At 44.2% G+C, this 62720-nt stretch overlaps 1 protein-coding gene across 1 annotated transcript; it reads right to left on the reverse strand.

Annotated features, from left to right (window-relative positions):
- Positions 1 to 49853: 49853 nt before the first annotated feature.
- Positions 49854 to 60583, reverse strand: MTPAP (mitochondrial poly(A) polymerase; the record flags this gene model as incomplete). Its single annotated transcript, XM_010181611.1, has 8 exons — positions 49854 to 50507; positions 52259 to 52332; positions 52444 to 52536; positions 53612 to 53838; positions 55748 to 55959; positions 59061 to 59285; positions 59617 to 59847; positions 60401 to 60583. Coding segments are annotated over 8 exons (1584 nt in total), but the record flags the coding sequence as incomplete, so codon positions are not given.
- Between the last annotated feature and the right edge of the window lie 2137 nt (positions 60584 to 62720).

The raw sequence follows: 62720 nt of genomic DNA on the forward strand, positions 1-62720 counted from the left end.
GGCTGTACAGGATGCCCAATAGCCATAAAAGCAGTGAAGGAAACCACCTCTCTCTGCCCTTCCAGCAGGAGAGGAAATAAGCAGACTGCAGCTCCTTACCTTTCAGTGTGGAAGTTACGTCAAGTGGCAAAATGGAAACCCTGACATTTCACCATCTGTCTACAAATGCTGTGTATGTACTGCATACAAAACTAAGCTGTAAGAATACTGTTAAGACTGAAAAACCCAAGAGGCAAGAGATGCCAGAATTAGCCCTCCCTTGTGCTATGTGTTATGATACACTTGCTAATTAGATGATCACACAGTATTTTGCCAGAGGTCTCAGCTTTATCCCATGGTACAGGATGGACTGACTCCACTGGAGAAAATGTTATATAGAATTTTGGGTTTTTTTCCTTAGTGTTCGGTGTCGTCCTAGGCTTTATTTGCTACCCAAATCCTCCTCTGAATGAAAATGACTGATTTTCCCAACACTGGGAAAATTTCAGCGGCACACCTCCCTGTAGTATCTGGGTGCTTCACAAGTGTCTCTGGGCTCTGGTCCCTCTGTCAGGACTGTGGTGGTGCTTTAGCCACTTGAACAAAATGGAAACAGAGGAAAAAGGCAAATGTGTGAGCAACCAGCTTGATAGCATCAGACACCAGTTTATCGGGAGTCTGGCTTTGTCGACCATCCCAGCTGCTCCCCACTGCCATGGCCTTCCTTGCACCAAGACCCATGCCTACATCCACCCTTGCAGGCTTTGTGGGTCCCACAGCCCAGTGCTTCAAGGTCATGAGCTGAGGCCAAGGGGTGACCGACAGACACAGCTGGGGGTGTGCAGGAGTGTTCGGCATCAGACAGCACTGGGCAGGCTCGAGGCAGAGCTCCCATCACCTCCCGTCCCAGGAGTGGACATTCAGTACCAAGGTCTTATGGCATATGCAGACAGGAGGGTAACACCCCACAGCTACTGACTGCAGACTGGGGAAAGCCTCAGCAAGACCAGCACAGAAGACCCTGCAAGGAGAGCAAGAATTAAGCCAGTTTTGCAAGGCAGCACTCATATTCCCAAAAAGGGACCATGAATAGGGCAGCTCTGGCATGTCCAGACTTTCCCTATGGCTCACACCTTGACACACACCTCTCTGCCCCACTCCTGAGCACCCAGAGTCCCTGACTCTTCAATTGCACCACGTACTCTCCATCTCAGTCCCATGCCATCCTTCAGCTTCAGCATCCCAGTACTAGCCCATCGCTTTGCCCAGCATCCCCAGGTTCCCTGGCTGTGCCCTGGCTGTGAGGGGAAGGTGTCAAAAGTAGAGTGTTGTTCCCTGCTTGCCTTTCCATTGCCAACCCCTCTGCCCTGAGCAGCATCCTGGAGAGAGCTCTGTCCTGCTCCTGGGTCTGGGGCTGGCTCTTCGGCTGCAGAGAGGGGACATGAGTAGCCTGGTTCTTGCAGAGCTGTGGGGAGGCATCAGGAGCAGCAGTAATTTGGTAGCACCAACTGGGTGCACAGGAGCATTGGGGTCAGCACTGGGAACTGCTGGGATGCTGGGCTGAGCTGGGAAGAAAGCTCAGCACATTTTGACTATTCAGCCCTAGCACGTCCCTGATAAGTTGCTATTTTTTCCCTTCAAAGGCTATCACTAAGCCAAATTGGAGAGCATTTACAAAGAAAAAATCAAATCACAGTCCTGACAGAAAGCTGCCAAATTTCAGATCTCTACTCCAAAGTGCAGAGGGATAAGAACCATCCAAGGAAAGGATCACCAGGTTCCCTCCTCCTGTTTCTTCCTTTCTTTTTTTTTTTCCAGTTGGACAACAATGCTTTTTTCCCTATGCTTATTCTTGGAAATGGCTGGATAATTTTGGCTGAAATTTTCCAGAAAAGAACTTAGCCCAAGGCAGACAATCAAGTTGGAAGAATTCAGTCTAAACGGTTCACGTCTGGCGAAGTTATAAGCAACTGCAGGACACATATGAGTAACCTTAATCTCGGGAGCTGCATGCAGTCCCACCTTTGAGGCATTCAAAGTTATAACAGCTGATGATGCTGTTCCATTCAGGTGCATCTTGTCACGATTCAGATATGTCACCAGGAAAAAGACGTTAACACAGTCATCCCACTGAGCCTTCCCACACCCCTTCCCACTCAAACAGCTCTTTCTTTCTAACAACTGGTCGTACAAAAAAACACAGTTCCCTCGCCTCCAGTATTTGCATTTGAGCATCTGCTTCTTGGATAGAGGCAGCTGATGCTAAAATGGGATTGCTCTCTGGACTAATGTATTCAAAATTAATAAAAGAAATAAAGCAACACACTCCTCTGGCAGGTTCCCATGCATATTTTCCATAAAAGTTCATTTTTCCACATGAACAAATTGTGAGTATGCGGGGGATTTGCACTGAATCTTGATACGGCGCTTAGGATTCTTGGCACTGCTTGGGACATTAAAATGACATCAGCTCCACTTTCTATATGGAAATTTTATAGTGGCTGCCTGACCACATTGCTTTGTTCTCTCTCCTCTGAGCTGCCTCTCTGCCACAGCGTGCCGTACATGGGTGTGATGAAAAGCTGCATGTTTGTATTCCTTATAGCCCTGCCTGCCCCTCCCTGCGCCAGGCACCCAAGTGATAAAGCTCCATTGCTTCCTCCAGGACAAAGCAGCATTGTGGGTTCAAAGGACCCAGGGTACTTTTGCCAGCTGAGAGGCTTCCCTGCAGCGCAGCATCTCTGTGCTGCAAGAGACCTGGCATGCCAAGCTGGGTCCTCCTCTTTCATCCGGAGGAGGAGAGGAGTGGAGCATGTGCCACTGGGGTGACACAGCTGTGGGACAGCAAGGACCAAGACAGATCAGTTATTGCAGGCAGGACACTGTGGGACCACTCTGTCTTGCTCAGGGAGGGGAAGGAGGAGTGGAAAGAAAGGGAGGAGGAAAGGGAACATTTCTGGGTGGGAGACAAGGCTTTTTGCACCTGAAGCAGCATTTGTTCAGTGCTACCTTGATGGAGGGAGAGCACAAGTGCCCCCCAACACACACATACTGTCTCATGCCTCGGGACAGGGAGTGGCAGCATTTTTTAAAATTAAACAAAAATCTGAGTAATGGTGGTGGTGTGTTATCCAGCAGTGTGACCTGGTGTGTTATCCAGCAGTGTGACCTGCTGTGTTTGAGCACCATGGTGCAAGAGAACTGATTTGGTACTGGGGATCCCCCATGAATCACAGCCCAGGGAGAAGCAGGAGCATCAGGGCTGGGAGAGTTAACAGGCTCCGGCACTGGGAGTACAGTTCCAGAGGCATTAGCACGGACATCACGCGTGTTTCCTGGATTTCAAATAAAAGGAGATTTCAAGAGAAAGAGGATGCTTTCCTACATGCCTTGTGACTTGGAAAGCAATAAGAGCACATAAAGACAGTTAATTATCTGGCACGCCACATGCAAACGTTTCTGAGAGCACCCCTCTGCCATTATTGTAAAAGTCGTGCTGGAACAGCATCAGCGCAGGCTCTGTAAACAGAGTCAGTGCCGTCCTCTGGCACAGCCTCAGCCTCCCATGCTGGAACTACAGCAGCTGGACAGACCCAGGAGGGACTGCACGTGAGAGTCCACAAAATGCCAGTTTTGCTTTAGTCTGCCTTGGTCACATTTGTATTCCCTACATTGCCTACATGCTCAGCTTCTCTGACATGTGATGAAGAATCGCTGCTGCTTGCTTCTCTGTGCAATATTATGATTTCATCATTTCACTGCCACATAGAAATAGCCACAAGACCAGATTAACAGTTAAAGATTGTGAAGCCATTTGCCAAACACTTCTTGCTTTATAAGCAACAACATTTTTACAATCGCATTTGCAACAACATTTTTTGCAATCACATTTGAATGCTCCTTTACATGCACATGCAACCACACAGAGAATGCAGAAAATCTTTACCTTGCGTGCCCAGAGGAGACAGCCTGGTTTCCTCTCATGGATCAGAAGCAGGATGAAAAACAAACCTGAGAAAGATCCTTGAACAGCCTCATCTGCTGAGAGTTGTCTAAATCCCAAGCCTGCTCCCGCGATCAGCTCTAAGTTTGTGCTCTGAATAGAGGCTGTGTTATTTTAACCACAGGATTTCTAGTCATGGGGGAGGAGAGATGGATTAGGTACGTTTGCAATCTAATGCTTCACATTTACCTCAACTGAAACGATCTACTTTAAGCCTGATGTAAATAAGTGCTGCTAAGATATAAATTTCAAGAGCCCACTCACCAATTATGCTTAAACTAACATGCTAAATAACTGTGGAAAATTCCAGAGGAATAACATAACATACTTATGTGTTCTTTCCTATATAAAAGGCATGTGTGGAATTTCATCCTAGATACTATGACAAGTGAGGGGCAGCAGATGAACCGCGCAAACTAACCTAGGTAAGGTGCTGTACCTTGTAAAAAAATATTCCTAGCACCTGTTAGCATGGATTTCAGCAGACATCCCAACAATTTGGGTTTTCACGGATTTTAAAAAGTGCAGATACGGGATATTTCAACCTGATATTTCAGAAGAGCAATTAAATCTCTTTAAGGTAAAAGGACAGCGTTATAAAAGGCCATGGGGTCTGTGGTTCTTTGGAAGCACGTATTAGCACACTGAAGAAGTGCAGGGTGCCAATGGGGATGTAAGCTTGATACTCACTCTGCAGCCCACAGTTTGCTACAGAGATTCTTAAATGCAGGTAAAATATTGTACCCAGGAAACTGTTTGGGTTTTTACTGTTTAATCCAGCTCAAACTCTGCCTTGATTCCCTGGTTTATGGCACTTTGGTGTCGCAGCTGCTGTGGTTGCAAAGCATGGCTACAGTCCAGGCTTCCAAGGCCACCTCACAGCTGATGGAAAAGAACTCCGTTAACTTTCTGAGAAGCATGATTTATGAGTAAAATGCATTCTTTAACTTTGGGCTGAACTGAGGAAAATTATTTGGATGAAAAACACTAGAGGAAATAGGACAAATTCCAATTTATCTTTGAGAACAGAGGCTTCAGGAACACAAGTGTAATTCCATTTTGACTAAAACCTGGCTCTATAAATAACATTATCTTGCACTTACATAACGCTTTTCATCCCAGAGCCTTCCCAAGTGCTTTGCAGATGTAATCATCCTGCCTGAATACCACGGGAGGACCTCCTGCCCCAGTGTGGAGGTTAGTGTAGCCCAGTCCAGGGAGACAGTGGTGCCTCCAGCCACAGCTCCTGTCCATCGGCAGGGGCTGGCAGCTGGCTGAGGTGTTACAGTCAGCTCTTGGGGTGCTGGCCAGGAGCATGGGTTGTCAGCTCGTTGGGTCACCTGAGTACTGCTGGCTGCAGGAGAGCTCACTCTGATGTATAGATCTGGTCTCTTTAGCAACCAGCAGTGGTTAAGAGCAGTTTTACCCATCGCCCAACTCAGTCCACAGCTTCCAGGAATGGACTAGAGCATCTCCAGAGTTGTCAGCCTGCTTCCCAGAGCTCAGGCTGAGCTTTCTGAGCTCCCACTGATGCCTGGCTCACCTTAGCTCATCTGAGCTTGAGTTTTTGCAGGGAAGGCAACTGGGATCCCAAGCATCTATGCCACCAGCCAGGCAGGGATGTGCACCACAGCTAGAAGCAAAATGTCCCCAAACCTTCTATCAACATGCCTTTGGCCCATCAACCACTTTCCCCTTCCACCAGCCGAGCAGCTCACTCCACTCCAGCTGTGTCTCTTTGGCATTGCTGTGATTGCCACATCATCAGTCCCACAGATGTTGGTCAGCTACAGCTTCTACCTCATCCTTGCATGGGACCTCATGGGGGAAGTGGGCACCAGCAACGCTTCTGGACAGAGGCAGATGTTGGTACAGCCCTCCTGGGGGCTGCTCCACCTTGAGGAGCCCCAGTCTCCCAGTTTCCAGAGTTGGTGATATGACAGGCACCAGACCTGTGCACCGATGTTGCAAGCTGCAGGAGAGGACTTTAGGCAGAAAACAAGCATCCCCTCTTCTTGTGCTCCCTGCTCCACCTGGGTGGAGGAGCTTAGCATGCACAAAGGAAGCTTCTGTGCTGCAGAGGGGTATATTTTTTCACTTTTGCTTAGCTGGCTGGATGGGAAGCAGCGGGAGGAAGAGAGGCCAGCAGAAGCTGCTCTGCAGGTTGACCTGAAAAGAGTCCACTTTTCCAGAGAAACTAAAAAAAAAACAAGTGGGAGAGGAGAAAGCAAAAATAAATTTGAATTAAGGGAAAGCATGTGATCCTAATGTGTGGTTTGGTTTTCTAGTTTATCTCTTAGGTCAGACTGTACTCAATTTACAAAGAAACAGCACTTTAAAAACAAACGTAAAGGAAACCAAGTTTCATTTTAAAATGTCAAGGCAAGCCATTTCGCTGTTCCACATTGCTGCTGTTTCTTTGGGATGCAGAGAAAAGTAGTAACAGAGGGATGAGTTGAGTGCTTCCTTTCTTCTCCTAGGTAAGTCAACAAATTGGACCCAAATTCACAAACCAGTTTCTTCAAGTCCATATTTTTTATTAAAAAAAAAAAAAGAAAGAAATTTCTCTATCTGAAAGTTTTGCCAGATTTGGGCCATGATGCAGCAGCCAGCATTTGGAAGTCAAACACCTGCCCGTTGATGAAGTTTGTTATTTTTCTCTGGTGCCTTGAGGCATCTCGGAGCAGCACCCTGCCTAGCGCGTCCTCCTGCTGCAGTGCAGACCACAGACGTGCCCACGACCTCCAAAACAAAGTCAGCTCTGCATACTTTCCTAGAGCTCTTTCTCTCTTCATCCAACCCTAACATTACAGATCTTATCTGGAATGGCTGTTTCCCAAGTGAAAACAGCAACAAATTATTCCTGGTTTGTGAGAGGAACTTTCCCTTTCAGCATTCTCTGTGCAATGCTGGATATTTCTGCACCATCATCATAGCAGACTGAGGTCTGCGAGTTGTGGTACTCTCCTGCCTTCCAGTAAAGCCTGCAGAATAAACACGGCCCATGCTAGAACCATTCAGGGACTCAATTTTGCATTTCAGTCAGCGCTTAGATGAACTGAGCAACCAATGAAAGGAAATGTGAAGCACAGTGAACTGTACAATGAAGTACAATTTTGCAGCAGCAAGAACTTTCACACTGGCCTCCCCTTCTGAGATAATGGGATGAAGATTTCATAATAGGTGGTGTCATTGAAAAACTACGTGTTAAAGGAAATAGAATAGTTGCCCATCTATTTTGCATGTTTTTTCACTTTTTTATAAAGTGAACTGAGAACTAGAGATAAAAAGTTTCTTTTGAATTTGAAAACTGCTTCTAGAAGTGATATTGTCAATCCACACTATTAAAATTTCTTCCATTAGGATCCACACAGACCCATACAATTGATCTAGAAAACACAAGCTTTTGGGAAAAAGCCCATTGGGAATGGTAGCAGAACACATTTTCGCACTTAGGCTCTGCAGTTTTGACATCTGGTGCTTACTTCTGTTGCAAAAGAAAGCAAATGTTTTCTTTAATCAAAGTACTCCAGGAACTGAGGCCCTGAACTAGCCAATCCCAATATGAAGTACCATAAGACACAAAATCGCGATAGTTGTCAAAAGTGAAAAAAATGGCAAGAAAAAAATTAAGCTGATACAATTTGAATTATTTTCCTTCTGGATTGCAGGCCTCGTTTCTGTTCTATTTATTTCTCAAATTACGTCAATCACAACCATCAGTGAACATAAAACACCAAATGATGTGAAGCAAACAAGCTTACAGTTAATTTCAAGTTAACCCAGGGAAATCCACCTAGGAATTTCCCCTTAAAGCATGTGCCACTCTCAATTACAAGCCAAATGTAGAACAAGTGGTTGCCTGGTTTGGGAGATCTAGGCCCTGTTGACTGGCACAAGAGGGGAGCTAGCAGCCATTGACTCTGTACATCACTTCCCCTCTCCAAATCCAGCAGGAGGCATCTCCCAGTTAATGGCATAAGGACCCTGACCCTGTTCAGGGCTATGTGGGACACTGCTCGATGTTGGCAGCCTCAGGCACCCCTCGGGGAGGTGGCAGGTCCAGGGGACGTGGTGCGGGGGTGCCTCCAAGCCTGACCGGGAGATTCAGGTCTGCTGAGCAGAAGCAAGGACATGCTGGGGTGTGCTGAGCACCACAGCCAAGCCCTGCAGGCTTTGACATAGCTCTGGTATGATGAACAAATTCAAGTCAATCTCCTTCTGGATCAAGTACTCGTGGAGGAAGATTTAAGTTTCACAGTTTACCACTGTCCCCGGGTGAGCCTTGCAGCACCAGCACGCTGGTGTCCTGGGGTGTCTGTGCAATCACCTGCATTTCATGTGGTGCAATCTGAAGCTGTGTTGGATGATAGTAAATGAGTGCTGGGCAAAACCTACATTATAATATAAACTAACTGTAATGGTGCAGACTTTCCTTACCCTGCAGTGGTTGATCTTGGGGAACTGCAGGACCCTGCAGAGGAGCAAAGGATTAGATTGAGTGTCCAGGAACCAGGTCTGAGTGCCTGAGCCATACCAAGGACCTCCCAGGACCAGTGGAGGTCACCTGCTGTGCTCAGCACATGATCAGGAAAGCAGCAGTCACCTTCAAGCCTGAAGGACATCACAGTTGTCCCAGGAAGGGTTCAGTTGCCCAGGTTGCCTCGGGAAAAGGCTCACTTTTAATTACTTGAATTGCCAAGAACAGAGGGTGAGCCTGGCCTGTACCAGCAATTGCTCAATGTAGGGTGGGAATTTTTCACAGAATCACAGAATCACAGAACGTTAGGGATTGGAAGGGACCTCAAAAGATCATCTAGTCCAATCCCCCTGCCGGAGCAGGAACGCCTAGATGAGGTTGCACAGGAAGGCGTCCAGGCGGGTTTTGAATGTCTCCAGAGAAGGAGACTCCACATCCTCTCTGGGCAGCCTGGTCCAGTGCTCTGTCACCCTCACTGAGAAGAAGTTTCTTCTCAAATTTAAGTGGAACCTCCTGTGTTCCAGCTTGTGCCCATTACCCCTTGTCCTATCATTGTTTGTCACCGAGAAGAGCCTGGCTCCATCCTCGTGACACTCACCCTTTAAATATTTATAAACATGAATGAGGTCTCCCCTCAGTCTCCTCTTCTGCAAACTACAGAGACCCAGCTCCCTCAGCCTTTCCTTATAAAGGGAGATGCTCCACTCCCTTGATCATCTTTGTAGCCCTACGCTGGACTCTCTCCAGCAGTTCCCTGTCCTTCTTGAACTGAGGGGCCCAGAACTGGACACAATATTCCAGATGCGGTCTCACCAGGGCAGAGTAGAGGGGGAGGAGAACCTCTCTTTTGTTGCTTAGCTAGTTCTTTTGGTCAACTTAACAAATAGAGAGAAAATAAGGATAATTATCTCTTCTCCACAGATGCTAAAGAGTGTATTGTGACTGTAGCTAAGTTGGACTCCCAGCTGGGTGTATCCCTAGCTCTCCTCCCATTCATACCAGAGCGGCTGCATTTGATGATGTTGCATTTGATGATGTTTCAGATCTGGGCTAACTGGCCCAGTGCAGATACGGGCTTGAGTTCAGAGGCTGCTTTTGCAAAGGAACACTCTGCTTGCAGAGGTGAGGAAGCCTAAATCATTCAGCTGCTGGTTGTCTTCCCATGTTTCCCTGCATAACTAGAAGTCACTGAGAAGCAGGCTCATCCCATGGTGCCTACGAGGATGTTTTTTAAATGACTTGCTAGGCAGGTGCCATAGAACAGCTTGCCTTCTGGCAGGGGGATGTTTTTGGGGGGATCCACACAGACAAGGGCTGCACTATGACAGCACAGTAAGGTCCATACAGTTTCTGGGGTAACTGCTGACATTGAAGCCAGACTGGCCCAGAAGCACTGCACTTGATGCTAATCACTGTCATTAACTCTGTGATGAAGATATAACCAAACACTCAATTGTACTGAGCAGATTTCTGTCCAAATTTTCTGAACATAAAATGTCATTGTATTGCCCTTATGGTGCTTTGCTTCAGGAACAGCTTCCTTTTGGTGGGAGGATTTCAGTTAATAGATCTGATTGGAAAATCCCTATCTAGTTAGAAGTGTTTTATTATAGAGTTAGAAAGAGGTATTAGATTATGTCCTATTTAAGCTTTCTTATCCCATCTATCTCTCTGCCTCTGTTCTACATCCCATCTCCCGGGCTTGGTGTATGAGACAGGACAAGAAAATCCACGTGGATCTCAGAAGGAAGAACATGCATTTCCCAAAGGGAGCTTTTGGATGAGCTGAAAACCAAGCTGTATAGACAGTAGGGACAGATCTGAAAATACTCCTGGAGAAGAGCCAGTTTACTCAGCCGTGCCTGGTGAGACCTTCCATTCTAGAAGATGTTATCTTCTCCCCTAGTACCACCAGATAAGCAGATGCAATTGCTACTCTTGAATATGCCTTTGTTATGAGGTTCCTCCTGAGGTCTTCAATCATATTCAGTCCCAACAGGCCGGGTCATCCATCAGCAGGGAGCATTTGCACTAGGTATGTGACTCCAGTAAACTAGGTTTTCTGCCTTGGAGAACTTGTGTTACTTGACAGCTCTACTGTTGCAGGAGGAGCTCTTTGCATCTCCTGCAATGTTACATACTCATCTTTTTTGTGGAAAGGGAGATTACTTACTGTGACATTCAGGACAGAAAATGAGGGCAGCTGAGTTCTGATTTATGAGCTCACCGGTTTTCTCTGTGTTAACAAAGGAGTCAAGTTTTTGTAGTCAGGTCAGCAAAGACCAAGACAAACTGGGACAGCTGGAGGCCTCTCTTGCCCTTGTGCTCCTTTCTAAACTCCCTCACAGTACAGGTATAGGCTGTATGTGCTACCACAGCAGCAATGCCCCATGTCTGCATGGACTGTATTGTTGTTCCCACCACAACTTTCAATAAAATAATAAAATAAAGTGTGAGTAGAAGTAGCACAAGAGCACAGTGTGCCTCAGGGGGCCAGTGTGCAGCACTTCTGGTGACACAGAAGAAGGGCATGGTCACAGTGATGATCCCCACAGCTCACAGTCTTCTCTCCTACAAACTTTTCCGGCTGCAAGGTGGCAGGATAAAGTCCCTGGTTTAGAGGGGTGCATTTAATGAGACAGAAAAATGACACAGGCCTTCGTTTTGCTAGAGATGTCAGGTCACATTTTGTGGACAAAATGGAGAAACAGCAGGCTGAGAGGAAAGGAAACTGGATTGGAGCAGAGGTCTTGAAAACAGAGCTCTTTGCCGAACTTAAGAAAACATTGATATTCAGGCAAAGCGTATGATGGTTCTTGGTCATGAATAAACTGCAGAAAGCATTTCACCACACCACTGCTTTCCCCTTGCACTTCTTGCAGAGCAGTGTTCGTGTTTGACCTTTGTTTTCTGCTACAAAAGCTATCCTGCATATGCTATTACAAGACTTGGGGAAAGATGCCTCACCAACCTGCTCACAGGCATTCTCCAAGCCTTCATCACACCTAGCAGCCCTAGATGAATTTGTTCAAAAACTATGAATTGTGCATGGAAGATCTAAAATCCTACCGAGCCTTGAAGCCCTTCGCACTGCTCAGGGTGGGCAGGATGAGGTGGGGCTGTCTCTGCCTGGCCACAGCCAGGCCAGCCCTGAGGACATTTCCTTGTAGAGAGATCAGCTCCTTCTCTAGAACTCCCCTGGGAAATGCACAAAAGACTCCTAAGGAATTACAAGATCTGCTTTGAGCTCCCTTTTTTTTTTGTCCAAAGCAAGATAGCTAAGCCAAGGCCAAATCTTGTACTTTCCAGACAAGTAAGAGGCCCGAATAATGTACTTTGTCTCGGAGATCAGGATTTGATCCTCAGATGTATTGCAGACTCCCTGTATCACTTTGGCAAGTCACTTTGTGATGGATTTCCATACGCTTGGCACCAAAGCCAAGTTGTCACAATAACTATATAAGGCAAGATCCCCAAAAAAGCTCATTTCCCCTTGTCCAGAGTTCTTTGGAAGAACTAGCCCATTATTTTACTTACTAAAGTGGAGCTCAGCTCTTTTGAAAACCTGCCCATGCTTGGCAGCACTGAGTTCCTAAGAAATTCAATCCTCACACCTCTCTCCATCCATTCCCATGTACAAGTTGAAAGAAACCATCTTTCCTTGGAGCTCTTCATCTTGCTTTTCTATTCCAGCAATGAGTTCTCTCATGTGAGGTGTCCCAGTCTTTCTGGCACGGCAAGGCATGAACCTCTGACACACACACCTGCCTCTGTTAAGCACATATATACTGTTGGTAATAGGAATCAAAGAAGCAAACTGCACAGAGGAAGGACACTAAAACAGGAAATAAAGTGTCATGTTGGATTTCTCTTTGATGGACTTTAATCTGTTTTCTCTTGTAAGATCCTGAGTGTTTGGGACCTATTTCTGCTTCATGCACTTGGAGGATTAGAAGGCACATTTTATGGGAAAGGCAGTGTAAATCCTCTTCGGGTTTTTAATGATGAAAATGAGTAAGGATGAGCATGTTCTGCTTAGAGTGAGCGTTAGAAGGAGAAAAACACCAGGATTTCCCAGGAAGTATAAAGAAACTAAGCTTAAGGTCAGAGCAAACTGAACTTTCCTCAATTTTATGGCCACAGTAATTCTGCTTGATTTTTTTTCTGAAGCTGGTGTTTAGCATAGGATTTCTCAGATGTTGGAACTGCTCCTTTGAGCCATGGAAACTTACCCACCAGCAAAGCTGCAATTATACACTGTCCCTAGCAGATCAAAACTCATTCCTACCTGTTCATATTCCAGAAAACAGCCTCACACCGTCGATGTGGGTTGCACATTGATTGGCAGTGCACAAGTGTTTAGAGGCATGCAAACAAGGTGCAAATATCTTAGCTGCATGTGTTACCCCCTCGTACCAATGCTCCTGAGTTTGAAGCTGGTTTTGTTACACTTTAAGTAACAAAATGGGTGGGTCTCTTCCTTATCAGCCCCTTTGCAATGTGTTTCAGATCTCTACAAAAAGACAATGTCAGACTGTGCTGGGCTGTATGCAGGGAGCAGCCTGGATATGGAGTCTTCAGCTTTTAGATAATCTCTTCAAATCTATTTAAGATGGGAGCATTTTGAAGCTCTTACCCTCTGAGAACTACTTGACAGCTAAAATTTAAATGAATTAGGCCAGGCTCCAGAAGATGTGAGGTTGTCACAGTGGGGTCGGCAGCAGCCCTGGCCAGCACCCTGAGCCCCATTTGCAGATGGAGCAAAAAGAAACACCATGTCCTGTCCACAGCCATGCAAGGACATGAGGGAGATACCACAGGCATTTTCTTCCCAGAGCGTGACTGGTTTCCGGGTCACAAAGCCCAGTTGCTGTGCACCATCGCTGCTTGGTGGCTCCCATGCCCAGATGTGAGCAGCTGGGGCCCAAGGGCAGCAAGCAGGGGAGAGGAAGGCAAGGTGGTGTGCTACCAAAATTCAGGTCTATAAAATGTTTTCCATTATTGATCAGGTTTTTGTCCTCAATCTCCTTACAATTTTCATTTTCCTTTTTGTTTACATCCTTGTTTGGAGATATGGTTGCACTTGTTGCCAATACTCAAAAGCAAAGTGGTAACTAATGATTATTCCAATGCATCTGTGCGAATTGGTATTCCAGAATGCCAGAATGTCTATAAACATTTTATTTTAAGGGTTCTTATTTGAGGCAGGGCAGAAAGACAATCTTCCACTCTGGGAAAACTCATGAGATTTGAAAAATCTCAGGAAAGTTGTGCTATGAGGAAGCAGAGAGGCCTGCCTGGTTTGCCTGCGTGAGCCCAGCTCCCCAAGAAGGCTGCTTGGAGGAAAGTGGGGAGGGGGCCCTCAGGCAAAATCAGCTTCTGTTCATAGCCCTGCAACTGCATGAGCTGCTGTGGGGATCTGGGGTCCTGGGGTGCCGAGGGGCTTTGTAGCGAGAGCCCTCGTGGCAAAACTGATGTGTTTTAACTCCCCTGACTGCTGCAATCTGTGAAAATCAACACATTACTGCAGAACATTCCCATTTTGACCAACTGGTGTTTTCAGATGGAAAAAAAAACATTCAGCTGTAAGATATCCAGCCGGATCTAGTCCTCATGATGTGCTGCACGGACATGCTATTTGTGTGCTGGAGGTTGGCATAGCTTTCACAAGGAAATGAATCCAAGAGGAGCCTTAACGATGAACTGCACCCAGCCTCAGTATATTAAGATAGCAAAAAATTGTGTGTTAGCAACCCAGGCAGTGCCATGAATATGATGCAGCCAGTCCACATTGCCTGTTGTGGTACGGATGCTGACTGATCGATATCTCAAGGTCCCATGGAAACCAAGCTGCCTGTAAACAAACCTGCTCCTTCTCCTCCTATTCAGACTCAACTGCTAAGCAATAAGGCAGAGAAAAAATTGGATTAATTAGACATTCAGAACCTCAGCCTACTTTTTGCTGCTCTTTCATATCTCTTAAAGAAAGGCAACATGATGTTGCCTGCATCAGTCTGAAAATAAAAATGGTCTCTGAATTTAGGAAATCAAAGACCTGAGTGTTTATCTTCATTTCCTATGCATCTGCGTATCGGAGATTAATCCTAGAACTGCTTTTCAATTTGTCACGCAAACATGAATTTCAGGCTTTTTGAGTGAAATACTTCTTTTTCTCCTTCTGACACGTGAAGAAACAGAAACACAGGAGGTTAAATTGCTGGCTGTAAGACGTGCTGTGGGTCACTGTCAGACTGACGACTCAGAGAGCGACTCTTGACCTGTGCCTGGTTCATCTGACCCTGCTACCCCAGAAGTTCACAGCAGAATAATCCAGGTGATCTGTCTGGTGTCCGTGGACTTACCAATGCCTGCTCAAAACCTGGCAAAAATCAGGTTCACAGAATTTAGCATCAAAATGAAGAGAGTCCCTGCCACAGCCAGTTTCCAAGCCCTGTCCTTCCAGTGACCCTGCTCTTTTCACAGCTGCTTCTCCATCTGCTGCAGACTTGTGCTCTCATGGTGTGCTGTCCCCCTCCTGCCTTGCTTTCCCACCACTGGTCCCCTGAGGCTCTGAGATTTGGGAGGAGCTGCTAAATTTTAAAGAAGCTAACTGGATCCAAATGCAAATCTTAACAAATTAAGGCCGACTCTAGCCTGCAAAAATGTGCCTCCCATCTATCCAAGTGACAGCACTGTCACTGTGAGGATGCTAGGGGAATCCTGTATTTGCACCTCGTGTAACAGTCTCCAGCTTTTCCTTAAGGCTCCAGTTCCTGGGATAATCTAATAATTATGTGAAAGCAGCTAAGTTCATTTAAGGAAAATACTAGTAGCTCTCCTGTCTGGAGAGAAAAGCTTAAAAATACGAAACTGAAGGGATCAAAATCCAGGTGGCAAATGGAAACATTGATGAATTACCTATTTTAGCTCACCTCTCAGCCTGCCCTCACTCCTGAGGTGCTCTCATACTTATGAGACCTTTCTGTGCTTGTTGGGAAGCTCTCTGAGCCACAGGCCATGCCACTTGTTCCATGAAGTACAATTAACAGAATATATTAATTATAAGTAAGCATCAGGCTAGACTGGCACCTCGCTGCTGTACCCACTGTGCTGAGATGTGCATGCACAGGCTGAGCCAAGTGTGGTGTTCATTAATTGCCATTAATGTGGTGTTCATCTTTGGAGCAGCATGGTGTTTATGTGCACTGGTGGCACGTTGTTCCTCACCAGGCTCCCCCTGGGTATCTCTGTTGAACCGTGCCTGCTGGGCTCCCAACACACAGCGTGAAGGCAAATCTGCCTCGTGAGCTGTGCTGAGGAGGGTGTGCTGAGGGCAGGGGGGGCTCAGCTAGGGTGCTGGGAGGTTTTACACCACCAGCTCCCGCTCAGGCTGTGCTGGCGAGGGGATTTTTCTGTGTCACTCTCAGCTCCTGCAGCTTCAGCATCCCCAGCAAGGCTGGGCTCATCAGACAGCCAGAAGTACCTCACTGCACAGAGGATGAGAACCCTTCATCATTTCCTTGCACAGATGCACTTTTGCATCTGAAGCTCATCCCTCTACTCGGATTCTGCAGGGGCAGGGTTAGCTGACCCACAGGGCACGCTGCAAGGCAGGTTTTTCTTCCAGGGCTTTTCCTGGGGTGATAGGAGGCAATCTGCAGTGTGCCCAGTGAGGGGAAGGCAATACTAATAAACAACACTAATTAGTTGCTTTGTGAGTGCTTGAAGCTATGGAGGGAGACAGCTTCACCCACGCACTGGGATGCTGCACCTTCACTGCACCTCTCCCTGGCCTCGCAGCCTAAATCCGGCCTCAGCATCATGGCCCTGAGCATCTCCAGCTGCTCACAGAGCTCCCCGGAGCCCTACCAGGGGAGGGCAGGGTGGAGCCAGTGCCCCAAAAGTCAGAATTGGAAAGTGCCATGTCCTCTTTTAACCTCCATTCATTAGTGGTGTTTGTTACCCCAACCCCTGAGCTGATGAACACATCAGAGGAGGGGGTCCAAATAACCAAGTTGTTCCACTGGTCACATCTGTAGCTGATGAACAAAAGGGTGTTGGACACCCCTGGGGCATCCTCTCCCAGCCCTTTGGGGAGAGGGTCCTGGCTGGTTTCTGCTGCTGCAGGCGCACTGTGGGGTGGCTGTTTCTGTTTCGGTGGCTGTTGTCCCTCATTGACAAACTAATGTGTTTCCTTGAATGCTTTATTTATTGAACTTTAGTACAGACTAATAGTTTTGAAAAATATAATTCCTCTTACCAACATCAGCTTTTTAATCTATCAATATATGTCAACATATGACTGGAAAATATCCATATAATGAAAATACTGTGTTTGAAAACTTCCAACCTCCACCATAACTTTACTAAAAGAAGAGCAGGTAGATATTTTTGGCTGGGCAGTTAGATTCACAGGACTGCCTTGCAAGCCTGTATCTTGGATTTGCAGTGCAACAGTTCCGTTATAGGCAAGGTTCTCCTGCCAGAATGGTGAAGGGACTCACCACCACTGAACATGGTTTTTACTTGTTCATATTGGAGGGCTGACAGCAAAGCAATAAAGATTTTCTTTTCCCTTTCTTTCTCCTTTAATTTAAACAGGAGGAAACCGTCTTAAAATGACTTCACTTCAATGTGAGGCTGGAAATTGTTTAAATGACTGCGGTGAGGAAAAAAGGACCAAAATAACAGAGAAAGGATGCTGGGGGGAAATGGTGCAGAAAGCAAGCAACATTTTCTTTTTGCTGTTGGTGTAATGGCCAAATTGCACATGCATGGTCTTGATAGGGTTTTTGGAGATAGATAGAAAAGTTCCAGCTGGCCAGGCTGGTAATCTCATCCCCTGGAAAGGTGGTTTTGGAAGGAGAGCTGTTGCCACAAAGGTGGGATGTACCCACGGGAGCTGGGTCACCTTCTCCTCCATGGCACATGGAAGGGACTGCAGGAATCCCAGAAATGCAGGAGACATCAGAGAGGGGCTGTGTTGTGCACTTTACAGGACCCCTCACCACCATGAGAACACTGTATGTCTGTGTGTCAGCAGATACTCCTCTGAAAATAATGGGCTTTAATTTATCATTACCCATTAACTGAAGGATGGCAGCAGGTTGCAGGCCTGGCTTGTGCTTCAGACCCTGAGAGGGACTCAGTATGCAAGCAGTCCTCATCTATTTCAGAAGGTGACTGAAGGTTCGCTTGTGAAGAGTTCAGAAGATGTCAGAAAGTAAAACCAACTTCATTCATCACTTATGCTTTCAATATGTCTTTCTGAACCTACCGGTTAGAAGCTGCTCTTGCCAGAGGTTTGGTTCTCATGTGGCATGCAGCACACTAGACACTGTATCAGAGCTGAAAGAGGAGTTATTTTGGTTCTTGCCTTCAGGCACTTGAGAAGTCTGAAGTGGCTTGGGTTCTTTTGAATAAACTTTCACAAGAGCAAGACGGGTGAGTGTTGGAGGGAGCTCGGGGTCCCTTGGGTTGGCTGGGCAGGTTGGCTGTGGTGTGCCACCCCTGGCAGCCCCACAGCTGCTTCACTGCCTGCCCATACATGGGGACCACAGAGAGCAGTGCAACGGCCCCCTCACAGCATGGGATTTGTGATTTCAGCTGGGAATTGGGAGTTTTACTGGGATAAAGACTGAAGGGACAAGGGCCTGTTTTGACAAGGGTGGTATTTAATGGCTGTCAAGTGCACTGACATGGAGGAGAAAAAGCTACTTATGTAAAGCCATTACAAAAATTGAAAACAATTTAGCACTAATGCCCAGATTTCACTTCACTCTCTGCAGGGAAGATGGAGAAAAATACTCTGTGTGCTCAGTTTTCTGATCAAAGGATCAGGGCTCCTTAAGAGCCTTTGACCTCCTAATAGCTAATACAGAAATGCTCTACTTTCTCCCAGCTTTTTGAAGCTGTTCTTCATTTCTCCTTTCCAGTGAGATATGCAAGGGGAATTGAGGAATATCCAGTTACAAAATGATTGCTTAAACCTGTTATGTTTCAGGACACTACAGCCTTGCTTGAAGAAGATTTTGCAAAAATTCAAGTTCTGGCAAAGAGATATGCAAGAGCTCTCTCGTTGACAGAGAGGATGCAAATATTATTTCACTGGAGTGAGCTTTAAGCCTTTTTTTTAATATAAAATAATAATTCAGCTGTTGTTTAGCCTGGAGAAGAAAAGGCTCCATGGGGTCCTTATTGCAGCCTTCCAGTACTTAAAGGGGGCCTACAGGAAAGATGGGGAGGGACCCTTTATCGGGGAGTGTGGTGATAGGACATGGGGGAATGGTGAGACACTGGCACAGGTTGCCCAGGGAAGTTGAGGATGCCCCTTCCCTGGAAGTGTTCAAGGCCAGGTTGGACAGGGCTTTGGGCAACCTGGTCTGATGGGAGGTGACCCTGCCCATGGCGGGGGGGGGCGTTGGACCAGATGATCTTTAAGGTTCCATTTCAACCCAAATCATTCTATGATTCTAATAAAATCTGAGAAATTCAGGAAATCTTAGTTGGAAAAAAACCCCAAATGCACCTTTACAGTTAATCACCCTTGAATTCCTCCACGGTATCTGGCTCCCTAAAGGTCCGACCCTCACTGCACAAACTCAACAAAGCCGTCAACACCCACATTAGGGAGGGTGAGACTGAGTGCTCCAGAGATAGTGTACAAGGTGTTGGACAGCCGTTCATCAAGTGTCACTTCTGGCACTGCACAAGTGGACCAAGCAAAGCAGTTCTTATAAAGCCACCCTCTGTTTATGGCTTGGGATGAATACAAACACTAACTGGAGAGGTGCTGCAAGACACACACCAGGGGATACACACCAAATTCGTACAAAAGAGCCAGAGACAGAATAAAGGACTGCAGAAAGAAGGTGGAACTTGAAATAAAATGCATGGGGAAAAATATCAATGCTACCACAGCACAAGGGACCTTGAAAGAGAAAAGTTATACGAAGGTTAGTGTTTGGTAGTGGTACAGGCACACACAGGGAAAGGAGAAGAGGAAACTCATCCCTAGGAAGGCCTTTGAATTGTCCAGAGAGACGGGTCTGCTCTGTGTACTGCCACCAGACAGTCCATCAGCTCCTCTGGAGAAAATCCTTGTCTAGGAGGTGATTTTCAGTGTGACCTTGAACTGAAGTATCTAAGAGTAGCTTTCCTCCAGTTTTTGGAAGTGCTGCAGTGGGAAAGGCAGTGAAGCTGTTGTGGGCACTCAGGAAACCCCATCAGGGGACCTGGCAGCTTCAGCTTGGACCAAGGCTTGGAAAACTGAGGTTTTATTCCCAGATCTTCCAGTAAACTGGTGTGTGACCACAGGGAAGGCAACCCACCCAACTCTGCTTCACTTTCATCATATGTAAAATGGAAATAATAATCTTTTCTGTATTGTGCTTTCAGCTCTACTAATGAAGGAATAGATAAAGGTTCAGTATTATTATTACTATTATTAAATAGGCTATTAATTAGAGAACGGACCAGCTCTTAAAGGCCTTAAATCAAAGGTACTGACTTACTTTCCCTATGCCGTTTGACATTAGTGCTATGTATGTGTGATGCTGCAGCAATCCTGCTCTCCTGTCAGTGTGGCCACAGGGCTCATGGAGCTGATGCCTGTGAGCTGGGAGCCACCACCCCAAGCTGGTCACATCGGGCACAGGGTCTCTTGGGGAATATGCCACTGCTGGTCACTCTGAACACAGGAAGATAAAAGCTGGTGTGCAGGGTACAGCCTGAATGCTAATGACAGACCAGTGTCTAACGAGTTCTATCCACCCCGCTGATTGCAGGAACAGAATAATGATATGCTTTCACACTCTCCCTGCTGATGGGATTTCTAGATAATCCATTGAACAGTCTGTGAAAACCCTTTCTCACAAATCAGAGTGCACTGTCACCTACAAGCTACCTTAGATACAGTTGTCTTATTTTATAAAGGACTTATGAGGACAATCACAAACAAGTAATATAACTCACCTGGCTGTGCTCTCAGCTTGGATTCAGCCTAGGGCTGCTGCATTATATGAGCTTGGATTATCTGCAAAGAAAACGCCATTGACAGCTGGGACAAATTTGAATGGCCTTTCAATATATGCAGTTCAATGGGAAAACAAAAGAGTGTTTCCTTCACCTCTGTGGGCTCTGCCTTAGAGACAGAGAGAGACACTGCTTGCAAAGGAACGTTACCCTTGCTGATATTTGAGGTTTGCTCTTCATTCACCTGATCCACCCTTTTGTGTCTGTGCCACTCCACAGCCCCCACCAAAACGCCCTCACTTGTGTTGGTGTGTCAGTGCCTGCAATGTGAATGTTCATACTCTGCTTAATCTATCAGAGCAAAGATGGATTTTTTAAAAAGGTTGTCTTGTAGTGACAGCTTCACTATCAATACTCCCCCCAGATATCTGAGCAGGTATGATGTCTTTATACAAACATATATCAAGGCTTGCGGTTTATCTTTGAGAGAGATGTGCATAATAGACAATGCAATCCACTTAGCAGATATTATCCTTCTTAAGGACTGCTTTATATTTCAGGATCAGTGCTAATTACACACACAAGGAAATGACTGGAAGACTAAAGGCTCAGACCTAGTAGAGCTGTATTCTGAGAAGATGAATGGGGGAATGCATTTCCTCAGACTGATGTTCAGCAGCTGTTGTGCTGGTGGAGCTTCCCTTAGCAAGGGAAGGAACATCCCTGGTTGGGAATCCACCATTGACTTCATGAGTTTTGTCCAGTAGGTTGTTTGAATTCCTTTTAGCTTTACCTCAATAGACATGTTTTTAAAACTGAACAATCCATCTTCCCATGGATCAGCAATGAAGAATATACAGAAAAAAAGTGGCAGCAAATAATTGCAGAGAATGAAGGTTTTGTTTTCCCCTTAAGGAAATTCTCTACTATTGATGATCTGTGTAAAAGCAAAAGCTAAGACACAGTGAGGGAAAGCCAATATGGGTTGAAATGGTAGTAAAACTAATGGGGAAAAATATCAACATAAGTATAGGGATCTTCATCAAAACCAGGCCAGGAATTTTAAAAAAAACCAAAACAGTAATTCAGCAGTACAATTATCTTATACTAATATTCATATAACCCACTACTACTTTTGAAGCAATATAAATTTGCAAACAGATCAAAGTTTCTTCCTGCCCTTCTGGACATGGGTGGGAAGGCAGCAGGGCTGTGCATGCCATGTCTCCACAGCAGTGCCATGCGGCTGGAGGCGGGGTGGGCCAGCTTGGACTAGACCAGATCCCTGGCACAGACAGTCCTCAGCCTGTCCTCTGCTGGGCTGCAGAGCATGGGGGTCAGGCTTATTGACCCCCTTTCCCCAGGGACGGATGCTAAACCCAGCAGTCAATAGGGCAAGAAGCTGGCAATACCAACCCTTCATCACCCCATCGTGCAAACAAAGGGGACAATTTGGGCCCCAACTGTTCATCCCCCACCTCTCACCAGGGCTGGGTCTACCACCAGCTCAGGTAGCTAAAATCCACCCAGCTGACAGCTTGTGGTGGTACATCACATTTTACATTTTAAAATGTGAAAATCTAACAGACATCAGAGATGGGCTTTATGAATATCAAGGGGAATGGCTGTGGCACAGGTTAGGGCTGGAGGGAACAGGGCTGAGGGTACAGAGCTGGAGGGGACAGAGCTGGCTTTCCAGTCCAGTAAGGCAGCTGTCTCACAGCCGGATCTTCGCTGTTTGCTCTGAAGAAGCTGATGCTGCCTGGAGCCCTGGGGTGTCAGCAATCTCTTCAGGTGATCTTTTCAGATATGCAAACCATCCACTTATGGAGCATTTATTGTCCTCTCTGTGCTCCCTAATGCTCTGCATGTTGCTCAACTGCTTTGCAGTGGTGGCAATTCCAGTGCCTCATTTAGAGACCATATGTTTGCATGCAGGCTGGGCTCAGGTGTAGGAAGGTATTCCCATTTGGGAAAGAAGAGGAAAACTTCTCTTCCTCACCTTGGCTGCTGCAGAAATGCCAGGCACTCTGGGAATCAAGCAGAGACCCAGACACACCCCTACAGCCAGCAAAGATTTGCTCTGAATTTGCAAAAGCAGGAAAACTCCCAAAAGCTGATGAGGGGAAGGAAAATGGAACTCTCCCATGGGACAAAATGTTGTTTTGGCCTCAGCTGGTCTGTTTGATTGCTTCTTGTCTGCAGTGTCCTGGAGAAAGGCCTGGCAGGGAACAGGCATTTTTAGATAAGCTGAAAGTTGACATAAATGGTGCAGGCACAGGGTGCCCAGGAAAAAGCCCCTCCAAAAGAAAAACCTGGAAGAGATCGGAGAGGAGAGATGTCAGTCCGGGGGAAGCAGGGAGAGAGGGATGCCCCACCGCAGCCCAGCAGCTCAAGTGCCTGTCCCCAAGGCAAAGGCAGGATGGCCAGAGCCAGTGCTGGTGTCACTGCAGCTGCAGAGCCGCCTACCTCTGCTGCAGGTCATGGAGGAAGCCAGATGTGCACCGCTCTGCCGGCAGGAAGACAGCCTTTTCCTGCAGAAACCGTCTTTCACACTGGCTAATCTCTGCTCAAGGCTCACCCCGCCAAACCAAGCAGCTTTTCCTTTAGTGATTATTCTATCTGAGAGCTGAGGAAGCTCCGTTCTGGCCTAGAGTCAACAACATCTCCCTTTCTATTTTATGTCTTCAGTGCATCATGATATTTTGGACAAGGCAGTTGGGATAGCGTGGCAGAGTTGTCTTGCAAGGGAAGAGGAGACGTGCCGTGCCCTGGGAGAAGGTCATGCTTATTTAAGTGGCAGCTTCATTGCAAACATAGATCCTGGAGCTCTCCATGGACACGGGCAAGGCAGTAAACCTCGAAAGAATGGGGATGATGCGGCATCCTTATTACAGGTGGGGAGCTCACTCCCTTGCTCGGGCTGCTGTGCCAGTGGGATGTGGTGGGATCTTCTGAATCACAGTAGCAACAACTGCAGGAAGGGCTTGGGAAACTGTAAAGGCTTGAGGAAGGATGATAAGTGATAAGTCTGCTTCGTAAAACAGTGTTTGAGGCTCTCAGTGTGGTTTTGGAGTTTGTCAGAGATGAGATCAGAGGGCTGGGATCGCTGCTTGCTTGTGTGGGTCTCATCTGACTAAGCACAGATATATTTAAGCTTATTCTTTAGAGTCCCTTTGAAGCCAATGCAGAGAAATAAGCACTTTAGGTGAAGTGCTGCTGAAGGAGAGGTCTAAATCAGGTGACAAGGATTGTGTCCTCAAAGTATCTGCTTCCCTCAACCCAGTATACAGAGCCTGTGGTGACTTGTTCTGCTGGAGATGCCCCCAGTGCAGCTATCCAAGGGAAGGCAAGGTGAACCTGACCATAAGTGATGTTAAAGAGAATAAAAATTTGATCAGGGAGCTCATCAATCTGGAACTCAACATACAGCAAAATTTGGAGCTGGATATCAGAGCATGGGGGGTTTTGCTCAAGTGGAAGGTGTTTTAGGGATGACATTTACCAAACATGGAAACGGTTTAGCATAGACTGGGATGGATTTTCAAACCCCAGAAATTTTCCTATAATATATTTTTAAACAGAAATACTCTAGTTCAAAGGCAAACTAATTCAGGGAAGCTCTGGCCCAAGCTGCTTGGGAAGCCAGAGTAAATGTTTATAACAGTCTTTCCTGATTCTGTATCCAACAAATCTAAATTGCAAACTGAGGACAGGTTGCACCAGCTTTAGTACATTTTTTTTTTTAAGGTTTGTAAGTTGCCGCACTACGGTGATGAGAACAAGATCTGATAGGCATTAGTAATGCTGAGCTCACCATGGCTCCATTCGCAGTATCTGCTGCTCCTTCACCAGGGCTGCTACAAAGGAAAATATTTCTTTGCTTGGGCTGTCCAAGGCTGCATCAGGAAAACAATTATTTTGAAAAGGAAATTACTAAAATCATTCAGGGTTTTGCTCCATTGAAACTGGGATGTTGTGGAAAGGCTGGGGAATGCTTATTTTCTTGACTGCACCACCACCACCTTTTTCCCATGTAGGTGGTTCCTGCTCATTCAGACACAAGAATGGCATAGAGCTGAACTGGAAAAAAGGCTGAAATCTGCTTCACAAAAGGTCAGACAAGCATTTTTTTCCAGGCCAAACACTATAGGTGCATCGTTTAGGAAAGATCGAAGTGAAGAAGGTGCCTGAGCCAGGGCAGCAGCAACGTGCGGCCTCCCCACGCTCTGGCCACGCTCGGCTCCACCAAGGCAGGGCTCTGCCCTGCACCCTGTGCTGCTGCCACATCACGTTAGTGAAGCCCTCCTAGAGAGGTTAAGAAACAAACTGCCAGGTCAAACCTGAGCTGTCTTCATTTCACGGGTTTCTTGCTTAAAAGCAGAAAAAGAGACGGGTTTGTGGCAGCAGGGCCATCCCTCTGTTTTAACCCTTGAACTTAACAAACTGTGCATAAAATATTTTTTTGTTATTTTGGCTTTCTTTTGCATTTTGAAATATTTTTTTGTCTGCTTGAGAAAAATATTTCACAAATTCTCTTTTTTTTAACTTGTGTGCACGTGTCTATGTAAATACATGCACCTAAGGCATAAAGTCTTCTGTTTGAATACGCTCCCTGGGGCAGAAGCGGTGTTTTTGACCCCGTGTCTAGCGGGACGGGCTCCTCAGAGTCCTTTGGCAAGACTCCTGGGCTTCATTGTACTCAGAGAGATACTATAGCAGCATAATAGGATGGGTTGTTTGCTCGATGGCTAACTGGGGAAGCATCAGGCCACCACCCATGGGTACTACACAACCCTTCCTCATGTGTGTGGTCACCTTTTCCCTGCTGCTCTCCTTTTGGCTGTCAGCGTTTCTGCAGCCTCATGTCACCTCCTCCCAGGTATGTCTGGGTCTCCCCAGTGCCACCCTCAATACAGCACAGCGTCCCCAGAGCTGTGCTCTGTCCCCAATGTCTCATCACTATGCCTAATCCCTGACATACAAATTCTGCAATCATTGCTGCTTGCATTGTTATTTTGAATCACTGAAGCTGGATATTAAAAAGATCCGTTTAATCTTTAAGTCTCATTCCTTTTCCATATGTAAAGATCAAATCCCTTTTGAGAGGACACACTAACTATTTAATGCTATACTACACTGGATCTTCACCAAAAGCCTCTGAGAAGGTATCTGTGAAATCCTGGGCTTAATTAATAGTTACTTTTTTTTTTCCCTCGCCTTAAGAAACAGCAAGTCAGTGTTTAAGAGGAAACAAATAAAGGGAAACACCATGGTGTGTGAAGAACAGAAAATATCCTGCAAGGTATCTTGAGCACACGTGATGTGTTGCTCTGGCACAGCCCTGGCACCCAGTGGGTGAGGGTCCCTGGCAGAGCCGCTGCGAGTGGGTGGCCATGGCACATCAAAAGGGACAGCAAGGAAACTGAAAAATCAACTAGCAAGAAGCAACAGGGCTCAGGCCCAGCCCGGAAAGAAGAGCGCAGATGTAGGTGTGCAGGGAATGGCGCTGTTCCAGGGATGGGATACAGCCTTCACTGCCTGCCAGTTGCTGGCAGAGAGAGTTTGACAGTAACCTCGGCCCCATTTCTTATCTCACTGATGCTAGGGTGTTCACTCCCTCACAGGGAGATAGCAAGTTCCCTGCGCTGCTCCTCCTCCTCCCCACATAAGCCTGGGAGGACAGCGATGGCTGGTTTGGGATGGCTGGGGAGACAGGCTCTGCGCGGCCGCTGGAGCAGATGCTGCCCGCTCCCTCCGCAGCCTCACCCGAGCTGGTACAAAGGAGCCTGGAAAGCCTCACCAGGACTGACAGCGAGGGTGGGGTGACAGAAAAACACTCCAGAGCCCCTGTGCTATCACATATCAGTAAGAGCTCCACTGCCAACCTGTGAGAGGCAGCTCCACTGCCCAAAAGTGCAACGAGAGGCGAAACAGTAGCTCAGGGCTGTGTGCATAGAGAGCTTGCTGTACTAAAGTAATCCTGAGTGTGAGCAGCTTACATAAAAAATAAGATGTCAACATTGGGAGAATTTTTTATGTGAATACCGTAGGTCTGGCTCCAGTTTTCTTGGCTGCAACTTTCTTAGGGAAGAGGGGTGAGTTTGTGGCAGGAGCCTGCCTCTCCATGGAGTGCAGCCCTGACCTGTGCAGAAGGATAACCTTCTGGAAGATTTTGCTCTATGTTCTCTGTTGAGTGAAATAAATACTTTCTAACCACTAAAAATACTTTCTAACCACTAATGAGAGACCCAGCAATCCCTGTAGTCAATGAACCACAGAGGTTATAGATGAGGAAGATCAGTAAAATTAGGTCAGTTTGAGCATCAATGTGCCAGTGCCAGAAAAATCTTAAAGCTTAAAGCGCTGTCTTCATAGCAGAGCATGCGTACACATTCCAAAACACACAGAGGTTGTAAGGGGTCTATGTCATCCCTGAGCATCCCAGTCCTAGCACATGAAGTCCTGCTGAGGTCTTTGGTGGCAATCAGGAACTCAGGAGACTCCATTTTGCTGCAAATATTCCTTTGATCTTGGCAAGTCACTTACCCTCGTGATTTTTCCACTTCTGACTGTAAAAGAGAGCTCATGTGAAAACACTTTCAACACTGTGGGATGTAACAATGTAACAATGTAACAATGAGTAGTTAAGATACCTGCTCTACTGACTGAGGCAGTAGGTGCAGATCAACACAAAACTAGAGGCAGGCCTGGGATATGACTTCTCGAATTCTTGTATCTTTGGGTCTTTAATTCATGGTAACCTTTGGCTGCACTGGAAAAGTTCATCTCTGGAAAAAACCCTTCAGTGATCCTGTTCTCCATAGGCCTGGGGAAGACAAGGATAAGAGGTTGTGGGTATAGGGGTTCCAAAGGGAATGAGTCCTTCACTGTCTCTCCTGCTCTTTCAAGTGTCAGAGGAAGCAAGACTGGGAGTAAAACAAACATTTTCCAGCTTGCCAGCTACTTCACCTCACACCCCAGAGTTTTCAGGTTTTCCAAACCTATTACATTCAGAACTAAGTAGACTCCTTAATGCTCTTGCTGTTGTGACAGCCCAGTAGCCCCACTGAAAGGCAGCAGAGAATTCAGCAAGCATCAGCTGGACCTCTATGGCACCAAAAGGACCGACCTAACAGGCTTTAGAGAAACAAATCCAAAAGCAGGAGATAGCCCCCAGGTGTAGCACAACTCCAAACAGCTGTGAGAAGGCACTTTCAGCCCTCCTGATCTCCCAGTTTTGATGAGCTTCAGGTGATTTTCAGATTTTGTTTTGTTTTTTTTTAGGAAATAAGATCCCAGGTGCTCTGAGAAATGACAAGGAAAGGCAAGACCTGGGTATATTACCCTTCTATTGCTGTGCTGTTGCACCAGGCTCAGAGCCAACAGCTTCCTTGCAGCTGTCTGGTGGAGGGAGAATTGATGTTTCTGGAGACAAATGGAGTAATTTGGATGTGCTCCCTGCCTTTTCATATGTACAGGGTGGCCCTGTGTTCCTTATAGGGTAAGGGCACAGTGTTTAGGAGATGAAATTTGGCTGCTTGCATGTGCACTGTAAAGAACCTAGTAAGATCAGATCGTGCACCTACCCTCAGACCTAAATGAGTTGTTCTTCATGGCCCCGTCCTGTGAGATGCTGAAGGACAGGGCAAGCCCAATCTATGGCTCATGGCATCCCTCCAGACAGCACGGGCTTGGATCTTCCCCTCGCATCACTACCAGATCAGTGCATCTGGAGAGGAGCCATGAAAAGAAGTCACAGGATTTTGTTCACAGGCCCCTTTTTTGAGCTTTCCTTCCAAACTCCTTTCCTTTTCTTCCCACCTTCTTCCATGTCTCCATGCACTAGAAAAGCCTCAGACTGGCAGTGTCCGGGATGATGTTACCCAGGCACAGAGCTGGCAGATGCTTCTGCTGGTGGCAGTCCATCCTTCCTCCTCTGCAGCACTCTCAGGGGACCCTTTTGCCATCTGCTCCCTCTGAAGTACAGGTTTCCACACAGACTGCTGTGCTAACAAGAAGCATCAGGGTCGCTCCAGTAGAAATTATAATTATTCCCAGCAGCTGGGTGATGATTTCAGTACCTTCCCAGTGGGAAATGTGTCACTGGTTACTGAAGAGCAAGCCTAACAAGCAGCAGAAATAACATCAAATAAGCCAACATCCTCAGCTGCTAATGGAGGAAAAATGCCAGATTTCCTCCTGTATAAAGAAGGAGTTGTATAAAGCCCATGTACAGTCCCTGGTCTTTCAGGGAAAGATTCAGAAAAGCATCAGCCTGGGTGGCTGTAAGAAAAGCGTGCTTATGGTCCATGCCCTCCCCTGCCCAGCTGCTGTGGGGCTGCTGCTCCGCACCCACCCATTGGACATGCACAGGTGTACTCCAAAGGGCTCTGTGTTGCTGCAGTTCACCCATGCTCAGTACAAGGCAGCAACATCATGGTGGAGGGTGCCCTGGGGCACCTCCAGCAGGGACCAGTGGCCAGCAGTAATGTTCCTACAGGCACATCTCTAGAATTCTTCCAATGAGGGCAAGGCTGGTGTGCAAGGAGCATCCCTGAGGATTAGTCTGTCCAGCACAGCACAGAGATGTGAAACATCACATCTCCATCAAATAAAAGGAAGGAGTTGCTAGACTCAAGCTTGCTGATATTTTCCGTTATTTTGGGGGCAGAAATGTTAGTCATATACCAGTCTGGCACTTAGGAGGGGGGGAAAAGCATTTTTTTTTTAATGACATCAAAAAGCCAAAAGCAAAACAAACAGATGAGAAGAAACATGATGGACTGTGAAGAAATGCGCTGGGCTGTTTCTTACAGATTTTTAGCACTTGCCCATCACATATATTTAGATACCTGCCCTGCGTATATTTTGGATCCTTTCTGTGCTCACACGGTAGCAGCTCATTTGCAGGGGAGCCAAGCCAGGTGTGCGCCATGCTTTCCATGTGGTGCCCAGATGTGCCCTGCAGCCTCTCGCCACCCCGCGCACATGTGGTGAGCCAGGACCACTCCTGCCCCAGCACTGCTCTCCATCACGAAGCGGTGACAGCACCGAGCATCCCTATCACCAGAAGGGCTCTGACCACAGACTTGTGGCTTTGGGCTGCGTAGTCAGTTGTACCTCGTGCAGGCAAAGGGCGATCGCAGGAAGCTGCAGGCAGAAAATGAAGAGGCAGGTCAGCCCAGCTGATTTCTCCTCCCTGTCCCACTTCACCGGGGTGGCCTGGTGGTGTCCTCTGCCCTGGTAAACAATGCAAGCACCTGCAGAGCACAGGGCTGCCTTAACTGAGCGTGGCTTTTGTGCAGTTGAAGGTGGGATTGCTTCAGGATGCTTTGGTTAACAAAGGGAAATCAGCAGGAGGAGGCTTTTCCCAGCTGGGAGGGAGCATGAGAGGAAGCACACAATGCCAGCCCAACAATCGCAGGAACTTGCTGAAGGAAATGACTAAAATAGCTATGCAGGGCAGCCCTGCAGAGCCGGTTTCACATAAATAACCAGGACTTAAAAGCTGAACTGCTCAAGGTGAGGAAGAGCGAGTGGGGATGGGGAGAGCGAAGGTCCCACATGATGATGATAGCAGAGGGAACTGCTGCTAACCTCTGCGGTGAAGGACCTTTCCTTGTGATGGCTGGAAGGTCAGCAGCACTGAGGGGTGCAGGAGGACCACAGCCTTCCCTGGAATCCCCAGGACAAGCATTGCAGGTCACCCTCAGTTCCTAGTGAGCTGGGACTAGGCAGCTGGTCATTAGCTGCGCCCTAAAAACAGCCACAGGTTTTCTTCCCCTTTTAGAAAATAAAAAAGCCAGAGGCAGTTATATCATCCTGACTGCAGCGAGAGGAAAGTATTTTCCATGTTGCTGCCTGCAAAGAAAGGCACAGCCCCATTCCCTCCCTGGCAGGGGACGCAGAGCCGCTGCCCTGACGCCACCGCATCCGGAAAGCCCTGCTCCATCGACTGCTGCACGCCTTGGCCTCGGCCTCCAGAGCACGAGCTCCTTCGTGCAAAGTACACAAGCCCTTGCAGAGTTTATATTAAAATGGTGGCTCTAATAAACAATCTCCCTGGAAAACAAGCAAACAGAGGAACACCACCACACCAGCCTTTGTTTTTGAACGAGATCCTCCCTGTTGGCTATTGCTGAGACGAATTTGTTTCTTCGTCACAGATATTCCCTATATAAAATATATAGTTTATTAGCTTTGATGTCTCCACATGCAGTACTTGAAGCTAATTCCAACTTTTATACAGTTAAATACTACCACATGCTTCAAGAGCTCAGTACAGCCTTTTCTATAAACCAGTGTAAATCAGAGTAAGAATTTGAACTGCTTCTTGCCAAAATAGAGGGTGTGCCTCTTGTCCAAGCTATACTCTTTTCTTCATCTCTGCTCACAGTTAACCTGCATTGTAGCAGCCTGGGTTTATATGATACCCATTACAGCCCATACAGGAACATTGCAGCTTCCAGTAACTCTGGGAAATGCAGAAGAAATACAACAGCCAAAATCACCAACAGTCATTAAAGTCTTTCTAATCCTGGTTAATCCTTCAGCATCCTAGTTACATTTGTTTGTCAAAACACATGAAACACTGGGAAGAAATACGAAGCGGGGAATGTAGGATATACAAGACAGCCAGCCTCTGGAAACTCATCTAGTACTTCCCAGCCTCACCATCCACAAGGATTTCAAGCACAGGAATATCATTCAGCACTGTGACAGCCCAGTTTGGGCCCAGAGCATCTAACACCCTCATCTTTGTGGGGAACCGCACCTTTCAGCATCTTTAGGAGGAGCTGAAGGACAGGACTGGTCTGGGCAGCAGCTCCTTACCCTGGACCGATGACAGGAAAAGCAAGCACCTGGAGAGAGGAGGATGACATGGATTGATTTGGTTTCAGTCTGTGCTGCTTACACACACTGAGGGCTCTTTTGAGCAGTCTGAAAAATCCACTTGATTAAAAATTACAGAAACAGTTAAGCACTTACTGCTGTTTACTTTTGCAATAGGGACAATTGATCCTTCTTCCTTCTGCCCTCCACCTCTGACCCTAACTCCTCGCTGTGCACACTGCCAAACATAGTTCAGACCAGGGAAACAGGAGGAGAGATTAAGATTCTGTACTTCAGTTAGAAATATAAATCAGGTTGAAACAGTCACATTTTTTGACCTAACTTAAGGAAGTAATCTGTACAAATAAGGCTACGGCCACTTTTTTTGTTGTAACTAGAAATATGCCAGCTTCCTAGCTGCTGGAAATTATCTTTTTTTGTTTGATTTTTTTTGCATGACAGTGAGATCGTGTATCTGGTAATGTTCGAAGAGGAGCTTAGGGCAGGGTAAAGAAAGGTGCAATGTAAAGGCACTGCTGTGACAGTGGCTGCCAGCATGGCCAGGCACAGCACCCCTTGGTAACACATGAGAAAGAAGCTAAGCAGAGGATATAGCATAGGGTCCCATGCTGTAAATTGAGCATGTTGGAACTGTGAAGGAACCATATGATGCCCCTGCTCCTCTGGGGTATTTATTTTCATGGCTTTATTCTGCATTTTGCCACATCGGTGGTGACACAATTCACAACACTCTGTTGCTGCTGGGTTTGCTGGTGCTGGTGACCTCCAAACCCATCCCTCATTAGCTGGCATGTGGGTCCTGGTGTCATCAAGGACATCAGCTTATTAGGGTTTTGGAGGAAAAGGGCAACCTACCACGGCCCCAGCACAACCAGCCACATCCCAAGACTTGCCCGGGGATCCCAGTGACCTCCAGCGTGGAGCCCTCATGCCCAGGGGCTGCTCAGCTGCTGGCCACAGCTGACCCAGGGTCTCACCTGACTTGCCAACAGACAGTTACTTCACTGCTGTAAAATGGGTAAGAAAAGTAAACTATTTGTTCTGCTTGAATGTATATGAAACAGCTGCACTTTTCTCTGCTTTGGCTCACTGTTTCTTAATTCAAATAATTTCACCAACATAGTTTATGCTACAGCCCAAAAAAAGAAGTGGCATTGGCACAACTGTGGTGAACAGTAGGAATGACCATGGTCTCTTCTGGCAGAAGAAATTCAGCACCAGGCTTGCACCTTGTGCGACAAGGACCAAGAAAGAGCCCACAACAGCATTTGGGATAACAACTTTGTGTGTGTGAGAGACAGAAAAGAAAGAGAGTGGAAGGTGACAGGAGACAAAAAATACATTTTCTTTTTCCATTTCTACAAAATGAAGCTATAATTTAAATGTTTCAGGACTAGAGATGGGAGGGGAAGTGTGTTGAGGTATAAAACATATGAAACATCTCCTGGCAAAGAATAGCTGAGAAATGCCCAGCAATAACAGAACTCCAGCTTCACATCTGTTCTTAAATATATAAAATACCTAAAACTCCACTGGGCAGTTCCCACTGCCAAATCTGGGTGCACTGGACCTTATATTAAAACTGTTTTCTCTCTGTAACCTCTACTGAGGTTTCAAAGCAAAATGTGCCGTCCTTCAAATTTTCCAGTGTCCTCTTGCTGCTCAATGTCCCATATAGCACTGATGGTAGAAGATAAGCTGTTTCACTAAAGGCTCTCTCCTCCTAAAGAGAGCGAGCGTCTCCCTGCAAACACAGAATGTCAGGAAGCTGCCTCTCTGCTGCCGGCGTTGACATCCCCAGCAGTGGGTTACCTCAGCCCAAATGCCACCATGCTGGCAGTGCAGCTTGGATGCCTCCGTTCACCTCCTTGGAGAAATATGGATAAAAATACTGATGTATTTGTCTATAGATCCACACAAATATTCTGTTTTTCCAGGCACCTTCCAATGCAATTCATATTTCTCTTATTTGGCAGCAAGGATGTTGGGGGCCAAAAGCCTCCCAGAACTGAGCTGCAAGAAGTGGTATGTACTGCCATGTCTCTGCCCTTACATCTTCAATATTCACCACGGAAAAGGACAGCAGTGGTGCAACTGTCGCTGCTCATCAGTGTCCCAGCACTGGGGAGAGCCAAAGAGCACTGGAATTTACTCTAATCATCTCTATCCATTGCGTGTGGTCACAGAAAGTCAGACATGATCAACCTCAGAGCACAGGCGATGGCTGCTGCACTTCTTTGTCACATCAGAGGCAAAGCAGGGGCTGTGGATGGATGTGGCCTGTTCCCCGCTGGAAGCCACCCTGCAGAGCAGCCCAGCTCACCGTGGTGGGGCTTTCCTGCCAATGGCTCTTCCAGGAGAGGACACTTGCATAGTTGACTTGACTTCTGCCCCATCAGTGTCCTTCACACCAGTTTCTGGTTCTCACACCAGTACATATAGCAGGGCAGGCCTTGGCAGCAGGATGAACACACTGGGTTCTATAGATATCCCTATTTGGTCATATATAGATTAATAGAGAATGACACCAGGTAATTCATTTTCTGTTAAATGCAGAAAAAAAAACAACTTATGGGATGCATCTCATTTCCTAGCCAAGCCTATAGATAGGACCTCTCTCAACAAGTTAAAACTATAGGCTCCAGAATATGGAAATTAATTGAAATCTTTTAACAAGAATCTCAAATTGCTGGGGGCATGGGCTTGCAATCAGAGACCTGCACTTCTGCCTGTTTAGGGGATTCAGTGTGCTCATCACATTAATTGTGCACTTGGCTTTAGACATCTGGTTTATGCCAAATGCAACCTGCTCTGGGCTTGCAAACACAGTCTGGGAGCATAGGAACAAGCTAGAGATGAAACCTGGCTCTCCATGCTTACTGTCAATGAGTATCCCAGAGTGGGGGTGGTAAGTTGCTGTATTTTTCCCATTTTTGTTCCAGAGCAGTGGGTTTTATTTTCTTGGACAGAATATCTTTCCAGCTAGCAGTGTCCAAAATCCAATCGTCACACCGTCGCTGAAACTACAGAAGGATCTGGTCTCACTGAAAGAGCTGAGAAGGAAAAAGCACCAGCATGGGGCAGAGGGGCGGCTGTTGGCACCCAGAGCAGATGGGAAGACGGGGAGCAGGCTGGGGCCAAGGCGGGTTGCTGGCACGATGGGGGCACACACAGGGAGAAATGGGGAGGGGGACTCATCCTTTCTATCTGCCGGCTGGGGGGATCTGCAGACAGACAGGAAAAGGCCAGGTCAATATTTCTGAAAAAGCTGCAGTATTGTATTAATGCAGTGAGTGTTCTTCTGCTTGAGGAGGCAAACATAAAAGGCAGTCGAGCACTTTGGAAAAAACCTTGTCATTTCAGAGCACGCCTGCTCTGTGGAAGTGTGAGGACCAACACGTTTGACAGCAACTGCTGGGAACTCTGCCCTGTGCCTGTCTGAGGCTTGCTGGGACCACCATCAACTCCTGCTGGGCTCACCGTGGTGGGGCAGGTGGGCTCCAGTGCCATGCTGTGCCATCCAGGCATGGGCAAGGAGCATCTCGGCAGCCTGTGCCACCCTCTGAGGGCCGTTTAGCTAAAAGCTGCTCTTGTCTGCCATTAGCACATTTTAGCATCATTAATCTTTCAGGAAAATCCTGCAGTATTCTAAAACACACCCCAGGCAGCAAGTTAAATTTGTATGTTTAAACAGCACCATCTCACCTTTTCACTGCAAAGATGTGGCAATGGTACCCCTTGCTGGGGATATGATGGTGTCAGCACTGGGGATGAGGTTAATGGAAAACCTTCACCAGAGCTCTCCTCCTCTGCAAAATGAAGCTGAAATTTTCAAATGTATACCACAAGGGTTTAAGCATGCAACCCTTGTGCCACTCAGAGCGAGAAATGTGAGCCCATGGAGATGCTGCAAAGCACATCTTCTCCCATAGGCACTGAGGAAGGAGGAGGATTTAGAAATAAGGGGCTGGAGGTGAGTGGGAGAAATAGGGAGAGAAGGAAGGTAGATATATAGAGGTTATAATTGCATGGAAACATAGCTGTTTAGCTAGTATTTTTTGGAGAATACTGTAGAACTGAGTGGGGGAAAACCCCAATATACCGCAGAGACTTAAAATAGAATTGTATCATTGCTATAGAATCCCCTGAGACCAGGGGGGAAATCTGGAGCATGCATGACTTACCCTCAGTGGAAGTGGTCAGGTTAGGGAACATTTAAACAAATTGGACATGCACAGGCCCATGGGACTTCATGGTATGTACCCATGAGTGCTGAGAGGATGGCCAATGTCAATGTGAGTGCACTCTCTATAATCTTTGAAGGATCATGGCAATCAAGAGAATTTCTGAAGACTGGAAGAGAGCAAATGTTCCTCCTTCTTTGGGAAGGACAATAAAAAGATTTGGGGAACTTTGGCAAAGAAGGCCAGTGGTGTCCTGGGCTGCATTAGACAAAGCGATGCCAGCAGGTCAAGGGAGGAGATCCTTCCCCTCTACTCAGCACTGGTGAGGCCACACTTGGAGTGCTGTGTCCAGTTCTGGGCTCCCCACAACAAGAGAGACAGGGACGTAATGGAGAGAGTCCAATGAAGGGTTGTGAGGATGATAAGGGACTGGAGCATCTCTTAAAGAGAGGGAAGCTGAGACCTGGAACTGCTCTGCCTGGGGAAGAGAAGGCTTGGGGACAATCTCACCATTAAGTATAAATACCAGATGGGAGGGCTTGAGGGAGATGGAGCCAAGCTTTCTTCAGTGGTACCCAGTGACAGGACCAGAGGCAATGGGCACAAGCTGAAATGCAAGAAAATCTATTTAAATACAAGAGAAAAACCACTATACTGTGAGGATGGTCAAACACTGGAGCAGGTTGTCCAGAGAGGTAGCTGCGGCTCCATCCTTGGCGACATTCAACATCAACTCGACACAGTCCTGGGTAACCTGCTATAGCTGACCCTAGTTTGAGCAGGAGGTTGGTCTGGATGATCTCCAGGGGTCCCTACCACAACCTCATCCAGCCTGATCAGTTAGCCAGCTTCAAATTGTTATGATTTTTATATCTTCAGTCAATCATTGATAAAAGGACTTTTCTAGTGAATGAGAGATGAGCTTTTTGTTGGTAAGAAACATCTAATATACTGGACTTTATCAGCTCTCAGCCCAAACAGAAAAGTCAATAGATCTTTGCAGGGAATAAAGAATGCAGCTACTACATGTATCTAACAGGGCTTGAGAGAACTGCTCTAGAATAATGAAAATTTTGTAGAAAAATGCCACAGAACAAATTACATCATTATTCTGATTCAAGCTTCCAAGAGTATGAACAAACCTTTTGGGAAGACTCTTAAAAATTCAGCTTCAGAGTAATCTGTGGAGTGAAGGGAAAGGTTTACCAGCTCACCTGGGACTTCAGCAAAGCCCTTTCTACTCAATGGCCTTGTGCTCTGGCCTTGGGAGAGGAGGCCTGGCAGGTTGCTTCAGGGCTTGAAAGGGGTGCTTTGGTGCCTCTGCCATGTGCTCCTGCAGAAGCAGCCATTCCATGTTAAAAATATGTATTTTTTTGCAGAGCAGCTCACAGCCTCACACTGAGAAAAAGCAGCTGAGCCGAGGGAGGGAGTCCGATGCTGTGAGGCCTGTGGCAAGCAGAACAGATGCATAATTTCATGCTGAAAGCAATCACCTTCCTATACAAGCTGCCTCTCTTATCCCTCCCACAGCTATTGGTGGCATCTGCCTTTCTGGAAAGTGAGCCCACCGCACAGAAAAAGTAATTTATCTTCCTCTTTTACGAGAAGTTTTTGCTGGCAGAGCCAGACATCGTCTTTGCTTTTCAAAGTTTCCTGAGCACCCTGGTGGAATGTTTCTAAACTCTCTCCAGTAAAGCCCATCAATGCAGAACAATGAGAGCATGCATCCCCGTGGGGAGATGTGCTCGGTTTCATGGGCTGCTTGCACCTCAGCTGGTACAGTGCCATGTACCCCAACAGCAGGACAGCCTGCACCCCTGGCGACACGTGTAACTTCATGGAGCGGCAGTGAGGAGGCTCGGCTGTGGTTCAGCTAAGCAGTAAATGTTTTCTGACAGGGAACAGCAGTGCAAAGTTTAGTCTTCTGTGCTGCTCTGAAGTCATCCAAAATTATGATCTACAACATCTCCCCACCCACTGAGTTTCTACTCCTGAGAGCAGACCACCCAATCTGTCCTCTTCAGCATGCTGGAGGCTACTGCAAGGCCAAGTCCACATTTCGTCCCTACACACTATGGGACAGAGAGGTTTCCAATCCATTACCTTTGTCATCATCAAGGAGTGGTTATGGTTAAACTCCATGCAGATAAATGGGGTTTTTTCTATCAATGCTGGGGATAAACTAAAAATCAAGACAGGAGGTGGTGTTTTGTTGTCTTCTGACTGTCACGATCTGCACTTCTTCCAGCTCTTGAGCATGGAGAAGAGGGACTACATTTGTCCAGGACATGGACTTAATATCAGAGAGGTGTAAGTGATGCAGCAGCCCAGCACTGAATAAGCTGGCAGGTGAGAGAGAAAGTAGTCAGAGAGCAGGAATTCCCTCCATAAAGAACCTACCCAGGGCTTTTCCCACTGCAAGGTAGAGGGAATAGTAAGGTTCAGAGGTGAGTTTGGAGGCTGGATGGTGGCAGTGGTGGCAGCTCACAAGCTGGTGTGGGCACTTGCTTGTGCATGCACCACAACTATCTATTTCAACAGATTGAAAGGGCACAGCACCAGGATATGCAGGCAGGGCAGAGCAGCAATTGTTTGGGGATGGAGCGAACCAATGAGGACTTCATTCAGCCCAGGGAGGAGTGGCGCTCCAGCTTGAGAAGCACTGGCGTTTCAGGTGGGTGGTGGATAAATGACCTGTGTTTATCCAGTGTGAAGCTAATTACTTACAAAGATTAAGCATCGCCATTTACACGCCACAAACTTACAAACCACCCCTTCAATTCTCACTGGATCAAAAAAAGAGCCTCTCTGAAAGGCAGAGTGGGTTTCTCTTGTGGGAAGGCTACCACGTGGCACATTCACAAAGCAACCATTTTCCATGATGGAAGAATTTCTCCTGTTTTGAACTGAAGTGGATGATGAGAAACCACTGCAAGCTGTTTCGAAATCCAGTTGCTCATAGCAGTTGATCTTCAACCCGAGTCCATCGGCTGCACCAGCTTTAGAAGCACAGCTCTCTTAGGCATGGCGTGGTACGAAGTCACTCGTGTGCTGACAGCAACTGTCCAAATTAAATTTCTTCAAGCTGTGTAAATGCCTTAAAAGGAAGAATACAGAATTAGTACACTTTTCATGCTGTCTGCATAGGAAGTGACTACATCCTCCAGCGCTATACCAAGAGAGAATGTGGTTTGTGTTGTACCCCTAACAGAGCTGAACAGCACAGAAACACTTTATGGACTTTGCAGAGGAGATGGGCAAAGGAAGGAGTCAGGCCCTGTCTATGTTAACGGATTTATTCACTTCTCTGGGCCAGAATTTCCATTTCCAGGGAGAAATGGGTCACTTTAGCCCAGGGTTTTGGAACTGGAGCTAAACTGAAGAGTGTCACAGCAATCAGAGTTTCCTCTGTCCCATACTAGAAATTTGGGGGTGATTTTCTCTGTTGACAGCCAGCAGAGCAGCCAGCTCCCCCATTCCTAGGGACTTCAGATGATTTGGGGAATGCTGCTGCCCAGGAGGTCTCCTGGGAAGCGGCAGCCTGGGAAGATGCTGAGAAGGTCTCTGTGAGACTGGGTATGCAACCTAAAATTTCCCAATAGAGCACAAGACATTGCAAAATTCCCCACACAGAGCTGCAGCTTATTCGAGCATTGGAGCATATTTGCTCCCAACTCCGAAGTCTCGTTGGATGAGGACAGAGCTTTCCACACGTTACCTCTTCTGCAGCTGGGAAAGCAAAAGCTGCAAGGCCCCCTCTATTGCACAAGGACTGGCTTACGTGGGAGGGTTCCCAAGGAGGGGGCAGCTGAGCCCAGTCCTGCCAGCAGCTCTCTGCGTCATGGGATGCTGCATGGGCATCAGGCATGGTACAGCCATGGTGGGGGCTGCTGCCTTGGGAATAAAGCCCGCATCAGTCTTCTGATTAAAACATGGGGAGAAAATAAGTTTTTAGAAACTTCTGATACTGCTGGCAGGCTGCAAGAGCTCATACAAGCAAGAGAGAGCCAAGCTTGCAGCTTCCTGTGCTCACTAAACAGAGAGAGGAGCACAGCAACTGTGGGCTTTGTGGTCACTTGTATGGAGCTTCCTCTAGGTGCCATCACTGCATGGCCGTGCGAATGCCTGTGCCCACACAAGAGGGCAATGCAGGAGCAGGAACAAGGGGAGGGCAGCTCCAGCTGAAGAGTGCCAAACCCAGCTCAAGAGTGTGCAAAGCTGCTGCCTTGAAGAAGCTGCAGCTCAGGAAGGCACTGCACAAGTTTCTTTCCAGAGCCACAGGGAAATTGAACAGTCTCCAACGCTTTCTTGCCTTAGCCTGTGCTGAGCCACCAGAGCACACAAGTATTTTGACAGTTTTCACAAGAGGATGAAGTGGTGTAGCCACTGTTACTCCCCAGTATCACTAGAATTGCATAGGGTTAGACTACAGCAGAATTTCATTCAAGTACTGTAATGATTTAAGGTAAATTCCCCTACTCTACCTCCATTATGCCAAAAGAATTGGCTGTGAGATTGAATTTGCTTTATTTCAGCAAAGTAAATACACTAAAAAAAGGCTTTCAGTCACCTTACCAGACTATTGTCACAGCTGATCCACATTAATAGTTTAACAGCCTTGAGCTTGCTCTTCAATCAGCATCTGACCTCACCAGGGAGGGAAGCACAACACTCCCTGAGTTATAATAAAGTGGTTTTGCCAGTCTCAATCCATTTTGCTCATTATAAACAGGAGCTTGTTTCTGAAAGTGGTACCAATAGGACAGGCTGTTATTTCCCAGCAAGAAGCTTTCACAGAGTTGTGTATAAAATGCCTTAGATCTACGAGGGTGGAACAAGAAAACTTCCATGAACAACGGAGAAATCTAGTAATGAACTGTGGGGGGTGGGGTTTGAGCATCATCAGCTGCATCCTTAGTGCCAATGGGGAAAATCAAGGGGGACCTCATTTCTCTTAATTCTTACAGGAATCAGACCAAAACCAAGACTTTAAAAAATTCGCTTTATTTAAATCAGTGCATTAAATAGGTGCATTAAAAAATAGCTTAATACAGCAGTAGTTGTTACACCATCCAAATCTAAATGCAATCTTTAAGCCTGACAGTCAAAGTATGTGTGGTAAAGTCTTATCAGAAGATGTTTTTTCATCTTATCATGCTACTCCTTGTTCTGGTGTTATTTAAAAGGGAAGATTAGAGTGTATCTCATGATCTACACTCCCTTTTTTTCCGCTTCTTTCAGCAACAAACAGTAGTGGCAGTGTTAAACAAGGTTATAAAATCCTTTTAAATTAAAAACATCACCATTATTTGAACACTTGAAATAGCCAGCTATGAAATTTCCAGACAACTTCCCATTTTCCAGATAGACACTGGCTCATTTACAGAAGCAAGACCAAACTGGAGCAGATGATTGGCTCACCAGACCTGCTGGCCACTCATCACAGCTTGATGCTTCAACAGAAGCAATGCTCTGCTGCTTCTTCCCAGCATAAACTGCACTGTCGTTGGGTTTTCAGTGATTTTTTTCAAAGATGCCAAAAAGGTTTGAGATTGGACATTGGAGCCCTTTGAAAATTCAACTTGTATTTACAAACAGAGGCTTCTCTGTGTCACAACATGGTGTTCTGCTCTGTGTTCGCATACACTTCGCGTAACTGCAGTAGAGGAAATCAAAATCGCCTTCCATTATTATTCTTTGTGCCTTTATTCATAATCAAGAACAACCAATATCCTCAGATAATGATTTCTGTTGAAATTCGTTACGCTACAGATATACACACAAACACTGGCTAGGGCTTCAGCCCTACTAGAAGAGAAATCTCACCTTTAGGCAGGTAGACAGAATTTCTCTGGCTTCTTATAAATTAATTAAACTAACAATAAATTATTAAATTAGCAAATCCAGCAATAAAAATAGATTAAATCCTCTTATTGAGACTGAAATAAAAATATCAGTTACCACCCACTTCCCTTCTGAATTGTGTTGCAACTAAAAATCTTTGATTGTACATACTGATATTTCAAATTTATTATCACCTGTTTTGGCATTTTTCCTGTATGAAACAGATTTTCATAAGATAGTTAACCGAACCCCAGAGAAAAGAATGCTACAAAGGGTGAGGACTGATAGAGGGAGGAGAACAGTCTCGTAAAAGTCCACATAGTGCTAATAAACATGCCAAGAAAAAGTATGATCATGAGACAACATCATGCCTGGCCATGAGGACTTATTACCTTCTTTCCAGAGGTAAAAAAAAATGGTACATGATCTGATCTTGGAATGCTGCCTCCAGCTGCTTCAAAAATCTCTTCAGAACTCAAGGTATGGGACAAACAAAGAATTTTTGGTTCTTCATCTTCAAGAACCAGAGGCTTTCCTGGAAGTAGGAGCCATCAGGGAGAGCTGGCAGACTCGCACAGGAAGACATCTTGTCATGATGTCCAAATAAAATACTGTAATGCATTACACAAAATTATGTCCCCAACAACTTCATCTCCTGCCAATTTGCAAAGCCCATGTTGACTGCATAGGCAAAACCCACACTGACAGGTGAATGAGTTTCTGAAGCACTATTACAGACATTAAAAGGCACAGAGCTGCAAGAAAAATCCCAAGCTAACCAAGTTACCTGCCAATTTCCCCTGACTCCTAAGTACATTAAATATCCAGGTGAACATAAACTGCTGTCAGGCACTCACGCTGGAAGAGCATGACTGAGTATTTCTAAGGGCTTTCTCCTTGACACGGACCCAGACTTTAATCACAGAGCCTGGGTAAAGAGTAAATGAGCTGCTTAATCTGAATTACTAAACCTCCTCATGTCCAGGCAGTGTCCAGCTCTGCCAGCGAGACAGCGAATATTTGACAGTAAACTGTTCAGAGGCTGCTTCTGCCAGGGAGCAGCTGAAGCAGCATCAGAAGAGGGGTTTCCTGTCATCCCTGCCATTCCCGGACTCTTTTGTGAAGTCTGCAGAGAGGGATGCCAGCACAGCCCATCCTGACCTACATAGCAAACAATTGGACTTGTGTTCCTGCTGCGTTATCACCAAAATGAATCATTATCCTGTCTCCTTGATGGCCTGGCAAGACAGCGAGTTTGCTGCTGGGAAGTGTCTGTTGAATCCCGCATCTACTGCTCCCATGACGCCGGCTGCATATTTTGTGTTTATCACAGGAAAGCAAAACACCCAGCAGAAAGAGGCTCAGCTTTAAGTTTTGCTCTTTGCCAGGACAAACACGGGAGCAAGTGATGCTCAACTTGTAAATCTCCAGCTTATTAAACTCCACAGAAGAAAAGAAATCAGATCATCAATCTTTCTTAAAAAACAGAACAAATGTGCTCCCTCCTCTCCAATTACATAAATTACATAAATATTAGGAATAGAAATGGCCATGCTATAACATCATTGACCACTCTCTCTGAGGAGAATTTTAGGGTTGTGTCCTGCTGTTCTTGGAATCAGGAGGTAAAAAACTTGCTGGGAATGGAGCAGGGGAGGATAAACCTCCTCAGGCTGACCAGCCCCTGCGTCAGCTTGGCAATGAACGGTCCCCACTGAATCAGAAAGATTAACTTTGGGGAAAGGCATCCCCACGGGGAGCGAGCAGCTGGCAGTGGTTAATATTTATAGTCTTTGACTGCAATGGTGGGTGGGGTCTGAGAAGTGCAGGAGATTTGGACTAGGTGTCTTTGAATCAAGTCTGCATTAACCTATGTGATCTGAAGCTTCTCTCTTACCAGCATTTGGAGCATAAAATCCTATCACTTATGCCTAACTGCCACATACTTGTAACCCTATACATGTGGGATAAAACTAAATCAAGACAAACTGAGACACCCACAGTCCCCCTTTATAATTTATAAGGATAAAAGGCAAGTTTTTTGCCAGGGCAGGGTTCAGGAACTTCAGATATCCTGCTAGCGAAAATTTCTTCTCTCCCCATTAAGAGATATCTTTCAGAGTTTGACAGACATCCAAAATATTATTTCTGCTCTCTTCATCACAAACCATGTTTTGTAAGCAACAGAGACAAGCTCTTCACAGATCACCATTTACTTAAACAAATTATTAATCATAAAGCGATGTTGGAATGCAAGAAATTCCACGTCTCCAACCATGACTCAACAGCAGCGTGTTTGACCTTTGTTTCATTTGGAAAATGGCCAGAGTTAAAAACTTCTGTGGGGTGAACCGAAGCTGGCTGATGATCAGGTTGGCTTTCTCTGGGTTTGGGTTTTTGTGCTTTTTTTTGGTGAGCTCTTTAGACACAGTTCCCTGGACACAGAGGAGTTCAGAGATCAATGGTGCCAAACCATTGCTCTATGAAATGCATTGTTTCAGTGTGCAATAAACCTCTGCCCACATCTGAGGAAGGGAAGCGCCAGATATTTCATTCTTTATCTCATCAAAGACTTCAACAGCACAGTGGAAAAGCCACTTTTACATTTTTATCTTCTAGAAGGAATATAAAATTAATTGCTGCAAAACATTTCAAAGATTGAAAATACTTTCTACAGTAAAAAGGGGAACCAAAATCAAACAGTCCAAGTGGGAGAAGTGTGAAAGTCTGTTGCTATCAGTAAGAATTTGAAAATGATAATATTCTATATTCCTAAGCCAAATGCAATGCAAACCCTCTTAAACATGGATTTTAGTGCAGAACTGTAATAGCTAAGGTCTTTAGTGTCTCAAAAAACCAGATCGTAGTCATAGCAAATGAGACCTCACTTTGCAAGCTCAGATATCAAGTAATTATAGCAAACCCTTTTTTGATAGATAATTTTCCAAAGGAAGAAGTATGAATCACCTAAAGATCCACAGCACAATTCTCTGTATTGTATTTTTGGAGTCACAAAATCTCTAAATCTCATTTCACGATGGAGTCAGTAATGCTTCTTTTCTATTTTTCTGCAGTGGCTAAATACTCATCCACCCGTGTACTGAATATTGTAATTTTCATTTAGTATGCTTTCCCAAATCCCATCCCTTTTATAAAAGTAGTGCACCACTGGGAGGACTACAGAAAAGTAATGGAGGAAAATTGGTTCAAAGAGACAAGACAATGTGCCTTGTTATTGTTGGATTGTTACATGTATTACTTTCCACTATATCATTCTTTTTATAATTAATAGCAATTACCTAATAATTTATCTAATTACTCAGAATATGAAGCCTTTATGTATTCTCCCAGTTCTTTCTTTCATCCTGAAAATCTCCTGCAAGAAGATCTCCTCCTAGAGAAGGACTTTCGAAAACCAGACTTAAGATGTAAATGTTCAGAAAAAATTTAAATAACACTGCTTTCCAACCTAACAATCCAACTTCTAACATATGCACCTTTTCTCTGTAGGAAAGCAGAGTTTTGCTGCGTCTAACAGGAGAAAAAAAAATACAGAATAACGGGAATTGTTCCACCCTGTGGACGCAGCAACGCAAACGGGAGGCTGTGCCTTTCACCTCCCCCGCCAGGCTGCGGGGACAATACCTACAAGACATTTTCTGGGAGTTGTTCCATGCAAGATTCCTGCACAGGGCTGCACTGTTTACATTGACTACAAATCTGTCTGCACAGGAGAGCTCAGCATGGGAACAAAAACCTGTCTCCAACATCTTTCTGTGAAATAAACTGAGCATCGTTTTCCCCATAACAACAGGGGAAAACAGAAGTGGTTTTGAAGGGTAAACATTTGCAGGGAACTTCTGCTTTCCACTACTACAGACTGTGTTAAACAAGTCTCTTAAATGAACAGTCTTCCTAAAAATACTTGCTCAGTATAGGTGAGGCGCATCAAGTCCAGCTAATTGATCCCTTCACGAGCCACGGAAAAGACAGTATGGAGACTCCATCTGCACAAGAAAGGAAGCAGTTGAAAAAAGTTACATTGCTATGAGAGACACACGTTTTTAAAACCACACGTTTCTTGAATGCAGCTGCATTCACTATTGCTCCACAAAATACTATGGGTCAAATTAAATACAACATTTTACAGATCAGATCAGGTGAGAGATGATGGAAAAGACAATGCTGAGGAGGACGGGGGGGGGGGGGGAAATTTTGCAGGAAGTTCCTGCAAAAGAAAGCAAACCAACCCTCTACTTAGAGAAAGTATGAGAAACAAGTCTGCAAAAGCAGTGGATCAAGACTTTCAACTAAGAGGACTTCTCGAGGAAGAGACTCAAGCCACAGGTTAGTCTTGTATAAATCCTAACCCTTGCTTTAAACAAACTGACCCCAAATTACCCATGATGTTTAGAAGAATTTTGTAACAGATGCAAACCTTGGTGGTAATTTTGCGATAAGCAAGACAAAGCATTTGAAAGAGAGCGCTTTCCAGTGAACAGGATGATTTGACTTTGAAAAATTTCCTATTTATTAATTCATCAGCTCTCCAAAGCAGCCCAAGCTGGAAATCTGAAAATTGCTTCAGTTGAACTTGACATAGACCTTTAATGAGTTTGTTGGCAAAATTATTTAAATGAAGGTTCTTTGTCTATCTCCCCTTTTTCCAAATGTACAAAACTGTATCAAGTAAAAACATAGCCCGTACCCCCCAGAGAGTATAAAGTAAATTGAACTTAGAAATAAATTTGCAAGAATGAAGACATGCTGTTGTAAGAATGCATTTCCTCAAGGACCACAGACCCAGCATGACCACGCAGTACAGCTACGATGCAGCTGAGAGCCTGACTGAAGAAACAGAGCACCAGCAAGGTGCCAAATCCAAGCTGACAAGCTCTGCCTTTTCCAAACCTGCACGCGTGTCTCTGCATGTGTTACGCTATGGGACCTCAACAACAATAAAAAAGGATGAACAGATACCCACCTCAAATGTACCGATATAAATGTGTGCAGCCTGGGGAACAAGCAGGAGGAATTTGAGCTCCTCATGCTGTTACTACAGCACTGTTGCAACAGCAGATATGGTGGGAGAGCTCACGTGTAGTGGGAGCAGTGATGGATGGACACTGGCTCCACAACAGGCTCTTTACATGAAGGAGCAGCTTGAACATTGGTGATGGATGGCAGTCTGAGGGTGGGCAAGTCAGAAAAGAAGCCAGCATGAGCAACAAGGATGTGGCAGTGCATTGCAGTCCAGCCCATCAGGGTGATGACAGTCAAGCACTGGAACAGGTTGTCCAGAGAGGTTGTGCAGTCTCCATCCTCAGAGATTTTCAAGGCCTGACTAGAAAAAGCCCCAAAGAACCTGGTTTAGTCTCACAGTTGATCTTGCTTGAGCAGAAGGGTTGGCTAGGTCGAGAGGCCTCTCCCAACCTTGAATTATACTGTGATCCAAAGTCCAAAGGACCAAATCCCAGGGCTGGAACTGTAGTTTTGAAACAGACAGCAACTGCTACCAGCCAAGAAGTCCAATTTTGTGTCTGTCTTAGCCATGAGTATCACACACAGGTGCTCAGCCAGCAGCTAACTGGAGACCAAGGCCACAGATTCCCAGGAAGCTACAGAGGAAAGATGGAGCAGTGGCAGTTGCAGCAGAACCCAATCCTGCAACTCTTGCAAGCATCAAACATCTAGGGAAAAAAAAAATCCGTGGCAACAAATGTTAACTTGAAGTTTATGTCCCAAAGAGCATTTTCTCAGGGCAAGGAACTTTTAAATGTTTCCAGTTTCCCTAACCAGTTAAGAGACAAGGAACCTGAGACTGCACTGAAAAGTATTCGCAGCGAGGGGAAGGGGCAGGGGGGAAAAATGTGTTTAATTCACTGATGTTCCTTACATGTGTCCTCCCAAATAATCCTGCCCTACAACATAACACTTCAGCACTGACTCTGAGAACTAACATACTGCCTCACCCTTGCTGAGACACTGTTTACATGTTTTTGGACAACAAGAACAAGCTCTCAACTGTCACCATAGTCCTTTCTTGACAAATATCCAACCCTTGTTTTTACTGACAGAATCGTAGTTTGTTTCTAACCATCTTCAATGTGATAAGGCTGCTGCCCTCCGGAAATTATCATCACACCACCTCTCTTGATGTGCTAAATACACCCCCTCGAATCCTGGTCCTCCTTTTCCCTGCCTGGTTCTCTTCCCAAAGGTGGTTTCAGCCCCAGCAGTGTCACACAGCCCCTCTCCCAGACCCAGCTCATGCTCTAGGGGAGTTTGGTTGGTTCTCCACCCCCAGCAAGCAGCCTCCTCTGAAAGCTGCCAGCCAGGCTTATTTGTATCAACAGCGATAGCTGCTTCTTGACATCTCTGGCCTCCAGCTCCCTGGACTTGCAGACATCTGAAACAATCACCTGTGCATTTCCACTGCTACAACACTGCTTTTGGCTTATTACTTTTCTTTTCTTTTCAGAAATTGGCCTGCAGCCATGACAAGGGTTCAGAACTATTCCCAAAAGGGATGGGCAGTCTAAACAGAAAAGTGATGCTGAATGTACAGTAACCATGTTCTGCTCTGCCCCCTAAGGAGCCTGAACACCTATATACACATTTGCAAATGAAGCACATGCTCCAGCGTGGCTCAACGGTACAACTGTACAAAGTTTATTGGTATTTGACTACAAGTGCCCTGTGTCTGTCATAATTCTTATAAAATCTTTCCATCTATATCAGAGCGAACCACTATGAATATAATGCAAGTAGGTATACACTGTCATGGTTCTGCTGTGTGCTTCTGTCCTTGATAAGCCATTTTCATGTTATTGCACTGCAGTATTACCCATTTGATTTAGGTGGAAAAAAGAAAACTCACAAGTACGTGAGTACTGCCCTAATCTTCAAAATGCTTCAAAGTCTATTGCTGGGGAAACAGCAGAAAATGTACCTCTAGGTTTGTAAAGACTGCTGTAGCAATAGACTCCTCATGGCATCAGTGTCAAGCTTCCTATCAAAGGCCTTGGGTTAGCACCAGTAACAAGTTACAATAAACTTTGTATCAGCCTCCAAAAAGAAGTTCATATATTAGCACCAGGACTTAGGTATAAAGCTCGGGTTGAAATTCAAGGGTCAGTCTTGAAGTTAATATAAGAATTAATTCCTGTGACCAAGATAATGACTATGAGAGTCATTATTTGAGAAAACATTTATGAATCAGAAATGGACACAGACAAGTATTATTTTACATTCCAAATAAACTAATATGGAATTGATCTGTGGCTTCCTGCCACTCAAGGTGTAATCTTTCAGTCTGCCAATTGCTGGAAAATACTTTTCCTTCCCCATTTTTAACAAGTACTTTGGAAGTATGCATTACTGCCCATGCTATTTCCAACAAATACTTCAGGCAAAAGAGAAAACACATTTTTTAACTGTTCAGACTACACCATTAGAAAGAAGGTCTACACAAAATCATATACCACTGCAACATTAAAGAATCTAAAAATACTGAAAATGAAACAGTAATAATTATGTTGCATCTCTATGATAATCTCTGAGATACAGTAATTCCTTGTACGACGTTTCTGATAAAAATAAAGACAACAGTCTGTAAAGTTGCTATCACCATTGCCATTTAGTTTCAAAGCACGAGTGGCTCTCAAACTGGTCAGGTAGAATACTCACAGATGTATTTGGAAAACTGATCCGACATTTGCTGGCTCTCCGCTTCCCTTTCTGGCTTCCTTCCTTCCCACTCCTCTCCCACTTCCTCTGAAAACACACTCTTTTGTGGCAGATGAACAGAGAACTCAGCGCTTTAAGTCAACAAGAAGCATTGGATCTTGCTGGCCCAACTGATCTGGAAGGGGGACAGTCACTGTTCTGCTGAATATCTGAAAAATAGGGCAAGAACAGGAACGGGACTCCAGCATGCTCTATGATTCCCTATGGATCTCTGCAATGGACAGAGCCCTCTGCAAGGGATGGTGAGAGGAAGGCTTTGCTGTCACCTAGTAGGGAGCAACCTTGAGGAGAGTGGAGAGGGAAGAATGGCATGCAAAAGTCCCTGCCTGAACCTGAAATACAGGTTTAAAGTGAAGTTGAAGGCAAAATGAGAAACATGAGTGTATATACAAGTGTGGGTGGGAACCAGTCCTATGGGTAGAGAAAACAAAAGAGTTCACTGAAGGAATTTGAGATCAGGTGGTAAGCACAAGAGCCAAACCACTTTTCCAACATCAAACAGTTGCACTACCCTTGGAAAGCAATGCTTTATGAAACTGCAAACCCTACTACCTAATTCCATTCTCTTTATTTTGTTTTGGCATTATCTATACAAGTGGAAAACAACTGCAAAAATAGATACATGCACTTTGGTTTTACTGGCTTTCAGATCATGACTGGAATGGGAGCAACAGTTCTAACAGTCATCTTCTTTTAAAACTGTGGTTTCACTGAAAGGTGGTTGTTTCTTGAGCTCTTACTTAGCATATCATTTGTTTGTTAGCCAACAGAATTTCCAAAGGCTTTTCCCCATGCTGCTCCTGTCAGTCCTTTTCTTTTTTGAAGAGTGGTCAACTGAAGGCTACTTCCAAAATGCATCTGTAAAACTTGCATACGAATGCTGTTCATTCATAAAACAGATGGGAAAGTGAAGAGTAAGCAGGAGAAAAATGTACAGAAAGAAAGCAAACCTCTACAAAAAGCATCACAATGGAAAACAGAGGTCATTTGATTCTCCATTTCGCCATTAACAGAAATATTAAAAGTAATGTTCTTCAGACTGTGTGTCACATTCAATTCCTAAAACAGAATATCAGCTACTGTGTTTCTGTGCTGTAAGTCACTTTCCCACTGCTTTTTGTAGACTGTTTGCATTATCTAACTTTAAAGAGTTCAAGAGGCTTCTGATTGTTTCACTTCCTGATCCTTTCATTCTAGTTTTCATCTTGCTGGAATTACTTTTTCCAAATGGTATCAGTAGGGCTGCAAGTCCCCAAGGCTCCTTATTGATCATCCGCTGAGTTGTATCTTCCTTCTGCAAAATCCAGGCACTTTCTCTGGCCGCAGCTACAAATTTCTCCAGCTGTGGCTGATTAACATTCTTGCTGATATTAAGGTCCTGTTCAAAGGGATTCCAGATATAAAGAGGAGATGACTCAGGTTTATTTACTTCCTTTCCCTGCAGACAGTGTAAAGAAAAAGCCAAAGTTGCATATATGCATTATAGGCTGAGAAAACAGATCACTTGACTTATTATATTACATTATCATGAAAAGTATTTTGACGTAGGAGAGAACTTTTTGGGGAAAAAAAGTCATTATTAATCAACTTAATTTTCCTGTTAACTTGACCGTATGACTCCTGTTCTGAATCCTCTTAGTGGTGGTTTTCCTTGCCACATTCAGCTTAGATTCTCTTCAAGGCAAAGAACATCACCACTACAGCTTAGCCTGTGTTTTTGGCCATTCTCCCATTTGCTTTTCCACAAACCTCAGACCTCAGTCATTGCAGCCTCCTACTCCCACCTCCATTTATGTATGAGCAGCATGAGTTTTTCATATTTATCTGCATAGCGCAGTCTGATAAACTACTACAAGCACTTAAACTGTTCAAACCATTCCTCTCCCAGTGCTCATTAAGAGACAGTGAAACAAAACAAATTACTCACTTAGCTGAAATGCCTCCCAGTTCAGTCTGTCTTTTAAGTACACAACTATTCAGGTCATGGTCCACTTTTGGGCACTTGGTATAGTACAATGCAAGCTGTTGACAACTATGTAGTTTGCCATTTAAATGCACTTCTATCTCAGTGCTTCTTAGATGACCTGCTCTGCATTACAGAGCCTCTGCAAGCCTTCCACCACAAGCTCTGGCAAGAATCAACCAGCTAATGCTAGTCCAGGAAGCGTCCCTGTATACACTACACACTGTTGCCCCAGAGCCAAGAGGACTGACAGTTAAACAGGAAAACATCAGCAGCACAGACATTTCTCTTGACTAGCTCAGGCTCCAACCTGTGCATGCTTTTACTAGCCTTTTTAAAGGCTTAATGGCAAACAAAAGTTCTCCAGCTTAATGAATCTGTTTCTAGGATCATCCGCAGTGGCAAACAGAGCTCTTATGCCAGTAATCCATAATGCCCAAGTAGGAAACACAACACAAACAAGAGTGTTCACACAGCCACGTGGCACTGAAATCCTGCATCCTGTAAGCAGCCCAGCAGGAACAGCTGCAAGTTAAGGCAGTTACATTTATCTATATTCCTATTATACTTGCATGCACACACACGTGTATCAATAAATTGCATAACTTAAACATATAAAGCAAACCAAAGTGATAGTGCAGACCTCTTGGCAAGCACAGAATGATCATGTCATCCGTCATGCTTACTGAGTTGTAGGTATGCTTACAGTAGACCAGCGTAAACTGCAGTAGGAAACTCAAGTGCCAAAAGTAAATTTCAGAACTCAGCTGTAAGTTTTAACGCAGACACTGTTTGGGTCTGGACTTCCAACTTTAAATGCAAAGCCTGTTGGCGTGCAGGGTTTGTCACAGACTTTTGTTATGACATACATCATGACATTTTAAAAGTTTTCATCTCACAGAAGCAAAATAGCTTCTACTTTTTAGAACTGTCACTTGTATTACAGTGTTGTCAAGAAAAATCATACAGGCTTAGCATCAGTTTGTGCTTTCCAGCAGCTCCAAGTGATGACACTGTAATGTTCTTAACGGTGCTCTAAGTGAGTAAGGTTTGAGAGGAAAACTCATCCTTCACAGAAAAGACTCAGTTTCTGGATACAACCAATTTAAATGTACTTTGTATATACACAATTAAAAATGACAAAAGCTTTTACTCAGTATATGTAGTTTGTCAAATGGCAAACAGAGAAATTCAATTGATAATGATGAGAGATTAAAATTCATTACCTTTCGAAGATTTATGGAATTCTTTCTGAAATCAAAGTTGCCAAAATATGCAAAAAAGTCACCCAACAAAACATCTAAGGGAAAGAAAAACAATAGCCATCAGTAACGTTAAGGAAAAGTTTATTTTCAATCCACTCATAAAAATAATTTAAAAAAAAAAAAAAAGGTGATGAACATTTACCTACCAAGTGTTTCTGTATTTTTTGTAGGTTTAATCCTGCTTAAATCTCTAACAAATGAGCAATCATATCCTCCAATCACATGCTTGTCTTTTTCATCTGAAACAAAAATCGCAGGCATATTTTGAAGTGGTAAACAATAAAATGCCACTGTATTTAATAAAACTCAGATAACAGACATGACTGAATTCAGTGAATACTATCATATTAAGCAAATCAAATTAGGAGTTCACAAGTGAACTTAAGTTTCAATTTAAGTGATTAAAAATTTAAAACAAAAAGCCTATGTACAGGCAAAGGAAAATAAGCATATTTTCAAATCCCTATAGGAATAAGGTATATGGCATCTTTGTATCTCTGAAGTTACTTCTTTTAAGTAAAAAACTATATCTGCATACAGAGCTTTATTATACAAATCTCTGAGGGTAATACCTGTAATATCTATATGTGGGTCTAAAAAAAGAAAAAAAAAAGGAGTTTTGGTTTATGTTTAAAAATTTTATAGAATTCTGATGGAAATGCTTCTACTAATTTTAAAGCAACCGATCACAGACCTTCTCCACTCAAAGCTCCCAAGGAAGCATGTCGATAAGCAGAAGGCATAAGTGAGGAATCCAGAACTTGGGGTGTCATTCTCTATGCTTTCATTAGATGTACTGAAGATAACATGTATGAAACACCCAAACCAGCTTGCTTGCAAAGATGTAAGAATTATTTGTGGATGGCCTGAATGGTCTCAAGGATATTACAAATTGTGAGGCAAAAATATAGCCTTTCTTTTAAACATTTGGTTTCTATAAAACAATACACATCATATGAATCTGCATAAAATCCTCAACAACTGTAGAGACATTTGAGACCTTACAAGTCTTCTAAAAACCGAAATACAAAATAAACAAAAACCAGCCAGCATGGCAGCATTGAGCAAATAAGTGTCTTTTAATTATCCCTAAGTATAATTTAGTATTGTATTGAAAATTGATTTATTTAGCCTTTAAAAATGCATTTTTTCCATCAAACAAACAAGTAATACTTGCATATTCCCTCAAACTTAAGACATACATAATACGCATTAGTATTTGAGACCATAAAGAAATTGCTTGGGTTTGTTCATCACTTTAGAGAAAACAACTGTGAAAGTCACTTCAATAAACACATGAACAGCTGTCCTTACCTGCCAGGCCTTTAAGCTGGTCTAGTGTTGGAATGATAGGTGGTGATCTCTTTTGCAGAAAAAACATGACCATCATGGTCAGAGAGAAGTTTGTAATCCAGGTACCAGGAACACTACTTGTAAGTCCATGAACACGGGCCCAACATCGTACACTGAACACTAGCGCTCTTACACGGGAATCAAGGCAGCCGTAGATATACAAGAGTTCTGAACTTTTTATAGCAATGCTGAAGAAGAAATTAAAAGTAAGACATGTGTAAATAATGAAGGAATTGTGAACTACCAGATGCGGTGTTCATTATTCAGCCCTAGAGCATGAGTTGTAAAGAAAGAGGGTATCCTCCAAAAAAAACAATTAACTTTTATGCATTTAAAAAAATAGAAGAGAATGCCTGAAATTGTCCAGGATTAAATACCTGGTAGTTTTCCATAAGAAGAAAGATACAATTATGGACAAATAGTAATACTACTGCATTTGCACCGTTTCCTGTTTCCTTGTTTAACATAACAATGGGAGAAAAAAAAACAACAAAAAAAACCAAAACAAAACCAAAACAAAACCAGAAAACCACCACCAAGTACTGAGGAGTAAAACTATGCAGAATCAAGGTGAAAAACATAATCTAGCCACAATTGTCTTTGAGGTACTTTAGATAATATCTGTATCTTAATATACAATAAAATACAATTAGAACTTCTTCTACAACTTCAGTCTAAAAAATAAATAAAATAATGAATTGAAAAATACACGAACTGCAGAGACACAATGAAATCTGCAAAACAAGTAAATATGGTAATTTTCAAATTACAAATGTTTGGTCCTGCTGAAAAAAAAAACAACAAAAAACAACTAATCTGGAAAGATAAAGGTTTTCAGGTGGATCAGGTTTTTATCTGCTTCATCATATGGTCACACAAACATTCAAGTAGCATATAAATGGGAGAGCAAGAAAAAAGAAGAAAAACAGAAGCATGATGTAAAAGCAAAACTTACTTTAGGGTCAGTTTTAGTCTGAAGTCCTTGTTGAACTACAGTTGCAGGAGTTTTGACTCCCAATCTTGCACTGAATTCTTCTAAAATACCACCATGGCATTTTAGAGAAGTTTACCATGTCAAAGTTTTGTAACACCTGGACTTCTAAAATCTCAACTGTGGAGTGCCTCCTTGTGTTTGTTATTACTCCAAATGATCACAAGACACACACACAGCCCCAACCAGCCAAGTGGTCAGCAGAGAATTACAAGAAAGTCTGCACAGAACTGCACACTTTCACTGTGGCCGCATATATAAAAGTAATTTTATTGCAAGACATTAGTTTAGTACTGTCTTAACAACTCCTGCATATTCTGAAACAGAACTTTGGGTAGTTCAGAAAATTCAGTCAAGGATCTGATTGTATCTGATGTAGACAAACCACAAAATCTGCAGGAAAAGTTGTATCAAAAGTATTCTGAAATATTTCACTATTCCCTAACAATGAAAAGGACTAGCAACTAATTTTCGATTATGTACCCTTATGTCAGGGGTACAGATGCATACTGGATTAAGGTGGGCATTTCTTAATAAAATAAGTGACAGCAAAACAAATTATATGCTTTACTATCAACCAAATAAGAGCAAGCTGGAAGAGGAAAAATAGATGCAGAGGTATTTCTAAGAAGCCTGCTCCCTCTATTGGGCACTGCTGTGAATGGCAGCAACACTTCAGACTTTTCTGATGCAGTGAGTTATTTAGCATTCAAGATACCTTGCCAGCAAACAGGTGTATGCAGGTCTTTAAGACGACGAGAAGGACACCAAAATAACTAGAAGCCAAATTACTGAAAATTAACACAATGGAGCAGCTTAATCTGAAAAGCAATTAAAAGAAGGCTGACATGAAGTCAAGCAATGACTAATGAACACAGCCACCCTCCTTTGAATTCCTTATAAGCGAACCTTATTGTATAGAGTTGTTTTGAAGTCCTCAGTTTCAGCTAGCAAATATTTCCTATGCTGGGGAAAGATATCTTAAGCACATTAAAACCTAAGCTCTAGAAGTAAAAACTATTCTTTTTACTGTCAGAGCCACCATTCACATTTGTTAAGAACACAGAAAGCAGCTCCTTTCTAAACTTTTTAAAACCAGATCTCACCTGTTGCTCACTGACAGATCACACTGGAATCCTGTTGGTTGATGGGAAAATTTCACCAGTGGGCAGCGAGCATTGAGGATCTTCTGTACGCTCACACATCCAGGACCAAAATTATCAAGGCAATCACCGATCACAGAAAGAATTTTCTGAGTTGCTATTCTTTCAGATGGTAATCTTTTCATCTGATACTCCATTTCAAAAGGACCTTTTTTCTAACACCAAAATTTAAAAGTAGACTGTTAGTTCTGGAACGAAAGAGACATACAAGAATACTTCTGAAAGACTACACCAATGTGCAAATAAGTCTGTACAGTGAGACTGAAAGAGAGGAATTAATCAAACCAGCCCACAGAACTTGGTAAAAAGATACTGCTTTTGCTTTCCTCTTCTTTTTAAGTGATTCAGTTTTTCCAGGTTAATAGTGATCAACTTACTGTAAAGTTACTTGTTCAGATGAAGGTATAATACTACTACATCTCACTGTTGCCTAAAACAAGTAATTTGGGAATTCCCAAGAGCACATATATGCTCCGATTGAAAACAGGAGCATACACTTAAATTAAAAAGTAAGAGGAGCAAAACACAACCAAACCAACATTAATTTCAAAACATCAGTAATTCCATTTCAAACTCTCCAAGAACAATGCGTTACTAGTGAAACAACGTAGCAGTGTAAAGAAAAATGTCTTTTTCATTTAAAAAAAAATAAAGTCTAACACGCAAATTACTTAGTCCTTCAAAATAGAAGGTAAGTTTCTATAAGACTTAAAATAATCACTTCACATCAGGCAGTTTTTTCTGACAAAAAAAATGGAGATGCATTTTGGCAACATCAGACATCAATTTTCCTGTAGGTCTTTGTATTTTGAATCATTATATTTGTAGTTTATACCTCAATAAAATAACTTCATGCCTAGGAAATCTGTCCTCTTTATGTTTTTAAGCCTCAGCTAATTTTGTCTCCTAATCCAGTACTTGACACTGAGTTATCCTCCCCCTTGGAACATGTCGTGTGTGACTGCATACTATACAAACTGCATTATGCAGTGACCTAACCAGTTCCCTCTGAGACACAGGAGGTTACTTTTGTTGTCACGAGGTTAGCCCAAAGAAAACACGCACTCACAGAAAGGCAAAACAATTCAGAAGTTACCGACCTTGCAATCCTTCCCACAAACTCTCTTTAGCTGCTGAATTTCTAAGTCACTCTGGCAGTCACTGAGGTGACTGTTCCTGCTCTCCTCTTGGCAGCAGTTCTCCAGCCAGCACAAGTGTTTGAGCACACCAGGACAGAGGTCCTAATCCCATTTGTAGCTGCAGGCTATAGCAGGGCTGGCTCAAAGTGAAAGGAGCCTATAAACATCAATGCTGAGGTGGGTAGCAGGACAGGAAAAGATCGGGACTTGACTGACATGTAGATGTGCTGGTGTTCAAACCTTTATGTTTGTGACAAAAATCACAATGTGTCTTCCCAGATAGCAGCTCAATATTGCTCAAAAGAGGGATGAAGACTTTTATGCAATGACAAAACTGACAGTCTTAATAACTGATAGGACCTTTGGTGGCTGCTGGGGGGATGATATACCTGCCCCAGCACTGTGGTTCTCCCCCTATTCTTGCCATGTTGCTCAAAACAGCAAATGCAGATAAGGTAAACTATTGCTTTGGAGTAAACTGATAAAGTATTCTCAGCAAGAAGCCTAACTGTTTTCATGCAAAAAGTGTTACTCTAGAAATATCACAGAACTGTGTTTTAAGTCATCCACTAATCTCTCAAACTGCTCGCCTGTTAAAAATGCTGTAGCTGTAGCCGAGCGAATTTTCGTGAAAAGTTTATGCTCATTGTCAATTTTTTTTAAAGTAAAACAAAGCTAGTTTTCCCCAAACTATCTTTCACCATAAAATAAAAAGAATTTTTTCAAAACACCAGAATCACTTAATTACCCATTCAGAATCCATGACAAACCCCAACTTCTCCATAGGCCATATCTGATCCAACTTTCCCTTCTTCCTACCTCGGATCTCATCTCTTTCTTTCCTATTTCATTCTTCAATCCAAAAGGACATTTACACTGTCAACAGTCAAAAAACAGCAATAAGAGCCTTCCAAAATCGCCTTGTCTAGTCCTTTCCCATTCTTTATGCTGACACACACAAGGACTGAGACACAACCTACTCTAAATAACCATTATGATTTGAAGCTGTCCAAAATAAAAAAACTAAACACGTGAACTTGGTTACATAGTGCAGCTTTCTAAATCGTAGTATGGGTTAAGATAAGATTAAGATAAAATTTAACACGTGCATTAAAAAAGACAATACTGTTGACTGAACACAGTTTACTGGAAGTCTTGTAACCATCCAATTTCTAAAGGTATTGATGAAAGTTCTGTACTTCTGTCAGCAAATTCAAGTGAGTGTATTTTAATTTCAAGCCTCTACACTCGCTTAGTACTCACCACTTGTCTTGGTGCTTACTGTTGCACTACCAATGAGGCATTCAAATAATTATGGAAGTATCTTATGGAAAGGCTGACAACTGAAATATCTGCATTATTGATCCGGCCCAGTTCCTGTTTTGCTCCTGGGACCTGGTACCCATAACATCTACAGTTCACATATACCAACTTATCCTCAGGTTCCCTTCAGAAGTAAGGCAACTAATTCCTTTCACAAAGAAAACAGGTGCTGTTCACATGATATTTTCTTCTGGACAGACAACACAAACATTAACGTGTGCTACCTGCAACTATTTAGCAATACTATCCCAGGTCTTAAATCTTCACACCTCAACACACACTTATTAGTGTGTGCAAATACACATCCCAGTACTTAATTCAGTAATTTTTCTGCCGCATGAAGTCAAGTCTTTACACTAAGGAAAAGAGCCTGACGACTCTCTCAAAATGCACAAAATGATTATGCTTTAGAACACGGAGCACCCTAAAAATCAAAGCCAAGCTTAAAAGCAGCATAGATGAAGCCCAGCAGCTTCAAATAAAACACAACAGTAGGATGGGAAGGTCTGACATTGCTAAATCACTTTCAGAGGATGAGAGTTTTTTCACAGTGAAACTCACCCTAACAGTACAAAGTCTAAGTAAACACCAAATAATTTTCTTCCTATTGCACGGAAGATCTCTTTCACAGCACATCCAGCTTCTGAAAGTCCTCAAATCCAAACACTCAAATAAACTGGTTCACAGTCCGTAGTATGAACTCAAGTAAACCTAAGTATGAATAAACAGATTGCTGTGTGTGAAACGGCAAATGAAGAAATTCAACAGACTGAAGATGCACAGCATAATCTTACCATTTTTGTAGCGTGCTTTTGAAAATCATGGAAGTCCAGAAACATGTCCACATCACATCCCAACTTGCCAAAGGTGTTGACTGAAGAGCCAAACGGCTTTACTGTGCTGTCTGGAAAATATGCACGTGTGAAATCTCGAACCAGAGAACAGGCCAGAAATCGGAGCTTGGTATTTTCTTCTGTAAGCTGATATTCATTCAGTAGAATGTACATCTGGCTGCTTATCTAGTTGAGAAAATAAACACTGTAAAAATACAATGACCCATCTTCTATTAACATCTATTTTCATCTATATCTAATATCATTACAATTAGAAGATTATTTTTTAATCTCAAATAGGTTTATTTCATACAGAAAAAATATTTTGACAATTAAAAGAACTAATTTCATCTATTTGTTTCAATGTAGGAGAACCACTCACACAAAATTCTAACAGGGTTTACTTTTTAAAAAAATACAGAAATAAACTGCTTCCTAAGTTGCACATGACCATGTGCGTATCTGAAATGGACACAGTTCATTTTTAATTGAGAGATATCTCGAAACCTCTACTTACACTGTCTGCATGACAAAGCTTGTGAATAAGCTCATTCACTGGAATGTGAGACTGAGGAGAGAGGTGAACTGGTGTTTCTTCAGCAGCTTGACTCACTGGGTTTTTTAGTGTGAAAGTAAAAAGTCTAGATTTGAATGGGACATGATGCTCTGCAGCACTTGGGATTCCAATAGCATCCTGCAATGAGGCCACACTGTTCTTTTGCGAAAACTCTATCAAAGCATGGATACCCTAAAACATTAAGAACAGAAATAGACTGGGTTAGACAAATGCATACACGCCTTGGACTCAGTGCACTAACATTATTCAGATGCTCCCGGAAGCACTGAGACACTTTAATACAAAAGACCTGACAATGAATGCTAGGTTCTGTACCTCAACACTTAGACACATTCTCACAAAAGAATATTTACAACACACTATTCTTGGCAAAAAGCACTAAACATAAGAGTTGTAAAATCTATTTATCTTCACAACTGTAATGCTCAAAAAGACACATAAGAAGTTAGCTCTATTGTTAAAGCAATGACCAGTGCTACGTAAAAGTTTCAAAGATTTAGTGCAAAACAGGTTGCCAGGTATCCCATTGAGGTGTTGCTCAGCAGAGTTGTGGAAAAAAAAAAGTCTGTTGCTCAGCAATTTGTAAACGTTAACAAAGATAAAAAATAACTTAATATACTAATTATATACAATTTGCTAAACTTGCATGTATGAGGCCTTGACCAAATGCTAGTATTTCTTTTTGTCTTAGTCTAGATATTAGTTTACATTGTTAATTACTTACACGATTTTCAAAAAAGAAATGACTCTTGATGTTTCCATGACTGGATAAATACTGCAGTAATTTTTTTTCATTAAGTTTTGGTGGGCACTTAATTAAAACAGTCCGTTCTGCTTGCTCCAGTCGTTCTGTTTGGACTTCGGTGAAGGTCTTCTTTCTGGTATTGACTTCAGCATCTGTGAGAAGAAATGAACATCAAGGCTTTTCTACATAAAAAGAAAGATTTAAAACTGAATTTAGTACACTTAATCTCTTCCTCTGGATTGAGCCACTGAACAATGGTTTATACTGGCACTCCGAGAGGGTTACAACAAAAGAGAAAACAATCAAGAATGAATGAAAGACACCAACATAAGTGCATTTTTCTCAAGCGCATACATCTGTAAGAACAAGGAATAGGAAATGCGGAAAGAAAACAGTACTGACTTCCCTTGATGCCACAGGAAGCTTGATGATAGAAGGAATTTTTGCTTTTCCTTGGTTTGCTGCTCACCATCAAAAAACTCAGCTCACACAGTGGGACTCTACATACAAGTCCAGAAATACCAAGGTGCACTGAGAAGATAATCTCTCTCAGCTACCACAAAACCAGCACTTTCACCTTCGGAACAATTCAAGACTTGCTTATTTTTACAACTCATCACCTTCTTTTACAGTAAACTCCTACTCAAAGTTTTTGTTTAATACTATACTTTCATCTACTGCACTACAATAAACCCACAGATCAGTCATATCGCACCACACTACTGGCAATCTGTATTGTTGCTGACAGCCTACAGAATTAACATTGAAATGAGACACGCTGGAACATCCAGAAACACAGCAACTTTATTCTTGATTGCATATAGGCAAAAGGGCCATATCCCAAATTTGAAATCATGGTCACTTCCCTGCATAACTCTCAAAACTAATCCACTGACCATGCTTGCATTACCAGAGCCATGAAAATGCTCCCTGTTAAAACTGTTATTCATAATTCAGACTGGAAAACTGGAGAACATGCCATTATTTACCTGCAACTACTGTCTGCTACAGAAAGATTCAACAGCGAGCTCTTTATTCTATGTTTTTGATTTTGAGGAACCCATAGCATATTGTGGCCTCAAGAAAATCTTAACTACCATCTAACAACACTTGTTAACACTTATTATTATTTCTAAAAAAAATTTTCTTTTACAAGTTTATTGTGTTCTCACACAGTCTTGTAAATAATAAAATACTCAAAGTAGTTGTTTCAATAGCTTAGCTTTATACAGCATTTTTCATCAGAGGACCAAAGCAGTACTTTACGAATACTCTATTTTCTGGGGGGGGGCAGAGAAACGTGAAGTGACTGAGATGCAGAAAGGACAAGTCCCAAGGGCAAGTGACACAATCAGAAGATGGACCCAGATCTCACTCCCACAGCTCTCTGCATTAGGTCAGAGTGGCTATGTCATTCTTGCCTGATTTACTGCTTCTAGATGCTTAGTCACTACAGCAGCAGATGTGCTCTGACATCTCTTCCTGGCTCCGCTGTCATTTGCACAGTCCAAGTGAGGCATAGATGCAGATGATCACAACCAAAGGGTGGTTGTAGGCATTTTATATGTATGAGAGGCAGTCTACTTTGCTCTCTTCCCCTGTTCCATACAAGATTTCCAGTTGGTGCCAGAGCTTCACAATCATTTTAAGCAGGTATACACCAGCACTGCAGCTGGAAGAAACAATCCCATCCTCCACATGGTGCTTGTACACGTCCTGCTGCTGCCCTCTGCGTGCTGATGCTAACGTAAGCATTCACAGAGCAAACCAGGTGAGATTAATGATCACATTTATACACCAAAACAAGAACGATTAACTGAAATCTGGAACTGTCTCTTAATCCAATTTGCTGCATATTTGTTAGTACAAGGATATCAACAGCAAAAGTCTGGTGGCTTTGTAAATCTGTGATAATACTGCCTGATCTTCTGCTGGCTTTACAAAAAAAGTCGCTACTGAATGTTTTTCAAGCTCTGAAACATGAGCATAAGCACAGGCCTCAGGCTCACAACTGCGGTAAGGTACATGGTACACCCGAGGGCAGGCAGCCCTCACTAGCAGCCCTTGGCTATTGCTAAAGACACGGCTAAAACCAGACGTTTCCGAGGTTTTTTAAAAGGCGTCCCTCAGGATAACCGCTGCCACTGCATTTGCCAGTAGCTAATATCTGCGTTTAATAAACCATGCTTTAAACAACTGGATTCTGGCCTCCCGGACTGCACCCTGCCGCTGTGGCCGGGAAAGCATCCCGCTGCCCTCAGGGCTCCCCGGGCCTTCGGTAATACCCAGGCGCCTCTCC

The sequence above is a fragment of the Mesitornis unicolor genome, unplaced genomic scaffold (assembly GCF_000695765.1).
Source record: "Mesitornis unicolor isolate BGI_N332 unplaced genomic scaffold, ASM69576v1 scaffold35583, whole genome shotgun sequence".
Classification (NCBI taxonomy): domain Eukaryota; kingdom Metazoa; phylum Chordata; class Aves; order Mesitornithiformes; family Mesitornithidae; genus Mesitornis; species Mesitornis unicolor.